The following is a 72,089-nucleotide window of genomic DNA, read 5'->3' as shown; positions in this document are numbered from 1 at the left end:
GTCCGGTTGTAGAGAACTTGACACTTAACTTAAATTAAAATGAATCAACCGCGTGTGTAGCCGTGATGGTCTCTTTTCGGCGGAGTCCGGGAAGAGAACACAGTCTCGTGTTATGTTTGAACGTAAGTAGTTTCAGGATCACTTCTTGATCACTATTAGCTTCTCGTCCGTGCTTTGCTTCTCTTCTCGCTATCTTTTGCGTAAGTTAGCCACCATATGCAGCTCCACCTCACTACCCTTTCCTACCCTTAAGCTTAAATAGTCTTGATCTCGCGGGTGTGAGATTGCTGAGTCCCCATGACTCACGGATACTTCCAAACAAATGCAGGTGCCAATGATTCCAGTGCAGGGGACGCTACCGAACTCAAGTGGGAGTTCGACGAGGATTCGGGCCGTTACTATGTTTCTTTTCCGGATGATCAGTAGAGGAGCCCAGTTGGGACGATCGGGGATCTAGCATTTGGGGTTGTCTTTCTTTATTTTGGTTCTGTAGTCGGGCCTTGATTGTATTCTGGATGATGTATGGCTATTTATGTATTGTGTGAAGTGGCGATTGTAAGCCGACTCTTTATCCCTTTCTTATTCAGTACATGGGATGTGTAAAGATTACCCCTCTTGCGACATGCCTACCATGCGGCTATGTCTCTAAGTCGTGCCCCGACACGTGGGAGATATAGCCGCATTGTGGGTGTTAGAAGTTGGTAATCAGAGCCTTCCCCGACTTAGGAGCCCCCTGGTTGATTGAATCGCTGACGTTGTTGAGTCTAGAACAAAATGTTTTGAGTCTTAGGATTATATATATCGGAGAGTAGGATTCTTTTACTCCTCAGTCCCTTCGTCTCTCTGGTGAGGCCTCTTGACGTAGAGTTTTGACTCTTCTCTCCTCAAATTTCACTAAAAAAATTAGGATCACGCGGGTATCTTGGAATCGTTCCGATGGTTTTGTGACGAGAACGTTGTTCTTGGTGCCTCCTGACATTTAGGGGTTGTGGCAGTGTCCCGGAGAGTTGAGCTCCGAGGTGTTGTCGTCACAATTTTATCATTGCAGTTCTGGATTACCTGAGTTCGCCGACATCGAAAATCTCTTTTATGAAGTTGTTGGTGAGATAACCTCGACGCCACCCAGTACTGGGGCGGGAGTTCGGGAGTATTGCCATAACTCGTATAACGAATGCTTTTCGAAGGTTGAGGTAAATGATTTCCGAAGGTTTCTTGGTTATGTGTTGAAGGATGGATACAGCTGGATGTAGGATTTGCTAGTTTTGGGTGAGATATTATGCTTCCCCTGTATCCCCAACACCTGATTGCATAACCAGAAAGTTTCAGGAGTTTTATAGGTGGGAATTCAAGTAGCTCTAGTATTTCTTCCCGCAGATATTTGGTTTGTGATTGGGTAATCCTTACCACTTATTTGTTCATATCCGTACCTTGTTGTTTTATTCATCTACCTTTATCTAAGTGGCTTCTCAACTTTATGGACGTGTGATGATTTACTCTGGAATTCATTCGTTCATTCTTGTTCGAATGTTAAGGCTTTATGTTGCAATTTCGATCCATTGATTCAGCTTGAATATATGTCTTTCAAGATGCTAACGGATGTCAACCTCTCCAGGATGGCTCCTCCAACGCGTCAGAATCCGGACCGCAATGATGGGGATCAGTCGAACCCTCCACCACCACCTCCACCTCCGGCGGCATGGCAAGCTGTCATGGCAGCCACCAATGCCAACACTTAGATGCTTTTGCAACTCTTGCAAGAGTGCAACCAAGAGCAAGGCAACCAAGGAAATCAAGGCCAAGGCAACAATCAACCTCAGTTTGCTACCCTCAATCAGTTCCTCGCAAACCAGCCGAAGTCCTTCAGCAACTGTGTCGAGGCCATAGACGCCGATGACTAGCTCGTGGATATCTGCAAACATTTTGAGTGTAGCAATGTCAGGCCTGAGGACTTTGTCAAGTTTGCTTCGTTTCAACTCAAGGATCAAGCTGCTGAGTGGTATCAACAATACAGAGATTCCATAGGAGGTCGTGTGATTACCTGGAATGATTTCCGCCGAGACTTCAAAGCTCATCACATTCCACAAAGTGTTGCTGAGAGAAAGCGTGAGGAGTTCCTCAATCTCAAGCAAGGCAGCATGTCCGTGTATCAATACAATATCCAGTTTCAGAAACTCGCTCGCTTCGCTAAACAAGACGTCCTTGATGAAAAGAGCATGATTTATCAATTCAGAGGTGGCCTCAGAGAAGATCTGCAATTAGCTCTCGTGCTTCTTGAGCCGACTAAGTATGATGAATTCTACAACATGGCACTAAAGTAAGAAGCTGCTCAGCTCAAGTGTGAGGCATCTAAGAAGAGAGTCAGGGATGCAGCTCAATCTTCTTCTTCAACTCAAGTGGCAGCTAAGCAACAGAAGTTCTGGTTGCCTCCTCCTCCTCCGTTTCATCAGCCTTATCAGCAGAAGAGTAAAGGTGGCAATGGATCTTCCCACCCACCCAACCCAGGCTATTAGAACAAAGCTCAGTCTCATACTCCAAGGTCAAGTGCTCCTTATCACCGTTCGCTCTTAGAGGTTACTTGCAACAAGTGTCAGCAGAAAGGGCACTATGCAAACAAGTGCTTTAACCAAAGGCGCCTTCCGCCTCCTCTTGTGAGATCGGCCAGCAATGCAGTGGTCAAGTATAATCCCAAGCATGCTAAGGTCAACATGATGAACGCAGCTCAGGCAGAGGATTCTTCAGAAGTGATCATGGGTAACCTTCCAGTTAACTCCATTCCTGCTAAAGTCTTATTTGATACTGGTGCATCGCATTCTTTCATGTCATTCCCATTTGCATCGGAGCATAATTTTGACACTAATGCATTACCTAGAGCCCTGCAAGTTGTTTCTCCCGCTAAGCGTTTGAGATCTACCATGATGGTTCCGAATGTCAGTATCGAGATGGGCGACTATAGATTTCTGCCTTCTCATATTGTTCTTGGTGACTCGGATATTGATCTAATTCTCGGCATGGACTGGCTTTCTAAGCACAAAGCTCTGCTTGATTGTGCTGCCAGAGAAATTCAATTGACACACTCTTCTGAGGAAGTGATCATCTATGCCGCTCGTGACGAAACCATTCGGCTGCTTTCTCTCAATGAGAAGGGCGAGTTGAATGCCATCTCTCAGATTCCAGTCGTTTGTGAATATCAGGACATCTTTCTAGAAGAGCTTCCGAGAATGCCTCCTCACCTACCAGTTGAATTCATCATCGATCTTGAGCCTGGCACGGAACCTGTTTACAAGCGTCCTTACAAGCTTGGACCAGAAGAGTTGAAGGAGTTGAAGAAACAACTCAATGAACAAGAGCGCATGGGTCTGATCAGACCGAGTTCATCTCCATGGGGTTGTGGTGTTCTTTTTGTCAAGAAGAAGGATGGAACGGAACGACTCTGCGTCGACTACCGTCCATTGAACAAGAAGAAAATAAAGAACAAGTATCCACTTCCCAACATCAATGAGCTTTTCGAGCAACTTAAAGGTGACCAAGTTTTCTCCAAGCTTGACCTCCGTATGGGTTATCATCAGATTCGCATTCGTAAACAAGATATTCCCAAGACAGCATTCAGAACAAGCTATGGTTCTTATGAATATACTGACATGTCTTTCGGCCTTGTCAATGCTCCTCCAACGTTCTCTCGCATGATGAACTTCATCTTCATATTGGGGAACGTAGTAATTTCAAAAAAATTCCTACGCACACGCAAGATCATGGTGATGCATAGCAACGAGAGGGGAGAGTGTTGTCTACATACCCTCGTAGACCGGCAACGGAAGTGTTGACACAACGTAGAGGAAGTAGTCGTACGTCTTCCCGATCTGACCGATCCAAGTACCGAACGTACGGCACCTCCGAGTTCTACACACGTTCAACTCGGTGATGTCCCTCGAGTTCCGATCCAGCAAAACGTTGAGGGAGAGTTTCGTCAGCACGACGGCGTGATGACGGTGATGATGTTCTACCGACGCAGGGCTTCGCCTAAGCACCGCTACGATATGACCGAGGTGGAATATGGTGGAAGGGGGCACCACACACGGCTAAGGAACGATCACGAGGATCAACTTGTGTTTCATGGGGTGCCCCTTGCCTCAGTATATAAAGGAGGGAGAGGGGGAGGTGCGGCCGGCCCTATGGGTGCGCCTGGAGGAGTCCTACTCCAACCGGGAGTAGGACTCCCCCCTCTTGCCTTGTTGGAAAAGGAAGGAGGAAGGGAGAAAGAGGAAAGGGGGCGCCGCCCCCCCCCCTTCCTTGTCCTATTCGGACTAGGGGGGAGTGAGCGTGCGGCCTGCCCTGGCCGGCCCTCCTCTTCTCCCTTATGGCCCATGTAGGCCTAATAACCCCCGGGGAGTTCCGGTAACCCCCCGGTACTCCGGTAAAATCCCGATTTCACCCGGAACGTTTCTGATATCCAAATATAGGCTTCCAATATATCAATCTTTATGTCTCGACCATTTCGAGACTCCTCGTCATGTCTGTGATCACATCCGGGACTCCGAACAACCTTCGGTACATCAAAACACAAAAACCCTAATTACGATCGTCACCGAACTTTAAGCGTGCGGACCTTACGGGTTCGAGAACTATGTAGACATGACCGAGACACGTCTCCGGTCAATAACCAATAGCAGAACCTGGATGCTCATATTGGCTCCTACATATTCTATGAAAATCTTTATCGGTCAGACCGCATAACAACATACATTGTTCCCTTTGTCATCGATATGTTACTTGCCCGAGATTTGATCGTCGGTATCTCAATACCTAGTTCAATCTCGTTACTGGCAAGTCTCTTTACTCGTTCCGTAATACATCATCCTGCAACTAACTTATTAGTTGCAATGCTTGCAAGGCTTGAGTGATGTGCATTACCGAGAGGGCCCAGAGATACCTCTCCGACAATCGGAGTGACAAATCCTAATCTCGAAATACGCCAACCCAACAAGTACCTTCGGAGACACCTATAGAGCACCTTTATAATCACCCAGTTATGTTGTGACGTTTGGTAGCACACAAAGTGTTCCTCCAGTAAACGAGAGTTGCATAATCTCATAGTCATAGGAACATGTATAAGTTATGAAGAAAGCAATAGCAACAAACTAAACAATCAAGTGCTAAGCTAACGGAATGGGTCAAGTCAATCACATCATTCTCCTAATGATGTGATCCCGTTAATCAAATGACAACTCATGTCTATGGTTAGGAAACATAACCATCTTTGATTAACGAGCTAGTCAAGTAGAGGCATACTAGTGACTCTCTGCTTTTGTCTATGTATTCACACATGTACTATGTTTCCGGTTAATACAATTCTAGCATGAATAATAAACATTTATCATGATATAAGGAATAAATAATAACTTTATTATTGCCTCTAGGGAATATTTCCTTCACTTCAACCCTTACAAAAATGATTTCGTCCTGGTGTATCTCGATGATATTTTGGTCTTTTCCAAGAATAAGGAGGATCATGCCAAGCATTTGAGATTGGTACTCGACAAACTCAGAGAGCATCAATTCTATGCGAAGTTTTCAAAGTTTAAGTTCTGGCTTGATGAGGTTCTCTACCTTGGTCATATCATCTCCGCCAAGGGCATCGCTGTTAATCATGAGAAGGTGTCTGCAATTGTGAATTGGGAACCTCCTCAAAATGTCAAGCACCTCCGCAGTTTTCTTGGGCTTGCAAGCTATTGTCAAAGATTCATTGAGAATTTCTCTAAGATTGCAAAGCCTCTTTCCAACCTCCTCTAGAAGCATGTCAAGTATGTCTGGACGCCTGAATGTGACGTTGCTTTCAACACCCTCAAAGAGAAGTTAGTCACAGCTCCTGTCTTGACTCCTCCTGATGAATCCAAACCATTCGAAGTTTTCTGTGATGCCTCCCTGCAAGGTCTCAGTGCTATGCTAATGCAAGAGAAGAAAGTTGTGGCTTATACCTCTCGCCAGTTGAAGCCCAACGAAAAGAACTACCCCACTCATGACCTCGAGTTGGCGGCAGTTGTCCATGCATTATTAACGTGGAGACATCTCTTGTTGGGAAGGTAAGTGGACATCTTCACTGATCATAAGAGCCTCAAATACATCTTTAGTCAACCCAACCTCAACCTCGGGCAGACTCGTTGGGTCGAAATGATTCAAGAATATAATCCGAGTATTGAATATACTCTAGGCAAGGCCAATGTCATTGCAGATGCTTTGAGCAGGAAGGCTTACTGCAACAGCTTAATTCTCAAGCCCTTCCAACCGGACCTTTGTGAAGCTTTCCGCAAACTTAATCTCCAAGTTGTTCCTCAAGGCTTTCTTGCCAATCTCCAAGTCTCTCCTACTTTGGAAGATCAAATTCATGAGGCACAAATTCTTGATGCCATGGTGAAGAAGGTGAAAAATGGGATTGCCAAGAGTCAACCCAAGTATAAGTGCTATCGCCTTGATGACAAAGACACTCTATTCTTCGAGGATCGAATTGTGGTTCCTAAAGGTGATCTAAGGAAAGTCATTATGAACGAGGCACACAACTCCCTTCTACCCATTCATCCTGGAAGTACGAAGATGTACCATGACCTCAAGCAGTCATATTGGTGGACTCGAATGAAGCGAGAAATTGCTCAATTCATGAATGAATGTGATGCCTGCAGAAGAGTGAAAGCAGAACACCAATGGCCAGATGGTCTCCTCCAACCTCTTGCTATTCCAGAATGGAAGTTTGATCATATTGAGATGGACTTCGTGACTGGATTTCCCAAGTCCAAGCGTGGAAATGATGCTATCTTTGTTGTCATCGACAAGCTTACTAAAGTGGCACATTTTCTTCCTATCAAAGAATCTATCACAGCAGCTCAGTTGGCAGAGCTATACACCTCCAGGATTGTCTCTTTGCACGGCATTCCACAATTGATATCTTCAGATCATGGAAGCATCTTCACTTCTAAGTTCTGGGACTCCTTCCAAAAGGCCATGGGCACCAACATTCGGTTTAGCACAGCCTTCCATCCTCAAACTAGTGGACAAGTCGAGCGAGTAAATAAAATCCTTGAAGATATGCTCAGAGCTTGTGTCTTTTCCTTCGGTATGAAGTGGGAAGATTGTCTTCCATATGTCGAGTTCTCCTACAACAACAGCTTCCAAGCGAGTTCGGGCAAGGCCCATTCGAGATTCTCTATGGCAGAAAGTGTCGTACTCCTCTCAACTGGTCAGAGACTGGTGAACGCCAACTTCTTGGCAATGGCTTAATCACAGAGGCGGAAGAAATGTGTAAAGTCATCCGTGAAAATCTCAAAGCCGCGCAATCGCGCCAGAAGAGTTACTATGATAGCAAGCACCGTGACTTGGCTTTCGAGATTGGAGACCATGTCTACCTCCGCGTCTCTCCAATGAAAGGCACTCATCGCTTCGGTATCAAAGGGAAGCTTGCCCCTAGATACATGGGTCCTTTCCAGATCATTGGCAAAAGAGGTGATCTCGCCTATCAACTTGAGCTTCCGTCCAACTTCGCAAATGTGCACGATGTGTTTCATGTGTCACAGCTTCGCAAGTGCTTCAAGACTCCTGAGCGCACCATCAACTTCAAAGAGATTGATCTCCAAGAAGACCTGTCTTATCATGAGCATCCCATTGCTATTCTTGAAGAAACCGAGCGCAAGACTCGCAACAAATCTATCAAATTCCTGAAAGTGAAGTGGTCACACCATTTCGACCGAGAAGCCACCTGGGAACGCGAGGACCACCTCCGTTCCTAATATCTGGAGTTATTTCAGTCCTAGATCTCGGGACAAGATCCTTTCGTAGTGGTGGAGTGTTGTAACACCCCGGATGTAACCTGCCATATTTGTAACTCCGACTCTGCCATTTTTGGCTTTAAGTTATGAGTTTTCCTTCGTGGTTGGGTTTTGTCTTTGTTTTGCATATTGTTCATGTCATGCATTTCATATCATGCCATCATGTGCATGTCATTTGCATACGTGTTCGTCTCATGCATCCGAGCATTTTCCCCGTTGTCTGTTTTGCAATCTGACACTCCCACGTGCACCGGCGTTCCCCTCTTGTCACTTTTCGTGAGCGGGTGTTAAACGTTCTCGGAATGGACCGAGATTTGCCAAGTGTCCTTGGTACATCGCCGGTAGACCACCTGTCAATTTTCGTGTCATTTGGAGTCCATTTGATGCCCCAACGGTTAACTGGGGAACCGCAAAGGCCTCGTGTGTGTGTTGCAGCCCAACACCCCTCCAAAACGGCCCAATAACCCTTCCAAACCACTCCCATGTCCTCCGTCGTCGGATCACAATCGTGTGGGCGAAAACTACACTCCATTTGGACACTCCTACCTCCTCCTACCTATATATATGTGCACTCCTCCGAAATTTCGGGTCCAAACCCTAGAAAACCTCCCCCCGCCGCCACCGGACATGTCCGCCCGCCGCCTGACGAACTTCACCGCCGCCCCGCTCCAGTGAGGGGGCGACACGTGGCACTGCGCCACCCGCCGCCACTGCGGCCCATGAAGCCCGGGCGCGGCCCGCCCGAGCCCATCCGGCCGCGCCGCCGACCCGCGCCTGCCCGCGTCCCCGCCGCCACGTTTCCTCGCCGCCGACCAAGCGCCGCCGCCCGCGTCAAGCTCCGCTGCCCACCGACATCGCCGGCATCCCGCACGCCGCCTCGCTCCTTCCCGCCGCAGGCCCTACCGCCACTCGTAGTGCTCCGCACCGGCGCCCGGCCTCGCTGCGAGGACTCCCCGCCGGTGTCGCTCCTCCCCTTCGCCGTGTCATCCCCGGAGTTCTTCACCGGCCGGATCTGGTCAGGTGGACCAGATCCACCAGCTCGGCGATCCAAACGCTGCAGCTCCTTCCCCGGATCTCTCCATCCCATACCACTACGTCCAGTTTCGGAGAGGTTGTTATTCTCTAAGTCATTTTCCCCTCATGATTTATGCCCCTGTTCATCATGCCATAACTCCATGACCGTAGCTCCGTTTCATGCGCAAGATATATCAACATGTTCATTATGAGATGCTCTTCATTTGATTCCATTGTGGCATGCTTGTTTGAGTTCATCTTGATGCCCATATAATTGATGCAAGAGTGTTATAAAATGTTTGCTCCTGTTACTTATCAGTTTAGGGTGCTTTGTCATTTTTGTCACATTTGTTGCGTGCATCGTATGGGCGTGAGCTCTACATGTGTTTTGATCTATGCCATGCCATCTTTACAGGGGTGCTTGCCATGTATTTTTGTGATCAATGTGGTGACTAGCACAAGCATGCAAAGTAGCCTTCGTGATATTGAAAATTTCAGGGACTTGGATTTTGCTAAGTCCTTTTCCTGATGTTATTTTTATGCCATGTAAACATGATGCTACAGTGAGATCCATGCTTGTTTTGAGTATCTTCGGTAAGGGTGTTGTGGACATATGGTTATGCTCTATCCATCCATGCCCCTTTTTGCAATTATGGAGTGCCCTAACATGTCTTAATCGTGCTCTACTTTTGCTATAAAATGTTCCTGGCAGATTGTTTACATGTTAATCAATTTTGCCATGGTTGTTACTAGTGATCCATGCATGCTATGAACTTTCTCTTGCCATGGTTAGCTTCATGAACATGCCATCTTGCTGTTTCTATGCTTGTTTTGTCATACAAGGCTTTGTGATGAGTGATTTGAGCTTGCAAAGATGCCTTCATAATTCTGTTTATGCCATGCTCTGTTTTCTGCTAAGTTTGGAACTGTTAATAAAACTTGCTATGTTTACATGGGTGTCATCATATCCTCTGTGCCTTTTTGGCTCATGATCAGTAAGAGACTTTTGTTCTATGCTTTTAGTAGATTCATTTCATGCCTCCGTTTGCTATGATATGTTCCTGTAGCATGTTGTTTGGTTGCTCTAAACATGGCTTCCTGATGTTATTTCTGGCATGTTAGTATTTTCACTAAGTCTGTGAAGCTGATATCTTTTGCACTTTTGCCATGCTTGTTTGAGCCTGCTCTTGGGTGATTTAGCCATAGCTCAGTGTTCATGTTTTGTCAAGCATCTTGACTAGATCACTGCCATGTGCGTTGTTGTTAGGTTGGAGTGCAGTAGCTTAGTTTCTTGTGGCATTCTAGATGGCATCGTGCTGTTAATTGCAGAATTGTGCCATTCTTGTTTTGCTTGCCATTTGCAAACCGTTCCACCGTTTCCGGTGATCTTTATATCGTTTTCGACCTAAATCATCTCATCTTTCCAGCGGCACACTTGGTTTGCCAAGTTGATGCCTTGTTCATTCTTTTCCTTCCGAAGCACGCATATGCATTGCATATCACATCTCGCATGCCATGCCATGTTTTGCGTCATGTTGTTTGTGCATTGCACCATGATTGATTGTTGGTCATTTGCTTGTGTTCTTGCCTTGGGTAGAGCCGGGAGACGAGTACATAATCAAGGAACATGTTGAGTACGCTAACGAGGATCAAGCTTTCGTCAACTCTGAGAACTTTGCAGGCAAGATGACCATACCCTCGAAATCACTTCTATCTTTGCTTGCTAGTTGCTCGCTCTTTTGCTATGTTGCGATACCTACCACTTGCTTTATCATGCCTCCCATATTGCCATGTCAAGCCTCTAACCCCCCTTTCCTAGCAAACCGTTGTTTGACTATGGTACCGCTTTTGCTCAGCCCCTCTTATAGCGTTGCTAGTTGCAGGTGAAGATGAATTTTGTTCCATGTTGGAACATGTATATTGTTGGGATATCATTATTATCTCTTATTTACTTTAATGCATCTATATACTTGGTAAAGGGTGGAAGGCTCGGCCTTATGCCTGGTGTTTTGTTCCACTCTTGTCGCCCTAGTTTCCGTCATACCGGTGTTATGTTCCTTGATTTTGCGTTCCTTACGCGGTTGGGTGTTATGGGAATCCCTTGACAGTTCGCCTTGAATAAAACTCCTCCAGTAAGGCCCAACCTTGGTTTTACCATTTTCCTACCTACCACCACATACCTTCCCTTGGGTTCTGCAGACTCAAGGGTCATCTTTATTTTAACCCCCCCCCCTCGGGGGGCACTGCTCCTCTGAGTGTTGGTCCAAACTAAGCCGCCTGCGGGGCCACCTCGGGGAAACTCGAGGGTTGGTTTTACTCGTAGCATGTCTCATCCGGTGTTGCCCTGAGAACGAGATACGTGCGACTCCTATCGGGATTTGTCGGCACATCGGGTGGCTTTGCTGGTCTTGTTTTACCATTGTCGAGATGTCTTGTAACCGGGATTCTGAGACTGATCAAGTCTTCCCGTGAGAAGGAATATCCTTCGTTGACCGTGAGAGCTTGTGATGGGCTAAGTTGGGACACCCCTGCAGGGTTTTTGAACTTTCGAAAGCCGTGCCCGTGGTTATGGGTAGATGGGAATTTGTTAATGTCTGGTTGTAGAGAACTTGACACTTAACTTAAATTAAAATGAATCAACCGTGTGTGTAGCCGTGATGGTCTCTTTTCAGCGGAGTCCGGGAAGAGAACACGGTCTCGTGTTATGTTTGAACGTAAGTAGTTTCAGGATCACTTCTTGATCACTATTAGCTTCTCGTCCGTGCTTTGCTTCTCTTCTCACTCTCTTTTGCGTAAGTTAGCCACCATATATGCTAGTGCTTGCTGCAGCTCCACCTCACTACCCTTTCCTACCCTTAAGCTTAAATAGTCTTGATCTCGCGGGTGTGAGATTGCTGAGACCCCGTGACTCACAGATACTTCCAAACAGATGCAGGTGCCGATGATGCCAGTGTAGGGGACGCTGCCAAACTCAAGTGGGAGTTCGACGAGGATTCGGGCCGTTACTATGTTTCTTTTCCGGATGATTAATAGAGGAGCCCAGTTGGGACGATCGGGGATCTAGCATTTGGGGTTTTCTTTCTTTATTTTGGTTCCGTAGTCGGACCTTGATTGTATTCTGGATGATGTATGACTATTTATGTATTGTGTGAAGTGGCGATTGTAAGCCGACTCTTTATCCCTTTCTTATTCAGTACATGGGTGTGTAAAGATTACCCCTCTTGCGACATGCCTACCATGCGGCTATGCCTCTAAGTCGTGCCCCGACACGTGGGAGATATAGCCGCATTGTGGGTGTTACACACCAGTATTGTCACAAAAGATTTTCATTAGACCCGATGCACTAGGTATGACACCTAGATCGGATATGAAGTCCTTCATCCAGGCTCCTTCATTTGCTGCTTCCGAAGCAGCTATGTATTCCGCTTCGCACATAGATCCCGCCACGACGCTTTGCTTGGAACTGCACCAACTGACAGCTCCACCATTCAATAAAAATACGTATCCGGTTTGTGGCTTAGAGTCATCCGGATCAGTATCAAAGCTTGCATCAACGTAACCATTTACGACGAGCTCTTTGTCACCTCCATAAACGAGAAACACATCCTTAGTCCTTTTCAGGTATTTCAGGATGTTCTTGACCGTTGTCCAGTGATCCACTCCTGTATTACTTTGGTACCTCCCTGCTAAACTTATAGCAAGGCACACATCAGGTCTGGTACACAGCATTGCATACATGATAGAACCTATGGCCGAAGCATAGGGAATGACTTTCATTTTCTCTCTATCTTCTGCAGTGGTCGAGCATTGAGTCTGACTCAACTTCACACCTTGTAACATAGGCAAGAACCCTTTCTTTGCTTGATCCATTTTGAACTTCTTCAAAACTTTATCAAGGTATGTGCTTTCTAAAAGTCCAATTAAGCATCTTGATCTATCTCTATAGATCTTGATGCCCAATATATAAGCAGCTTCACCAAGGTCTTTCATTGAAAAATTCTTATTCAAGTATCCTTTTATGCTATTCAGAAATTCAGTATCATTTCCGATCAACAATATGTCATCCACATATAATATCAGAAATGCTATAGAGCTCCCACTCACTTTCTTGTAAATACAGGCTTCTCCAAAAGTCTGTATAAAACCATATGCTTTGATCACACTATCAAAGTGTATATTCCAACTCCGAGATGCTTGCACCAGTCCATAAATGGATCGCTGGAGCTTACACACTTTGTTAGCACCTTTTGGATCGACAAAACCTTCTGGTTGCATCATATACAACTCTTCTTTAAGATATCCATTAAGGAATGCAGTTTTGACATCCATTTGCCAAATTTCATAAACATAAAAGGCGGAAATTGCTAACATGATTCGGACGGACTTAAGCATCGCTACGGGTGAGGTCTCATCGTAGTCAACTCGTTGAACTTGTCGAAAACCTTTCGCAACAAGTCGAGCTTTGTAGACAGTGACATTACCTTCAGCGTCATTCTTCTTCTTGAAGATCCATTTATTCTCTATGGCTTGCCGATCATCGGGCAAGTCAACCAAAGTCCACACTTTGTTCTCATACATGGATCCCATCTCATATTTCATGGCCTCAAGCCATTTTACAGAATCTGGGCTCATCATTTTTTTTTGAAATAAAACGAAATTTTATTCATTAGCAATAACCAATACATCGTTTGTGAGAAATGTTACAATTTCACTAATAGGCTCCTCAAACCAAACCGAAGTCGGAAAAAATCTAGCTAATCTAGCAAGTTCATGTGCTACTTTATTTGCCTCTCTATTACAATGTTCGAATTTAGTCATGATAAAATCACAAGCATAGTGATAGCAGTCATCGAAGATTGCCGCCGCCGCTCCCGCTGACTGTCCTCCGTCTTGCATTGTCTCAACCACCTCCAGATTGTTAGAGTTGATGATTAGGCGATTACATCCCGCCCTCTGCGCTAAATTTAGGCCAAATTTGAGAGCTAAGGCCTCCGCCATGAGAACATCCGCACAGTAGTCTATCTTTCCATTCCCTCCTGCAATAAACCTACCTTTGTTGTCTCTCAATACTGCCCCCATCGTACCCTCCAGCAAGTCATGGTCAAAAGAGGCGTCAACATTGAGTTTCACAAAGCCCCTAGGAGGACATTGCCAACCCCCCTTTTTTATGGACGCATTTGAAGATGATGCATTTACAAAATTATATGTAAGAGCTATGATCCCCATCGAGATCTGAGTCGCATTTTGAGTGAATTCCTTATGCACTAATTTCCTTCTTTCCCACCATAGATACCAAACAGAGATAGCTACCATTTCTCGAACATTTTCGTACCCCATAATGCGCAGATCTTGATCTGGAAGGAGTAATAAGTATTCCAGTATTGCCTCCCCGGCACGATCAATCTCACAAGCTCTCTCAATAATCATATCTAACCCTAGCCTTTTCCAAACCTCCTTCACTTTTCTACATAGGAAAAGCAAGTGCTTTGTATCTTCTACACCCTGGGAGCATGTAGGACACAAGGGTGAGACCTTCATGTGTCTATTAGTGAGTGTTGCCCGACATGGAAGAGTACCATGTAGTGTCCGCCATAAAAATATTTTGACTTTTGCCGGACAAGATAACTTCCATATCTGACACCATATAGGGTTACGTGTGCTCCGTCCCATCCCGTTGGAATATTTTAGTTTGCTCCCATACTGATAGTTCCACTCCACAGAGTAAGCAGACCGTACCGAAAACAGACCATTTTTTGTATAACTCCAGGCAATAAAATCTGTCATATTATGTTGCGAAATTGGGATTGAAAGAATCCGTTGTGCGTCAATGGTCCACATAGTTTGTCTAATCAGGTCCTCATCCCAATCATTGGAGACCGGGTCAATCAAATCTACAACTTTTGATAATAAATGCCCCCTCCTAGGAGTCACAATCTTTCTAGTGGCACAATTTGGGATCCGAATCTGGGCTCATCATCGCTTCCTCATAGTTCGTAGGTTTGTCATGGTCAAGTAACATGACCTCCAGAATAGGATTACCATACCACTCTAGTGCAGATCTTACTCTGGTTGACCTACGAGGTTCGGTAGTAACTTGATCAGAAGTTTCATGATCATCATCATTAGCTTCCTCACTAATTGGTGTAGGAATCACTGGAACTGGTTTATGTGATGAACTACTTTCCAATAAGGGAGCAGGTACAATTACCTCATCAAGTTCTGCTTTCCTCCCACTCACTTCTTTTGAGAGAAACTCCTTCTCTAGAAAGGATCCATTCCTAGCAACGAATATATTGCCTTCGGATCTGTGATAGAAGGTGTACCCAACAATCTCCTTTGGGTATCCTATGAAGACACATTTCTCCGATTTGGGTTCGAGCTAATCAGGTTGAAGCTTTTTCACATAAGCATCGCAGCCCCAAACTTTAAGAAACGACAACTTGGGTTTCTTGCCAAACCACAATTCATAAGGTGTCATCTCAACGGATTTTGATGGTGCCCTATTTAACGTGAATGCAGCCGTCTCAAAAGCGTAACCCCAAAATGATAGCGGTAAATCAGTAAGAGACATCATAGGTCACACCATATCTAATAAAGTGCGGTTGCGACATTCGGACACACCATTACACTGTGGTGTTCTAGGTGGCGTGAGTTGTGAAACTATTCCGCATTGTTTCAAATGAAGACCAAACTCATAACTCAAATATTCACCTCCATGATCAGATCGGAGAAACTTAATTTTCTTGTTATGATGATTTTCCACTTCACTCTAAAATTCTTTGAACTTTTCAAATGTTTCAGACTTATGTTTCATCAAGTAGATATACCCATATCTTCTCAAATCATCTGTGAAGGTTAGAAAATAACGATACCCGCCACGAGCATCAACACTCATCGGTCTGCATACATGAGTATGTATTATTTCCAATAAGTCTGTTGCTCGTTCCATTGTTCTGGAGAACGGAGTCTTGGTCATCTTGCCCATGAGGCATGGTTCACAAGCATAAGTGATTCATAATCAAGTGATTCCAAAAGCCCATCAGCATGGATTTTCTTCATGTGCTTTACACCAATATGACCTAAACGGCAGTGCCACAAATAAGTTGCACTATCATTATTAAACTTATATCCTTTGTCTTCAATACTATGAATATGTGTATCACTACTATCAAGATTTAGTAAAAATAGACCACTCGTCAAGGGTGCATGACCATAAAAGATATTACTCGTATAAATAGAACAACCATTATTCTCTGATTTAAATGAATAGCCGTCTCGCATCAAACAAGATCCAGATATAATGTTCATGCTTAACGCTGGCACCAAATAACAATTATTCAGGTCTAAAACTAGTCCTGAAGGTAGATGTAGAGGTAGTGTGCCAACGGCGATCACATCGACTTTGGAACCATTTCCCACACGCATCGTCACCTCGTCCTTAGCCAATCTTCACTTAATCTGTAGCCCCTGTTTCGAGTTGCAAATATTAGCAACAGAACCAGTATCAAATACCCAGGCGCTACTGCGAGCATTAGTAAGGTACACATCAATAACATGTATATCAAATATACCTTTCACTTTGCCATCCTTCTTATCCGCCAAATACATAGGGCAGTTCCGCTTCCAATGACCATTCCCTTTGCAGTAGAAGCACTCAGTCTCAGGCTTAGGTCGAGACTTGGGCTTCTTCACTTGAGCAGCAACTTGCTTGCCATTCTTCTTGAAGTTCCCCTTCTTCCCTTTGCCCTTCTTCTTGAAACTGGTGGTCTTGTTGACCATCAACACTTGATGCTCCTTCTTGATTTCTACCTCTGCAGCCTTTAGCATCGCGAAGAGCTCGGGAATTGTCTTGTCCATCCCTTGCATATTATAGTTCATCATGAAGCTTTTGTAGCTTGGTGGTAGTGATTGAAGAACTCTGTCAATGACACTATCAACTGGAAGATTAACTCCCAGCTGAGTCAAGTGATTATGGTACGTAGACATTCTGAGTATGTGCTCACTGACAGAACTATTCTCCTCCATTTTGCAGCTGTAGAACTTATTGGAGACTTCATAACTCTCAATCCGGGCATTTGCTTGAAATATTAACTTCAACTCTTGGAACATCTCATATGCTCCATGACGTTCAAAACGTTGTTGAAGTCCCGGTTCTAAGCCGTAAAGCATGGAACACTGAACTATCGAGTAGTCATCAGCTTTGCTCTGCCAAGTTTTCATAACATCTGGAGTTGCTCCTGCAGCGGGTTTGGCACCTAGCGGTGCTTCCAGGACATAATTCTTCTGTGCAGCAATGAGGATAATCTTGAAGTTACGGACCCAGTTCGTGTAGTGCTACCATCATCTTTCGACTTAGCTTTCTCTAGGAATGCATTAAAATTCAACGAAACAACAACATGGGCTATTAATCTACAACAACATAGACATGCAGAATACTATCAGGTACTAAGTTCATGATAAATTAAAGTTCAATTAATCATATTACTTAAGAACTCCCACTTAGATAGACATCTCTCTAATCATCTAAGTGATCACGTGATCCATATCAACTAAACCATGCCCGATCATCACGTGAGATGGAGTAGTTTTCAATGGTGAACATCACTATGTTGATCATATCTACTATATGATTCACGCTCGACCTTTCGGTCTCAGTGTTCCGAGGCCATATCTGCATATGCTAGGCTTGTCAAGTTTAACCTGAGTATTTTGCTTGTGTAAAAATGGCTTGCACCCATTGTATGTGAATGTAGAGCTTATCACACCCGATCATCACGTGGTGTCTTGGCACGACGAACTGTAGCAATGGTGCATACTCAGGGAGAACACTTATACCTTGAAATTTAGTGAGAGATCATCTTATAATGCTACCGTCGTACTAAGAAAAATAAGATGCATAAAGGATAAACATCACATGCAATCAATATAAGTGATATGATATGGCCATCACCATCTTGTGCTTTTGATCTCCATCTCCAAAGCAGCGTCATGATCACCATCGTCACTGGTTTGACACCCTGATCTCCATCGTAGCATCGTTGTCGTCTCGCCAACTATTGCTTCCACGACTATCGCTACAACTTAGTGATAAAGTAAAGCAATTACATGGTGATTGCATTTCATACAATAAAGCGACAACCATATGGCTCCTGCCAGTTGCCGATAACTGTGGTACAAAACATGATCATCTCATACAACAATTTATATAATCACGTCTTGACCATATCACATCACAACATGCCCTGCAAAAACAAGTTAGATGTCCTCTACTTTGTTGTTGCAAGTTTTACGTGGCTTCTATGGGCTTAGCAAGAACCGTTCTTACCTACGCATCAAAAACCACAACGCGGTATAGTGATTGCTTTTTGATATTCAGAAAGAACCCTGTTCATTGAATCCGATTCAACTAAAGTTGGAGAAACTAACACCTGCCAGCCACCCGTGTGCAAAGCACGTCGGTAGAACCAGTCTCATGAACGCGGTCATGTAATGTCAGTCCGGGCCGCTTCATCCAACAATACCGTCGAATCAAGTAACAACTAGTGACGGCAAGCAATATGTATATACCCACGCCCACAACTCCTTTGTGTTCTACTCATGCATATAACATCTACGCATAGAACTGGCTCGGATGCCACTATTGGGGAACGCAGTATTTCAAAAAAATTCCTACGATCACGCAAGATCTATCTAGGAGATGCATAGCAACGAGAGGGGAGAGTGTGTCTACGTACCCTCGTAGACCGAAAGCGGAAGTGTTTATCAACGCGGTTGATGTAGTCGTACACCTTCACGATCCGTCCCAATCAAGTATCGAACGTACGGCACCTCCGCGTTCAGCACACGTTCAGCTCGATGAAGTCCTCGCCTTCTTGATCCAACAAGAGGAGCGAAGTAGTAGATGAGTTCCGGCAGCACGACGGCGTGGTGACGGTGTTGGTGAAGAACAATCTCCGCAGGGCTTCGCCTAAGCACTATGAAAACTATGATGGAGGATAAACTAGAGGGGACGGGGTTTCCGGCACACGGCTTGGTGTTTCTTGATGTGTCTTCGGTGCTAGCCCTACCCATCTATTTATATGTTGAGCCTTGGGGTCGAAACTTGGAGTAAAAACCTACACAAAGTCGGTTTCACCCAAAAGGCAAGAGTCCTTCTCGGACTCCAGGACCAGACGCCAGGGTTCCCGGCGACTGGACCCAGACGCCAGGGACCCTGGCGTCTGGCCCCTGGACTCCGCAAAACTTCCTTTTGTGCTTTCCAAAAACTTTGTGGGCTTCCACCTTTGGCCCAAATAAAGTGTTCTCGTACCCAAACTTTTCGGGAAACATCTGGAACCCCTTCTGGTGAATTCCGGAACCCTTCCGGAGACCAAAAACTATTATCCCATATATAAATCTTTATATCTGAACCATTCCGGAGTTCCTTGTCATGTCCTTGATCTCATCCGAGACTCCAAACAATATTCGGTCACCAAAATACATAACTCATATAATATTATATCATCAACGAACGTTCAGCGTGCGGACCCTACGGGTTCGAGAACTATGTAGACATGACCGAGACATCTCTCTGGTCAATAACCAATAGCAAAACCTGGATGCCCATATTGGCTCCTACATATTCTACGAAGATCTTTATCGGGTAAACCGCATAACAACATACGTTGTTCCCTTTGTCATCGGTATGTTACTTGCCCGAGATTCGATCGTCGGTATCATCATACCTAGTTCAATCTCATTACCGGCAAGTCTCTCTACTCGTTCTGTAATGCAACATCCTGCAACTAACTTATTAGTCACATTGCTTGCAAGGCTTATAGTAATGTGCATTACCGAGAGGGCCCAAAGATACCTCTTCGACAATCGGAGTGACAAATCCTAATCTCGATCTATGCCAACTCAACAAACACCATTGGAGACACCTGTAGAGCATCTTTATAATCACCCAGTTACGTTGTGACGTTTGATAGCACACTAAGTGTTCCTCCGGTATTCAGGAGTTGCATAATCTCATAGTCATAGGAACATGTATAAGTTATGAAGAAAGCAATAGCAATAAACTAAACGATGAAAGTGCTAAGCTAACGGATGGGTCAAGTCAATCACATCATTCTCTAATGATGTGATCCCATTCATCAAATGACAACTCATGTCTATGGCTACGAAACTTAACCATCTTTGATTAACGAGCTAGTCAAGTAGAGGCATACTAGTGACATTCTGTTTGTCTATGTATTCACACATGTAGTAAGTTTCCGGTTAATACAATTCTAGCATGAATAATAAACATGTATCATGATATAAGGAAATATAAATAACAACTTTAGTATTGCTTCTAGGGCATATTTCCTTCAGATCCCACGTTGCATGCATTTAATTTGCATTTTCAACATTTCAATAAGCTATAACTTTTGAACCGATCATCGGAATTAAGATTTGTTTTCATGTCTAGGTTCCTCGCGATGAGCTCTTCAAAATTAGAACACATATGAGTATTTTTTGACTAACTTTTTATGAGCAACTTCGGTTCAAATGGAAGCAACTTTAGTGCTATAGGAAAGTAACTTACTATTAGTTCTGTAGTTGACTGTCTATCATCGAAAATCCCTTCAAAGTTAGCTACCATGACTACCAAGTGAACTAGATTCACCTTTAAGTTTGCTACCATAACTAGTTTAGTTCCGCCTCCAAGTTGATAGTATTGTAGACAACTTAGTTTTAGAGGTAGGCTAACATTTATCCCGAGTTGCCTGCCATGACTAGCGAGTAGTTTAACATCATCCTTAGTTGCATAAAATACTTTTTGGTATGGTAAGAAACTTAGTTTCATAGATATGTGTCGGTGTCAAAACCGGGGGATCTCGGGTAGGGGGTCCCGAACTGTGCGTCCAAGGCGGATGGTAACAAGAGGCAGGGGACACGATGTTTACCCAGGTTCGGGCCCTCTTGATGGAGGTAATACCCTACATCCTGCTTGATTGTTCTTGATGATATGAGTATTACAAGAGTTGATCTACCACGAGATCGAAGAGGCTAAACCCTAGAAGCTAGCCTATGGTATGATTGTCTGTTGTCCTATGGACTAAAACCCTCCGGTTTATATAGACACCGGAGGGAGCTAGGGTTACACAAGGTCGGTTACAAAGGAGGAGATATACATATCCGTATTGCCTAGCTTGCCTTCCACGCCAAGTAAAGTCCCATCCGGACACGGGACGAAGTATTCAAACTTGTATCTTCATAGTTCAACAGTCCGGCAAAAGGATATAGTCCAGCTATCCGGAGACCCCCTAATCCAGGACTCCCTCAGTAGCCCCTGAACCAGGCTTCAATGACGATGAGTCCGGCACGCAGTGTTGTCTTCGGCATTGCAAGGCGGGTTCCTCCTCCGAACATACCACGGAAGAGTTTGAATACAAGAACAGTGTCCGACCTTGCAAAATAAGTTCCACATACCACTGTAGAGAGAATAATATTTCCACAAATCTAATCTGCTGACATGTTTTGACAACATGACATCACGCCATGACCTGGTCATTATTCAAACCGTTTCCCTCAACCAGCTCTGCACATAACGCGAGGCGGTTTTCTTGACACGTCTTGTCAAAGCAGAGATCGTGTCCCCCTTATCACGGGATTCTCATCAATACAAACGTGGGTAACCCAACCGTGCCTGTTGGTATGACTCCTAGATCTTAGGTAAGTCCCAAACGGCCACGAGGAGGACGCCTGATATTCACCCTCTTTATAAAGTGGACAAGGCTTTTTCTTTTTTCCCTCCCATGCTCAATCGAATCCTTCCCCGCCTCGAGTTCTAACACCCAAAGCTCAGGTCAGGTGCTCCAGACCTTCAACTATGTCCGGATCCAACCTTCAAGGTCGGTGGATGCCTTCCTCCGTCACAGAGGAGGACATCAAGAAGTTGAGGGAGGCCAGATATCTAACCGCCGAAGTTCCGCATAGGCTGCCCACCCGAGGGCAGGTCGTCCCTACTCCCGAACCCAACGAGAGTGTTGTGTTCATCTCCCACTTCCTCCGAGGGCTAGGCCTCGCTCTGGATCCCTTCATTAGGGGTCTTATGTTCTATTACGGGCTGGATTTTCACGATCTGACCCCAGATTCCCTTCTTCACATCTCATCATTTATTGTCGTATGTGAGGCCTTCCTTCGCATTACCCCTCACTTCGGCCTGTGGCTCAAGACCTTCTATGTGAAGCCGAAGATGATCGAGGGGCGGCACGCAGCGTGCGGGGGTGCTTTAATAAGCAAGATCGCTAACGCTCCATGGCCAGAGGGTTCCTTCCCAGAGGTGTCCGGATTGTGGCAGCGGAAGTGGTTTTACATCACAGCTCCCCGAAGTGCCAAGTGGGTAGCTGCTCCCGCCTTCTGCTCGGGCCCTCCACCACAACTGATGTCATGGATCAGCAGGGGACTGAGCTGGGGTCCAGCCAAGGATGTGCCAATGCTGCAGAGCCGTATCCGAGATCTCTTTGAGGGAGACTTCAGTCTGGTTATGGTAATGCAAGTTATGCTGGTTCGTCGAGCCCAACCTTGAAAACGCCGGCCCCTCCGCATGTGGGAATTCAACCCGGAAGGACCGCGAGTTATTCAGCATTTCCTCGGCATGATGCACAAAGAGATGTACAAATCGTTCTTTGGACCCCCAAATAGAGTGTCCGGACACCACCGAGGACGTGGGCCTGAGCTGCAACCACCCTGCTGCCCAAGTAATTAATCCCATGCCGAACCTGCTGTCCTTACATTTATCATGGCATCATTCTAAAGAGTCGCTCTTTGACCAGGACTGGATAACAGAGGCGATGATGATCAGGTGTTCAGCCCCCCTTCCTGAGGGCTTGGACAATCTGATATTGGACAAGATGCTCGAGCCGGCGCCTTATCCAGTGTCCTCAAAGGAAGGTGATGGGGGGAATAAAGAGGGCGAAAGCGGGCCTCACTCGCTACTTATTCTAGCCGGGGGAATGAGCACATCTGCAAGGGAGGACAATCAAAGGGAAGAACCTGACATTCTCCCTCCCCGGGGAAGGAAGAGGACTACCTCTGAAGATCCGGAAACTAAGGTTTCAAAATGGGAGAGGAAATCTTCATCAGAGGGTCCTGCCTCGGAGGGTATTCTTGCCGCACAATATCTGCGCGGGGATCAGCCCTCTACCGAGCTGTAAGTAATCGAAAAGTACTTAACCGTGAAAACATCCTACCTTATTTCCGAAGACAATAACCAATGCTTATAAATTGTAGTCCGGATCGTAGCCCTTCTCGATAGAGTTCATCTTCGGGGGATCTTCTTCCGGAGATAATGGAGAGCGAAACGCCTCCCCCGGACACCCCGTCTTAAGAAGCGGGCGACCTTGAAGTGTTGCCGCAAAGGGTATCTCTGGATCCACTAGGGCCAGAGGATAACCCTTTGGCTGCTCGAAATCCCCAGTATCCGGCTCCTAAGGAGAGCGACAGCAAGGGTCCGTACAGTGTGCAGTCGAACGCGTTGAAGGATCTTTTGGGGCAAGCGGCCGTCTCGGAAGCGCATCATACGCTGATGGGTATGGTAATTGAAAGGATTTCATCCGCTGAAAGCGGTTTGCATGAAGCCTTCATGAGTCTGTTGAAAGGCTTCGAGGTACGTTAAATAATGTATGTTTTTAACAGTACCGCATACGTTAGATATGCCCTATGCAGATAGTAGCCCCTGAGACTCTGGTTGTCGTCGAAAACAGTGGCAAACAGAGGATCATAGTCCCAGGTAATAACCAGACCGCCTTTATGTGCAGGTGGCTGAAGCTCCAGTGGCTAGCCGGACTAATGGTTTTGCCGAGCTAAAGCGGCAACTTGATGCGGCAGACGCCGACATCGTGCTTGTCAACAAGCGGCTTGACAAGGCACAGGATGAGTGATTTTTCTGGTGATCGTCACATAATAAGAGTAGCATGATGTCAGTATCTTTAATGTGATGTGACTGCAGATGGAGCTGCCACCGTGGAGACCCTTTGGGCGTAGCTTGCCCGAGCCAAGGAGCAAGCAAGGAGTAGCAATGCGGCCGCTTTAAAGGCGGCCGAAGAATTAAGGGCCGAACAAGCTGCGCATTGCGAGAGCAAGGAAAAAATAGCCAAGATGGATGTAGAGTTAAAAGATGCCGTTGACCGTTACCAGCTTCTTGAAGAAGAGAACCGGGCGACGGCGACGGACCTGGAGAAGGCCCGGGTGGCTGCCAAGGAAGCCCGCTCCAAAATTAGAGCGGCGAAGGAGGAGATGAATCAAGCTGCAGATATCGTTTCTGGGAAGCCCCTCTTGTTGCGGACTAAGTTCGGAGATCCGAAGTATGCTCCTCTGGACCGGCTATGGAGTTTTGCGGATGCGTACATGGATTTGGCTGCAAGTGTTGCTGATGCGGCCGAGTACTTCAAGGATCAGAAAGGTCCCGAAGTGGAAAAGTTGTTCTGGTCACAGTTCCACGCTCCAGTCCATCCGATGCTGTTGAATGAGCGATTGGCCGAGTGGGCCGAGCTCCATAGGTTGTCCGGACTTGCCATGAGGTCCGTTGTGGATCACATGTGGCCGGGAGGGCCAAGGCCGAATAGCTACTTTAGCTTAGTGCAACAATTCCTTGGTGTTGTGCCACACATCAATGCTGTAAAGAGATCGGCATGCATAGAGGGTGCGCGGATGGCCTTTGCCCATGTCAAGACATACTGGGCGGAGATGGAGGCCACCACTGTTGCGACATAGGGTTCAGTCGTAGGCCGAGTGGCTGTCGAGCACTACTTTGAAGAAGTTCTTGAAGGCGCTCGTTCGATAGAGGCTCAGTGCTCAAAAAATGTTATGTTCAAGTGACATGTATTCCCATTGTAAAAACAATGTTTTATTGAATTATCAAGGCTGTATTTATACTTTTGCCCGAAAGTACTATGGTGCCTCCTGTGCGGCCGTTTATGTATATATGTGTATAACCTGAAAGTTTGCAGTCGTCGGCTTCCTCCCCCACGCATATAATGCAGGGGTGTTCGCAAAAGATGCATATCCACACTTGATCCAACATCTTGGTCTGTTAAGGAGGTGATAGCGTAGCGAACGAGGCAATCGAACTATATTGCTTTAACACTTTCGGTTAGCCATAGGAGTTTGACAATGGGGCTACTATATAGCCCCTGGTGCTTCTGCGCTCGTCCGAATACGGGGCGCGTACGTACATGACCGGGAAACGGTCCTTCGTTAATGCGGAGGAATCCTGAAGATTCCGATGAGTCATCGAGTGGTCGACCAGTCTCTCGCTATATCATGACAGTCAGTTTTCGGCTTTCTCTACTGAGGTGCTCATCCGGATGAACCAGGGCACAATCGCAGTAGTTCTCCCAGTGCTACCTTAGCCGATATAATGGAACGTAAGGTACCAAAACGTGGGAGCCGGGCAAACCCAACATTTGACCAAAGACATGATTCGGAGCTGATGCATATAGGGCCAAACTCGCGACGCCGAACACTCCCTAAGGTGTTCAGTCTTTATAACATATACCGGGCTAAACAATGCCCTTAATAAGAAACCCCATGTGTCCAGGTACGTGCAGAATCCTGGCGTGGCCACATGCCAATAACGCCGGCACCCTTCTCGGTTGTGTGGAGTATCTGGAGGATGTGAGCAACAAGAGACAGTAAAAAGGTTTACGCAAGGTCTTGATCTAAAGAGAAACCTTTGGGCGGGTCCCTGCTGCACGTCTGCGCCTATGTCTCCGTTGTGTCGTGTCCTGGACGGGTGTAGCACGATTGTCATCTACAAAAGGAAAGAGCTTAGGTGAAAGTTGTCGTGCCAAAAAAAAGGTTGGTTATTATCAATGAACTATCAAAATTCAAGAGAAACCAAGTTGAGCCGGGCTGGCCCTGATTACACGCGGGAAGCCCCTAGTATCATTTTATGAGGGTTCAAAAATCAATCTCATGCAAATATGATGGAACACCGGATTCGTCTAACCGTGTCCGTGGTCTTGACGATCTTCCATTTTTTCTGGTTGGTGAGGCCGTCTAGTTCGCGGCTGTTAGAGTCGCCGCGTCCTCTTCTGTACGTAAAAGACGTTCGGTATTTCTGCTAACTGTGATGATGCCACGTGGACCAGGCATCTTGAGCTTGATAAAAGCACAATGTGGTATTGCGTTAAAACGAGCGAAAGCCGCCCTTGCAAGTAGTGCTTGATAATCACTTCGGACTGGAGCGATGTGAAAAGTTAACGTTTCGCTTCGAAAGTTATCGGGAGAACCGAATACCACCTCTAGTAGTAGAGAGCCCGTACAGTGGGCCTCTTGGCCTGGTATTACTCCCTGGAAGGTAGTATTACTGTGGCTTATTTGTGTTGGGTCTATCCCCATTTTGCGGACTGTGTCCTGATATATCAGATTTAGATCACTGCCGCCGTCCATGAGGACCCTTGTGAAATGGTACCCATTTATTATTGGGTCTAACACCAAGGCCGTCAGTCCTTCGCGTCGGATATTTGTATCATGATCCCTACGATCAAAAGTGATCGGGCAGGCCAACCAGGCATTGAACCTAGGAGTGACGGGCTCTATGGCGTGTGTGCATCGGAATGCATGATTGCTTCTCCTCTTTGTCACATGGATCACGTTTACTGTTTTAACCTCTGGTGGGGACTTTTTCTGTCCTCCGGCATTTTGGTGGCGAGGTTCATCTCCGTCTTCGCTTGGTGTCTCTTCCCCTTTGTGTTCGGCGTTTAGCTTATCGGCCTGCTTGAAGACCCAACATTCTCTGTTGGTATGATTTGCAGGTTTGTCTGGGGTGCCGTGAATCTGACAGAGTTTGTCAAGAATTTTGTTTAGGCCAGATTGTCCTTCTCTACTGCCTTTGAAAGGCTTTTTCCGCTGACTGGTCGGGAGCCCCTGAATCCGGCGTTTATCGCCGTGTTATCTGGGCTACCTTCTTTATTTCGACGCTTATTTTTGTTGCGCCGTGGTTTACCATTGCCATCCCTGACTTCGGATGTGCTTGGGTCGCTAGTGCTGCTACGGGCCAACCAGTTGTCTTCGCCCGCACAAAAGCGGGTCATGAGGCTTGTTAGGGCTGCTATTGTTCTTGGTTTTTCTTGACCGAGGTGTCTGGCGAGCCATTCGTCTCAAACGCTGTGTTTAAAAGCTGCTAAGGCTTCGGCGTCCGGACAGTCGACAATTTGGTTCTTCTTGGTGAGGAACTTGTTCCAAAGTTTTCGGGCGGACTCTCCGGACTGTTGGATTATATGACTTAAATCGTCTGCATCCGGAGGTCGGACATAAGTCCCTTGAAAATTGGCCCGAAAAGCGTCCTCGAGCTCCTCCCAACTTCCAATTGAGTTTTCGGGGAGGCTTTTCAGCCAGTGCCGAGCTGGCCCTTTAAGCTTGAGGGGCAAGTATTTAATGGCATGGAGATCATCTCCACGAGCCATATGAATATGGAGGATGAAGTCCTCTATCCAGACTCCAGGGTATGTGGTTCCGTCATACGCCTCTATGTTCACCGGTTTGAATCCCTTTGGGAATTCGTGATCCAACACCTCATCAGTGAAATATAAGGGGTGTGCGGCGCCCCTGTAATGGGATGTGCCATGGTGTTCAGACAGTTGTAGTATTCGGTGTTGGTTGTGTACCGTAGCATGCTTCCTAGATCCATAGATAGATCTGGTCGCGCCGGATTTTTGACGCAAGTTCTCACGTAGATCGTGTGTTGACTTATGCGCGACTTTGTTAGCCGCTCTATCGTGTTCGCAGGGTGGTGGGTCAGGCCGGTTGGTCGTATCACTTTTCGGCTGTATGGGCTCTAAGGCCTCATCATCGAATTCCGGTAATAGCTTGCACTTTGGATAGCTAGTTTTATGGTAACTTCCACCATACTTTGTTACTTTGTTCCACTTGCTGTTGAGCATATCTTGTGCAACCTTGAGCCTTTGCTTCTGTTTCTTCAGGCTCCTCGCTGTGGCAATAAGCCTTCTGCGGAGGTTCTCTTGCTCCAAGTGTGTTTCCGGGATGATGCGTGCATCTTCGTTCGGACTGCTTTCTTCCCCAGACGGGGTTTGATGAGGCTTATCCTTGGCGTCATCGTGTTCGGGCGTCGGATCCGTACTATGTTTGCAGTTTACATCTTGATCGTTTTCTACCACCGGGGTGGTGCAGTTGTCGTTTCTTCCAGAGTTGAGTGGACTATTATTCCCTCTTGCGCTGTTATCGTTGTTTTTGCTATGGGGGGACTTAGGGTGGCGCCGCTTGGGTTGCTTGGAGGGTGCATCCCCCGCTGTCTCTTCGCCATTTCCCTCTCTGGGTGTATCCACCATGTATACGTCGTGTGATGAAGTGGTGGTCCGGCGCCCTGTGGGCGGTGGTTCCTGTTTGTCTCCGGCATCGTCGTCCATACCGTCGATGTCTTCAGAGTCGAAGTCGAGCATGTCGGTTAAGTCGTCAACAGTGGCTACTAAGTGAGTAGTGGGTGGGCAGCGAATGTCTTCGTCGTCCGCATCCCATTCTAGCCGAACATAGTTCGGCCAAGGTTCTCCAGATAGGGAGAGGTACCTTAATGAATTTAGCACATCTCCGAAAGGTGAGTGCTGAAAGATATCCGCGGAGGTGAACTCCATGATCGGCGCCCAGTCGGACTCGACGGGCACGGATGTGAGCGGCTCGGAGTCCGTGGCCAGAGATGAATCCAGTGGTTCGGCGACACGGCTCTCGTAAGGGGTGAAGTCAGTATCCGGCTCTATCACCACTGAGAGTGCGGCCTCCATGGAGGGGTCCATCCCTCCGCTCTCGGGTGGCGCGACTTGCTCCGGATTGAAAGCCGGAGTGGTTGCGGATGCGATCTCCCGGACATCGTTCGACGGCAGAGTTACGTCATGCTCGTCGCGACTGTGCGGCGCGTCCGACATGGGCTCGAATCCGTCGAAGATCAAGTCTCCGCGGATGTCGGCCGTGTAGTTCAAGTTTCCAAATCTGACCTGATGGCCAGGGGCGTAGCTTTCGATCTGCTCCAGATGGCTAAGCGAATTGGCCCGCAGAGTGAAGCCGCCGAATACGAAGATCTGTCCAGGGAGGAAAGCCTCACCCTGGAACGCATCGCTAGCGATGGTCGAAGGAGCCATCAAGCCTTGCGGTGATGACACAGTGGAACTCTCAATGAAAGCACCAATGTCGGTGTCAAAACCGGCGGATCTCGGGTAGGGGGTCCCAAACTGTGCGTCCAAGGCGGGTGGTAACAGGAGGCAGGGGACACGATGTTTACCTAGGTTCGGGCCCTCTTGATGGAGGTAATACCCTACGTCCTGCTTGATTGTTCTTGATGATATGAGTATTACAAGAGTTGATCTACCACGAGATCGAAGAGGCTAAACCCTAGAAGCTAGCCTATGGTATGATTTTCTGTTGTCCTATGGACTAAAACCCTCCGGTTTATATAGACACCGGAGGGGGCTAGGGTTACACAAGGTCGGTTACAAAGGAGGAGATATACATATCTGTATTGCCTAGCTTGCCTTCCACACCAAGTAAAGTCCCATCCGGACACAGGACGAAGTCTTCAAACTTGTATCTTCATAGTTCAACAGTCCGGCCAAAGGATATAGTCTGACTGTCCGGAGACCCCCTAATCCAGGACTCCCTCAATATGCAACTTAGCAACACTTGTGGACAACTTCTGAATGTATTGTAGGCAACTAAGCATCACCAGCAGACAACTTCGGTGTGTTTGTGGGCAACTTAGAAAAACAATGATAAGCAACATCACAATATTTGTAGGCAACTAATTTGCAAAATTAGAAAAGTGAGCAGCAATGGTAGGCAACTGTGCATCAATGGTAACTGAGTAGTGACGATAGGCAACTAATTACCAATAGCAGGCAACTGGACATCTATGGTAGGCTAACATTTTATAGTATTTGTAAGCAATTTCATTACTATGCTCATGAGATATATGCTTCTAGTGAACCTATGGCCCCACTGGAGGCATCTCTCTCGAAAGCATGTATATGTATGGTAAACAAATTGTTGTTGGGCAATTGACAAAATAGCGTAAATTATTACAATGAACATTCATGTCACAATCTCACAAAGGCATTACGTCTTTGATAAGTAGATTGTAATCCAACTTCACCTACTACTACTATTACTCCACCCCAAGACGAGTATCTATAATGCATCTCATTTCATAAGAAACACAGTAACATAATAAGCAAGATGACATAATGTAGATAGGAAGAGAACAATCAATATGACCAAACCTTGTCGTTTTGCCCTTAGTGGCAACAACACAATACATGCCTTTTTCATTTCTGTCACAGATCACCGCAAGATTGAGCCCACTACTATGTACCACTCCCTCTGAAGATAAATCAATCAAACTTGGCCAAAGTAGACGAATAAATCATAGAGCATACATAGCTATATAATTACACACGAGAAAGACCTAAAGAGAACCAATAAATCAATGAACAATCTGATCATAATCCACAATTCATCGGAGCCCAACAAACACAACACACAAATTACATCGAATAGATCTCTGAAGAGATCATTGTATTGGAGATCAGAGAGAAAGAAGGCTCATGATGGTATTGCTTCAGAACAAAGGCTTGTTGTGGCGATAAAATTGTTTTGGTGTCGCTTTGAGGGTTTCAGACTATATGGATATTTATAGGCCAAGAATTAGGGCAAACGGAGCTAGAAGTGCCCACAAGGCAGGGTGGCGCCCCTGCCTTGTGGGCCCTTGTGGGTCTTCTGGTCCTTCCGTGAAGCTTCTAGGGTCTCTTATTGTCTAGAAAAAATCATCAAAAAGTTTCATCGTGTTTGGACTTCCGTAGATATGGATTTTCTGGAAAGCTAGAAAAAATGCACAAAAAAACATGAACTGGCACTAGACACTAAATTAATAGGTCGGTCTAGAAAAATAATATAAAATAGCATAAAACATACAAGAGTGATAATATAATAGCATTTAACAATCAAAAAATATATATACGTTTGAGACGTATCATTAAGTAAAGATTTTTGGCGGCATTAATAGGACCTTGCCATCAACCAAATTTATGACATTGTTAGGATGAGTTTTTTCCAAGAAGGCATAAGTCCTTCATTCAATTGTTTTACTTCCTTATTATTTATTTTTTTCTTTAATTGTATTTCATGTACTTCAAAAAACTCAAAAATAACAAAAAAGATTTGAATTACAGCAAGTAGCAAATTTTTTTATTTTAACTTAGTTATCATGGTACTTCTCTTGAAAATGCCAAACTTTATGGCTTTAAAAGTACCAATAATTATGATTTCATTAATACACCTATTTCTCAGCCAATTACTAAGTTTGAATCTTAAGAAATGAACCTTGCTTTATTGAGCTTGGTAATGAAATATCAATTTTATAGTTCTCATAACGAAGATGTTACCTCTCATTTAAATGATTTCATTGAGCTATGTGATATGACAAAAATATGTAAAGGTGGAGGTTGATATTGTCGAACTAAAACCTTTTTATTTTCACTAAGAGCTAGAGAAAAAGAATGGTTGCTATCTTTACCTAAGAATAGTATTGATTCATGAAATAAATATAAAGATTATTTCATTGGAAAATACTATCCTCCTGTAAAAATCATACAATTAATAAATCTTATCATGAATTTCAAACAACTTGAGCATGATCATGTAGCCCCAGCTTGGGAAATAATCAAAATTATAACTAAGATTGTCCTGCATGGGTTTTGATTGATCGGATGGTATTACAAACTTTACATGATGTATTGGACTATATGTCTAGGAATCTACTAGACTCTGTTGTAGGTGAGACCTTCATGGAAATTATACTTTGGGAAGAGCCACCAATCTACTTGATGAGATGATGGCAATTTATGGCCAATGTCACACTAAAATAGCTCCAACAGGTAAGAAGCTAAGTTATGTAGAAGAAATTGCTTGCTTAAATTATAAAGTTGATATGAGTATGTCTAGGATTACTTCCAAACAAGTTCTTATAGATCCTAAATATGTTCCTATAACATAACTTACTGAACAAAATAATGATCAAGTTGATGTGAACTTTATTGCAAGAAACAATTTTAACAACAATGCTTATAAGAACATTTTGGTAACAACTATGCTAGAGCATCTTCTCAAAATACCCAAGATTCTTATGAAAGTTCTTACGACCATAATAATATACCTACTTATCACTCCTGAAGGGGTCACTTGTTATCTTGGGTGGTGGATTTTATTGATCTGGATTCTAGTAACTGCGATGAAGATCTGGTTAGATAAACTTTATCGTCTAGTGATACACACGGGTTCTTTCCATCCCTCTACCTCAACATGGCATGCAAGATTTTGTCTCTTGGAGCTTCATGGAAAACGGTTCATTTTTGGTCTGGTCAACCTACTTCGTGGAATGGGACCATCAACATGGAACGAAAATGAGAAGTACTAATGGCATAGGACAAACCAATATTAACCCTATTTGGTGTAAGGTTTGGTACAAAGGTTAAGATTTTTATTTGACGTATGTTGCATAGTACACTCCCGTGTCGTGTTACACTTGCAAATGGACATATGAAAGTATTGCCACGATGTTTGTCCTGCTTTTATGGTCCGAAAGTAGGGTCGGCCCTGAGGGGGCGGAAGGGGCGGCCGCCCCAAGCCCCCGATGGCTTGGTTCTTTGTTCCCTATACATGTTTGATGTTTAGCCCATATAGTAGATCGATCGATTGATTTTAGAGAAAAGAAAAAGGAACCATAAAAAATCGATTACTTCTCGGCTTGCCGCACGCCGCATACTTCTTGCCTACTACTCCTCTCCCTCGATTTGCCAATGAATCAACCATGCCAATGTCTATGGCACCCCACCAGCGTATTTCAGATGTGTTTTTTGGCTGCTGGGCACAATTAGTGGAAGTATGTAATGTGATTTTCCAGATTCCAATCAATCTTATCTTCAATGCAAATCCCCTCTTTCAATAGTCTTGTCAGATCATTCATTTGTTTGAAGAAGTTCATCCTCATATATATATGTCCTCCTCACACTGATTTCTTGTGTTGATTGGGATTAGAAAAGAGGAACTCCAAGTTTTCTCGTGACTCGGAAGCGGCGGAAAAATCTTGCAATTTCTAATTTCAAGCCATCTAGGTACTTTGTTCCATGCCTTTCTTAACATTTTATTTTAACTAGCAGCATTCTTAATTACTTGTATCATATATTTAGGTGGTACTTAACAAGATTTGTTGTTCATTTAAAATTGTTAGCTAGAATCCATATGATAATAGAGTAAAAGAGGAAAACATGAATATGAATTGAGTGAGTTCCAAAAAGAGGATTGGCATTTTCTTAAACATATAGAAGTACTTCTACCGCTAGGAATTCTGAGGAATTAGCTTTAGTTTATCGTTGAAGAACAACCTAGTAAAAAATATGATGATATTTTAGTTGGCACAAAAGTGCCATGATTCACGTAACATAAAAAAAATAAGTGTTGATTGATAAGAGCGACAAACTATCATTATAAATGTTTATGCTCTCGGTTTTTTTTTTGGATAATCCAGGTGACAGGGCAACACAAAATATAGTGTACTAAGTAGTACTGTATTTATTTGCACTTAAAATAGGAAAAAATGTGGCCTTAGGGCCCCTCTACATTGGCCCCTGAAATCTCAGGACCAGCCATGTCCGAAAGATACAAAACAAATGTTATTTCTCTGCAAAAAAGCAAGACAAGTTGAAGGAGGCTAGGGATCAACGAAATTATTAATACAACCGGCGAAGTTGATGTAATGGGAAGGCGGTTCTGGGATTCCTACTTCTTTTACCAAATTAGAATTTGTCTGTTGTGGATGTTCAGAATGTTCTGGGGGTGATTGCAATTACTATGTGGTATTTGTGGTGGGAAAATACGTAAGTTGGTCCATGAGGAGACAATTCAAAGTGCCTTACAAATTTCAATGGGGACTCGTGCACTCACGACTAGCTTTTTGTCATTGCTTCTTCTCCAAGGCTACCATGTAAAATGGGGATGGATCATGCCCCCTCGTGGTTTCGTCAAACTAAATGTGATGCATCTTTTGATCAAGACCTGCTTAGGGACACAGTTGGGGCGGTCCCGAGGGATAACAAGGGCAAACTCATTGAATGTGTGTGGGGGGGGGATGCGCAAATGTCTTAACGGTTGAAGCTTTGGCTCTCAAATTCAGTCAATCACTTGCACAAAGGGCGGGGCTACAATCGTCTCGTTATTAATTCCGATAGTTTGGAGGTCATTGAAACCATGAAGAATGGAGGACAATCAACAGGTGCGGCGGTGGTGTTTTTTGACGACTCTTATCATTTTGCTTGTGATCTTCGTATTTCTAGGTTTGAGCATTGTAACAAAGTAGCAAATAAGGTCGCTCATGAGCTTGCTAGGTTGGCTTGATTTCATCCGACTAATTGATTGGTTTGAGGAGCCTTTAGATGAAATTATGGCCCTTCTCACAAACGATGTTTCAAATGAATAAAGTTGGTGGTTTGATTTTAAAAAAATGTCATAAAAGAATTAAGTGCTACACACACAAATCAATACTATGGCCAGTAGCAAGCTTGAAAACCTAGACAACATATCACACAAAATTGATAATCTGGCACATGATGTTGAAATGCTTAAAATAAAAAAATATCCCTTCTAAAGATGATATGTCTAAGTCTTTAAAAGCTATACAGGCTAAAATATATTATACACACTTGTCATGATTAGGGCTGGAAGGGAGAAAGAGAGATTGCAAAGAGAAACTGGCTGAATTATTTGCTGAAAGTGGTATTGAAGAGGTCGACTTTAGGTACCATTGAAACCACTATTACCGAGGAACTTAAAGGATTATATGTTCGCAATATTCCTAAAAAATGGCTTGGAGAGGCCATGAATTTAGTCAATGATGATCCCACTAGTTTAATATCATTGCAATTATGCAAAAAGTGGCTTTGGAGAGGTCAAATCTTAGGTAGTGTTTATCTCACTATTTTGGATAAAGAAACTTACAAATGTGATGATTGTACTCTTGCTGAAATGATAAAGGTTCTACAAGAATTTGTTAAAATGCCTAATGCTAAAGAATGCAATAGTCTTTACATAACACATTACAGAAGGCGTCATAAAAAGCTAGAGAAGAAAAACTGAAACTAGAAGTTCTATTCCAGAAAAAATTAGAAGATGGATGGGAACTAAGATCACAATTAGTAACTTTGAGTTTAATGATTTATGTGCAAGCATTTTGTATGATGTTTTGAGTTTAAAGACTATGTCTGATTGTTTCTTGAATTTACATTTAGCAAGCAAATTCAACTATCAAGAAGCCATTGGGAAGAGTAGATGATGTCCCTATTATAGCAAATCAAAATTATGTTCCCCTGACTTTACAGTAACGGATATCGAATGCAATCTTTCATGTCCCGTTATGCTAAGAAGACCATTTCTGAGAACAATTGGGGTTGTTATTGATATGAACAATTGGGGGGGTTGTTGATATGAAAGAAGGTTTGATTCCCTGTAAGAACAGGGATGGAACACTTCTCAATGAAGAAAATCAAACTACCAAAAAGTCACTTTGGTGCAAGGGTGCATTTGAGCCCTATATTTTGAATAGTGTCAAAATGGTATTTTTGAAGTTTAAAAAAATCCAAAAATAATTCCACATGTTCATATGGATGTATGTTAAACATGTGCAAACTCTGATGATGAAATAAGTAACCATGTGAATTACACACAAATGACAAAATCGTGATTCTAAAAAGATGAACATAGCATGGATTATTCAGCATTTAGAAATCATCATTTTGTCTTTTTATAGCTCACATGTTTACTTATTTCATCACCAAAATTTACACGTGTAATATCCATCCATATGAACATGTAGAATTCTTTTCAGCATTTTTTGAAATTTTAATGTGATTTTTAAACTATTTAAAATAAAGTCCTCTAATGCACCCATGTTCCAAAAATCCACTCTCATCAAACTACCCTATGAATCTATTATGAGAGCAACATATTCTTTGGGAAAACGATAATGGAAAATCTACACCTATTCAGTTAAAGAAGTCAGGTTTATCAATATAGACAGATCCATAGCTTAGGATTTAAGCCCTACCGGAGCAAGGTCAGTGGGGCACAGAAAAGAGGGTTGCCAAAAAATACTAAGAAATCATAGAGGCACATGAAAGAAAGTCATATGATGCCACATACTAGTCAAAAAAGAACCTCCAAAGTTCAGAACACAGCAGTCACGCTATAAATGTTTTGAGTAAGCTTCCCATTGGCTGATCTCAGTTTATATACTGGATTCGCTTCAGTATTAGTACATACATACATATAGCCATATCAGAAAAGTACTGTCACTGTCTTGCTATTCATGTATATACCATTCCTCTCTTGAAAAAAAAAAGATAGAATAATTACCGACGGTTTTACATAAACAGGAAAAAGGAAACCATCTCCAACAAATTGTTTGACAAATGGTGCATCTATTGTACTAATTCATCGCCATAAAAAAATCAATATTTTTTGTAAATAAAATTCATTGTCATCCACAGATTCGGCTATACTGGCTGATATCTGCAAACATTTTCTGGAATACAATATTTAGAAGCTTGGTTTTGAAGGAGGTCGCCCAACCCTTCCTTTTTCCGCATATTTACACATGCAAGCCTGTTTTCACTTCTCATTAAGTGCTGGACAATGCAGAACAAAATTTGGCGTCTTGTGAGTGAAAAATCAAGCTGTTCTATGAAAAGATCAGAAATGCTCGCGGACAATGTACCTGGTGATCTTTCCTGGAATCTGTTAGTATCTGTGATACTACAATACAACAGATCTCCACATATATTGATCTGCAGCGAAGATTTAATCAAGCTGGGGAGGCAGGATTACGTCACCACAGGTGGCTGCTATGATTTCCACATGGAAATTGCACTGAGAAAGAACAGAAACTTAACATGTAGTATTTTCAGAACTGAGACCCTGCAAGACAGAAAATAGGAACATTATTTTCAGAACAGAGATCCTGCAAGACAGAAAAGATAACAATCTATTTTTTTCGCTTGGCACATCGTATGTGGTACTAGTGAAGTAACTTACCTGTGATGCTTCTCTTCCTTGCGAGGGAAAATCTTCATCTCTTTTAGCTGGATCATGATGATCTCAGGTAAAAAGCTCAGTTCGTCATTCACAAACACCAATTGAAGCTTCTTTGCTTCTTCCTCATCTCTTGCTTAGTGCCAGGTGGCATCAAATGAGGTCGTAACCGTTTAAAGATCGGGACGCCATTAATCCATTATGTGTAGAAAAAGGCCTTATAGCAATGCCTTCGTTCGCTACTTCCTGAACATATGCAAAGTTGCATCTTCTGTCCAAACAGCGTGATCTGCAACGTTGACGAGCCTTCTCATCAAAACAAATAAATAACACCCTACTCGTTCTGAATTTTACAAGTGCAATAACTTTAAAAAGTTAAACAATAATTTAAGAGTGCATAAAAACACAAACATGAAGATGTGGATATAATCATTAGGAAGGATGTTGTGTTAATCATATAATCACAGGGAATGCTTCATCCCTTGTGGATAAAATTGAAGTCTACAATATTCATCAGACATTGTAGCATTACATGCAGGAACAAATGTTTGTGCATAGTAACTCCACAGTCCATGGAACGGGCATAAGTAATTCAATGCAGCATGTGAAGGCAATAAGAGGTAAAAAGAGGGAACATTAGGTTCAGCTTGACTGCAGAAAACAAAGGGATAACATCTATTTGCACGTATCCATGTGCTATACAAATTTAGATTTTTCTTATTACTTGCCTATTTCACAGATATGTGAAGGACATGTGCAAACTCAGCAGAATTTTCCAACCGAGACACCTTTTACTGCCAACTAGCTTCTTGCAGTTTCTTCTTCATAATCCTAAAACTCTGCTGCCCAGTTTCTGACCAATTAAATGAAGCACCCCTATTCAGCATGTCTGAAAATATAGGCACTTTAGATGGTGCATCCTTCACAGGAACATCGTCATAATCTGCATCAACGGAGAACTTGCGGTCATTACATAATTCTTCAGATATGTAATGAAATGATTGTACTTCAGATATGTATAACATTTGAGGTGAAGTCTACTTCATTTTACTTCACAGGAACTGAAATGATTGTAATTCTTCAGATATGTATAACAGTTGAGGTGAAGTCCGCATGCTACTCGAAACACGCATCGGCAGTGAGGAGCATGGGGCACTACGGAGTGGTGATTACAGAACTGACATGACATCATTTGGTTGTTTATGACGAAACCCCACAGACAATTAGGGGGGGGGGGGGGGGGGGGGTGTTAGTGGAGGATATCCATAAGTTTGATCCCGTAGGTTTAGCATTTTGGGGCTGTGAGTATGTAAGGTAGATCAGAGTTATGTGCATGTGTTTTGATAATGATGAACTGAAGCAGAGGATCAGGGACCAAATTACATAAAATAATAGCGCGTATTACTGTTGCTGAGAGACTTCAATCATAATGCATCACTAATTTTGTCTCACCTGAGGACCTTGGAAGATGATACTGGATTTTCAAAAATGTGGAGGCACCATTATCCTTTTTATGGCACAAAACTCGAAGGAGGGTATGGATATCATGTACATTTCTTCTCCGAGCAGCTGCGGGTTCAAGATGGTGTGACATATGTTCACTTGCTTTCATCAGCAAATCAATGATAATATCAGCCTGAAAAACAGCAGTCGGTAGCTTTCCTTAAGTTAGTTACTGCATAGCATTTTTCTTGGATAAAAGATTGAAGGAAAAAGAAGCACTAGACCTTTAGCACATAGAGGTCTAAAATCTGCTGAGCTAATTTAGCCTCCTTTTCAATAACATCTGATGGTAAACCTTGGCCTTCTGCTATAAAAAGATCCTGCAAGAAAATATTCAACAGTTATGAAAAATAAATCTTACAATCATATATCCAGTTTCATAAAGGTGTCAACTTGTTAAAATGATATGCTCAATGTCTTGCAAGCCTCTTGCTTCTTTTCTAACTCACAATATGTACAACATACATGTGCTTAAGTCTTATTTTTTCACCTTGAGAATAGCCAGATCATCTTTCATCAAATTCACATCTGTCTCCAAAAATGCGCGGGATGGACCTCCATCAAGTAGGACCCAAATGAATCCTTCCTAATTAAAGTTAACATTTGAAATTTAACCATCTTGTACATCAAATAAATAAGATATTTTTGAAAAAACTGCACCTATGAGAGCATTAGACATATACCATGCATGCTTGAAAAACTCTCAGCACAACTCGGTCTCTCAACACGTCAACGATTAGATCACATACCTGATCAAGAACCTGCAGCATATGTCATTCATCAGTTAATAAGGATAAAAGCAAGACATGCTTACTGACTGAACATGTAGGTAACTAGGTATCCCAAGTTTGGATTCACTGCCTGTTCAATTGTAGGGATAAAAATCTCCATGCGTGCACTTTCAACGCTAGTACGGTACAAGGAGAAAAGAAGCGAGTCCCTCATATCCCAGAAAACAGCCCTTGTTCCTGCAAAACATTTCTCTGGCAACTCAAGTGAACTGTATCGGGATAATGATTCTTCCAAGAAATATCAGGCTAACGCAACAACAGAAGAGTGCAAAACTATTATTCCTTATACATTTAAAATGAAATTTCATTTGTGTATTGCTCGGGAACGAACACAGGAAGTTCCACAATTGCAGCAATAGTACATCGCCATGATCTATGGTGTACCTTACCCAAAGCACATATTGGTCTAACTGAAGTGCTATACAATGAGCTAGTTGTATTATAATGGCTCAGTGGGGGTATATGCACATTACGAGGAAACATAAAGTGAATGCCCTACCGGGGAGAGAGAGAGAGAGAGAGAGAGAGAAAGAGAGAACCTACTCCAATATAAAGCAGCTCAAGAAAGAACAGCTCAGCCAATTGCTAGAAGTTATGACAGTATACACTAGATACGCCATATGGATTTTATATTCTTGTTCATATATTTCCCAACTGCATATTTATGCAGCCAAAGGAGCACTAGATTAGCAATTTGATGGCAACTCTAGCAATATACTATCATGGGCACATGGCATCAGATGTCCAGTCTGTTCAGCCCGTCAAGTGTTGAGTCCCATGGAGTTGGTGCACCTAGGGTAGCCATAGCACAATACAAGGGTCGGCTGAATAGGCTTAAGAATAATTCAGTCATCTTGGGGGCAAGTTGATATTTAAGTTAGATGGAAAGTTATCTTATCTTTAGAAGGAAATTTTGGTTTAGACATACATTCTTTCTCTAGAGGATGAGTTCAGTTGGTATTTTAGGGCTGAAACGGTTCTGGTACACGCGGCTCTGATTCTATCAGTTAGGACTTCTTCAAGTTCAGCGCTCTCACACATTAGTTCCACGAGTCCACGGTCTAATCTCATCTTTCTTTTAAAATCCCTCCCATTCAGCCATGCTGATCAGCTCAATACGGTAATTACCCAGATGTACTAGTCGAACATTACAACACTTCCCTAGATTTTAAGAGTTAAAGATAAACAAATAGCAAAATGTTTCTAACAGGTTGCCTGTTCCATGATGTCATGACTACGAACTATCGACTAGAATGTATTCTTAAATATGCTTGCATAAAGTTTATTTCAACTAATAGAAGTGAATTGTGGAGAGCACAGACTAAGTAGCTCACCAATGAAGTTCAAGATCGTGTCAGTTATATTCACCGCAGTCCTTCGCACATCATCAAATATTGTAAATAACTCATCAATCGATTCATCAGAAGGCGAACTTTTTGAAGTAGCTCCTTCACTGGCCATATAAGACAAATAGTCTAACAATCCCACAGCTGCAAGAAAAGAGGAACAAACATTAGTCATGTATAATTTTCCTTCCATATACTGTAACTCATCAATCGAATCATCACACGATGACGATTTTTCAGAGAACTCCTTCACTAGGCATATAAGACGAGAAGAGTCTACCAACTCCACGACTTTAATATAAGTACAGGAACAAATACTACTTATGCATAAGGTATCGTCTATAACACTAAGCTTGGCAAACTTCACATAGGGACAACTTATAACTCTTGCTTCATTTGTTTTGCTCTGTTCTGTTGGTTTTTATATAAAAAAATCTGTTTGTTTTGCTGTTATGCCTAGGAGTCTATGTTTCTGTTTTTGTCTTGCTGTACTTTTGTTATATTGCTGTTATGCCTAGGAGTCTATGTTTCTGCTTTTTTCTTGCTATACTTTTGTTATATTGACGCCTTCAATCTAATGAAAAAGACAAGCAGTCAGTTGTATGTCAGGAAAAAAATCATAACCCTTGCTTACGGTATCAACAGTCTAAGAAGCCCATGGCATAAAGGCTCGAATTTCTCACCACCAATGCTCCTAGACATGCATATGAAATTCCTCTAGAGCAGCTCGTTAAACAGTATTTGAGCTTGTAACCCTTTTTAAGGTCAATCTAACAGCCCCCCAACCCTGCATTGTTCATAAGTCTCCATTGACCCATATGATTGCACAAACAAATGCCGCCCCAGTTAGGGAAGAAAAAGGCATAAAAATAATTGGTTACCATGACTTCAAGGATACCTTGATAACAACCATGTGATATGAAAATTACAGAAGGACAAACTTGTTTGGTATTGCTGTGGAAGTGTGGATTTTGAAACACACTTACTTCCAATAGATTTGATCATACTAGTTAGTTAATAGCATTGTTTTTTGGAGTTAAAACAACAAAATCTTGCTAGAACTAATAAGACTAGTAAGTGGAAAGCATGTTTTTGGATCTACAACAACAAAATCTCTCACTAACTAGACACAATGCAGCACTGTAACAACAAAAATGGGCCACAGAGGGTGGATTACCTGACTGGACATCGACCCAGGATTGTTTGATGCCCTCTTCTATGGTATCAAGTTGATCTCTAATGTACTGCAGCATTCAGCAAATAACTGGATCATAAGAAAATTGATACTAAAAATAGTGCATGTGGTGACAAGAATAATGGAAGCGATTCTGTTTATCTAGACCATATAGAAGATTAAAAATGCCGGCAAAGTTATAGAACTTTTATGAAATCATTCCATGACAAGATTAGGGATGGCAGAAGGGATGGTTTGAGCGGGTAACGCTATCCAAAACCCGCCAATGCAAGCCTGGTACTCGTCTGGCCCTCCTTTCATAGACAACAGGTATGGTACCAAGATGATAACTGGAGGTGCGACGTGCTGAAAAGGGTACAGCTGGATGTTCGTGGGCAATGGGCTGCTAAGAGCTATTTGCAAGTGCGGAGCTCATATGAAGCAACTGGGTCGATATGCTTTTACCTAACACAAAGCAGGCTTACACAATTGTGTGAGAGGTGTGGAGTAGTGAAGTCATTTATTACGTATTTTGATATTCGAGTAACCATGCCCTCTCAGTCCCAGTGACATTCATGGGTATCTTCCATGTAGGAGACAAGCCCCCTGTGCCCACGCTCCATGGGTGCACCCGGATCCGTGGGCAAGACTGCCATTTTCTCATATGTGTTTTGGAAACTCAAAATTATTAAAATAAAACTTTGATTATGGAGGGGTTATGCTTGGTGCAGTGCCGACCTGCGTGTCGAAACTGACTGAGGATTTTTGTAAATATGATGTTTTTCCATAACTGAATAACCCATTTTCAAAACAAAACAAAAACCTTTGATTCTACGACCATGGCAGCATTTGATCAAAATGAACACAATTGGGCATCTACAAAACACAGGTCACAGATGCATTGCTGAAAGGGTTTAATGAAAAATCCAGTCATGCGGTTTGGGAAGAGGTGGGGTAACCAAAATGTCTTGCCTGAAGGGTGTTGAGTTTCACACATAATTGTGGGACTGTCAAATTTTTCAATTTATTAGCCACCTTCTCTTCACGAACTGCAGGCTCAATAGGTTTCCTTCTGGCAAATGGATTAACTGATTCCGCATAACGTGTCAAGACTGGCGCAACAGGTAGCAGGGTAGCTCTAGAAACTGCAATCGAGAAATAACAGATGAAGAAAAAACAGTTATTGATACAACAAAGCAAAAGTAATTAATACCGTTTTTAGAAGATACAAAAAAAGCACTCCCTCCGTAAAGAAATATAAGAGCGTTTAGATCGCTACTTTAGTGTTCTAAACGCTCTTATATTTCTTTACGGAGGGAGTAGATGCTATATACTTGTGAAACTGCTACATGCTATTGTGCTTCATAAGTATTAAGGCATTGCTTAAAAGCAAAGAAGATGATGGCTGTAGCGGTATCCCACAGCCTCTAGGATGTAGTAGGCAAATGTATCAGTCTTTTGATCAGTTGATTCGGTTCATGTATATTTTCAGTTTTTGTTATATGCGCAAAGTTAGGGACTACGATGACACAGGCATTTAAACAACTCACGCAATTAAAAAAAAGCTTCTATAGCAATGCATCAGCATTTAACTTCTGTAGCAACGCACAAGCATTTAGCTGGTATGTCTAATAATCCAAGTACTAATTCAAATATGTACTGAAAACAGTACCACATGTGGCAAACTCATAATCTTTTCAAAGATACATGGTGTTTCACATTAAATTATAATAGTCCTTAAATTGCAAGAATACCAACACAGAGATCTCATGATACCCATTGACAGATCTGTTAATAGTAAACCTAGTCACAAGGCTGTGCAAGTAACACCAGCATCAGTGTGGTGCCTAAGAGTATGATGCCGACTCAGTGTAGTCTTCGTTCCAAGATCATTTGAGGTCAACAGTTCACTTATAAAGTGGGCAGTTCCGTTGACACACCTGACGTGATGAGATTAGGACTCATGTTGGTTACTTACTGTCATACCTACTACTCCCTCTGTTCGGAATTACTTGTCTCGGATATGAATGTATCTAGAACTAAAATACGTCTAGATACATCCATTTCTGCGACAAGTAATTCCGAACGGAGGGAGTACAAATGTACTGTACAAATGAGACCTCGTGGGTTCAAGATAGGGCATTGCCATTTACGCAGGATTAAGGCATACCTTGTTGATTTTCCATGTGAAGCAAATAGACTTGAAGGCTGCTAGTGATCCCTATAAGCAGACTCCGCAGGTGGACAATATCCAGAGGTAGACTTGAGTTAAAAAACTGATCAATAGTCTGCACATAGAATGATCAGATAAGCCCCAAGCAAATATAAGAGTATTAACTGAATAAAAAATGAGAAAAATGTGAGTTTGTAATAGAACAGCCGTCAGAATTTTTTTGAAGAACTTCAACATTCAGGCAGTGACTGCAAATATTGAAGATTCTGCCTCCATACTGAACTTCCAAATATTCAGCTTGCATCAAGATCAGATAGCATTTTTTTTAAGGGAAGCCCCGGCAATATAAATAGGAGGCTAAATTTGTGTCCATGATGATGAACCCAAGTGGTGGGATTGTACACCTACTCGTCCAATCAAATGGGCTAGGCTCATTTCCTAGTAATCACCATGTTTACTAATAAGTTTGCACCAAGTCATCCAAAAGCAAGAGATTTTTTTTTGTTCTCTTCATTTTCTTCAGGAACATAAAATATGGTGGTAACTGAGCTCATTAGAAGAAAAGCTGACCTCCTCCACAATCCGGAAGACTTCAACCATAGATGTTGCTAGTTTCCTGTGAACTGACAGAGGCTCCCAATCCTATGGACCAGAGATGAAACAACAGCCCGCATGAACAATTTGTCTTGGACACTTAAAAGAAGACAAAAAAATACATACGAAAGACAAACAAAAGAAATTTATGATGCATAACAAAAGTCTGAAGTAAGAGTTGGCTATTAAAGAGGAATCTTAAATAGAAAAAATTGAAGTACCCAACTAAAGAATGTCATATGGGCTACCGTTATCTTGTTGCGACGGCAGTACTAGTTACAGAGTTGTGTCAATAACAACAACCATATGCGTCTGATTATATTACATATGTAGCACCAGTACAGTTCTGTTGAAACTTACCATGCCAGTTTAAGTAAAATCAACACTGAGCTATCCCACTGCACTAAGGTTGTTCAAATCTGACATTGTAGTTAATATATTATTATCTTGTCACAATAAATGAAGCTCAAATTTTCTTCTTTCTTGGCAAGATTCAACCTGACTGCAAGACTGTAACTACCAATTTAACATCATAAAATGCATTGAGCTAGCAGTCAAGTTACTGTATGAACCATGTGGCACTAAAAATGAATGTGATCAAATTTGCACCAAATAATACCCGCATGCACAATTTTACAATCACGCCACTTTATACCAAAATCTACAGAGGGATTTTCCTATTTTCCATGTGAGCATCAATGCAAAGTAAATACAGAATCATTTTCAGGATGTTCTAGCAAAATTAACTATGCACTAAAAAATCTTAGCAGTGAATTTTGCATAGGGTAACAAACCTCAATCTCAATGGTACGCTTTGTCCACTCCAAAACATTCTCATGTTGAGCATGAAGCCACTGAAGAATGATGGATGAAGAAAAACGATCTATCTGTTTAAAATTTAAAAGGTGTCATTTAGTCCAACATAATGTAACTGTGGAAATGCCACTTGGCATACCAATACAGTTTGATCTAAACTAAAAATGAGAAGTTGCTTGCAAGGTATTTTGAAAGTTAAGTGCATGAAATTTGTTAAGTCCAACATAATGTACTTTAATGTTTGCCTTATAAGTAAATGGAAACTGATTGCTGTTGTGAGAAGTTGCTTGCAAGGTATTTCGAAAGTTAAGTGCATGAAATTTGTTCCATGTGACTCCCAACTCGGTTGTTTATAATTTTATTTTATTTTGCAAAGTGTATAAATAGTTGTCCTGGCATTGTAATAAGATTAGGTTTTGACGTTATGAATAAACTACTAGGGAAGACATTGCGTCAAGATGATTGTGTCAAGAAACAGCAAGGTATCTACGAAATCAGGATAGCTTAGCAGTTTGACAGGCACAATAAAAAAGGTTCTTAGTAGCATATCAAACCACTGACTTCCATAGTTCTACATTACTTTGGTACCATCAGCTATGCAATTAGCAGAACGGATTATACAAGATATTTCATGTTTATAAAAATCGCATCATAGGGGTAGAGGGAGAAGATTATTTTACACTCATTATGTTAACAAAAGCCCAAATGTATAAAGCGTTCCCAAGTATTTTCAGGATAAAGCATACTTTCAAATATTCATGTATAACAAGCACAAAGCACATCCTCATGCCTTACCATGTATGGTTTTAGGAAGTTAGACAATGAAGACCCAGCAGCTTCCCCGTACATTGAGTAAAGCTTCTGAGCTATACAGAGCTCAAAGCTATTCGATGCTCCCAGTATCTCTTTCAAGTTTTCTGAATGATCCGTCCCTTCCAGGAACAGCTCCTTCATACCAATGGTAGTAGCAAACATCATTACAAGTTGACACAACAAAAATATTGCAGCTGAGCCGGACAAGGGAGTTTACTAACCAGTTGTTGGCCATAAAGTAGGTGAAAGACAGTTAGTGCTACTCTTCCAGCTTCAGGATAATATTTGTGAAGTACTGGGCTGAATGCAGAGCACTCTTTCTCCACTAATAGCTTTAGCTCACTTGCAAGCAATATCAATGGATGCTTAAATTCTGCTTTTGATTGGCCATCTGCTACAATTAGGGCCTAATGAAGCATAATGGAAATATGAAACATTAAAAATCATGCTCTATTTTTTGCCAAATGTATTTGATAGTGGGACACAGGATGATTTAACTCACATGCTTATATGCAGCTTGAATGGATCTGACAACGAGTATGTGGATCAATGTAGATTCTGCTGAACTGCCAGGCGGGGTCCCAATGAGCTGAAATAAATCCAAAATATATCAAAGCATTGCACTGTGGACCCTGAAAGCAACTTATGAGGCAAATTTGAGTGTCTTAATGGAACCAAAATTTATTAATAAGGCCTTGATTGGATGGAAAGGATCCCAGGTCATTCAAACAAGGCCTAATAAGGGGAACAAGAGAAGGTTAGCATCCAACACAAAAGACAAACTAACTGATGAGCCAAAACACTCCAAGTGACTTTACATGACAAGAGGGATCAAACTGACCAAAAGGGAGCACTCATGTCCGTGTTTTATTAAGACTGCCAAAAGAATTTGATGGAAGTATTATGAAAAATATCAATTCAGGCCTTCAGGATGATGATCTGTAGCTTATCTTAACTCCTTACAACATTGATTACATTAGCAACCACGGTACAAACATGACTAGTGAACAATCTGATCCAAGTGAAACTTTTTTTGTTTCTTATATCTTCTCACATTCTGTAGGTCATGACTAAAGTCTAGAAGTAGGACATACAAAGCAAAATGTGTGATTTACCACATAACATTTTTAAGGAAAAAAATTTATGAGGAACGTTCATGTACGGCCAGCCAGCAAATATCTCCTAGTTTGAGCAAGTTGTAAACGCTTCTTTTCTGAGAATTTCCCTGCTGAATGGAGTTTAGTGTCAATTATCATGACTATGTCAGGCCTTGCAGGGTATATATAACTTTGATAGTTTGGAATTAAATATGTCACATCAATATTCAGAGATTATCTCTACTTATGTCAAACTAACACAAGAATATTTTTATTTAACCAGAATGGGTAAGGCACTGTAAGGGCAGGATGCATCGGATATACACTCGAGGAACTAGGTATCGATTTAATTAAGAAAAAAGAGGCACGCCAATTCAGTTGGAGAGGACTCAGTCCTGGCCCACTCCCCTGCCCAATTGAGCTAGGCTCCATTCCAGGTAAACGAGGGTGCATATATAGAAGTACTATAGTAGAAATTAAAAAAATCTAACCATGGATTCCTCGTCATCATCATTAAGATTTGCCGCTGAAAGTAACACCAAGTTCAGCATGCTCTCGAAGATTGAACAGTTAGCCTGTACCAGAAAGGCAAGATTAAGAAGCTCTTATGGCAAACTTTGTCGCAGCATTATGCCAGTTTTGCGGATTGGTTTCTGGTAATATAAATCGGAAGGACCAACCCCTTTTTCCCCTATATAAAAGAACTTTTAGACAAAACAAATGTAAATCGGACTAAATCATTGTTGAAACTGATTAAGTTGAAGGCCATGACTCATGAGACAAATAATAATGGATGACTAACCTGCATCTGCAACTGTCTAAGTGTTTTGAATTTATGTTTTTTTTCTCGAATATGCATTTGTCTAGGAGAGAAAATGTCAAGGTGACACAAAGTACAGGCAAAGGCCGAAAAGAGTAGAAATCTAGAAAAACTAACCAAAAGCCTAACTAAACAAAAACCTGCAGAGACACAGAAAACAGCCTACAGAAGAATTAAAGCGGAGAAATAGAAAACTTATGCTTATTCAGTAATAAAAGAATTGGCGGGCCATGGTTATAATTCAACAAACTATACTTCCATCATCTGCTTGGCCTATGATAAATTTCTAACATGGACATGGATATAAACATTTGTCAAATCATAGGTCACAAGACAGTCAGGTTAACTTCAGTACCAGCCTGAACCTAAGAGTTCATCTAAGAAGTAATATAGATGACCTAGGCTATAAGCATCTATGCATCCTTCATGCATTACAGAACAATAACTAAATGATATAACTTGTGTTAATAGGTTTGGTAGAACATGAAGGCACATCTACCTATAAGTTGATGGCCTGATGGATTAAAAAAATCCTCAGCTGAAATATTTAAAGATCCAAACAAGGGAGGTAACAAACCTGACTGAAGTATAAGTGATAATTCTTCAGTTGTCTGCGACACCACATGTTTATTTTAAGAAGGGCACTGTCCACCAAATTTAGAGCGCCGTTGCTTCCAAATCCTTCCACAGAACAAACAAAGCTATCCATATACAGCTCTGCTTCTCTAACATTATTATGTAACTGAAGTTTCTGTATCTGAAGATCTGTCTGTTTCAGTAGAAGAATTTCCCTAGTTTGAGCAAACTGAAAAAAAGGAAATTAACCATACAAATCAGTATGGCATCACTGGCATGGTACTAGCACTAACAAAATGCTCTTGCCAAGAAAAACATTTTTGAAGAATGGAAGAAGGAAGCTTTCCATGTAAGAAGTGAGCTAAGCAGAATAAAATCGAATTAGTTTATCATTCACAAGACAATCGGTCTGTACCAGTTGTTCAAAAACAAGTCTGAAAATGTTTCTCAATTCTAAGTTCGTATTGGAATATGTCTATATACATCCGTATGTAGTTCGTATTGGAATATCTAAAAGGGCTTATATTGAGAAACGGAGGGAGTACTATAAACATAACAGTTGGTGGCGCTGGCCCGTCTGCCGCTCCCTTTGCTCTGACAAGTGGGACCCTTGCAATTTTCTAAACTACCCCGGAAGTTGAGTTGTTTTTGCCCACAAGAACCACCCAATCATGTGGCTTAACCCAGGATTTAGGTCCACAACTGTTTTGTAGTACTATATTATCAGCCAAATTTGGACCAGCATGTGTAGTCTATGCAATATATTGTCCATGGCAAAAGTGAGTTCACTGTTTCAAATATGCCTGTCATTTTTCTGGTAGTGATTTCAATACGCAAATAAAAATATACTGTTAATATTCCTTCTATCTGTTTGTGACAAATGGATCTTCTGCAACTCCAAATCTAACAGTATGCATGATTATAATGCCACAGTAACGTGACGCAGTAACGGACGAACAACTTGCTACTACTCCCTCCATTCCATAATGTAGTGCTTCCTCTATCCACGTGCTCCAACTTTGACCGTAAATTTAACTACCAAGACCGATTGCGGCGGGAGCAAAAATTATATCAGTGAATTCGTATTCGAAAGAAGTTTTCAATTATATAATTTTTTCTCCCGCCGCAGTTGGTCTCGTAGGTTAAATTTATGGTCAAAGTTGGACCTCGGGAAGCGCGGGCGCACTATATTTTGGAATGGAGGGAGTATAAAAGAAATGCCTATTATTCAACACAGAACTCTGGCTAAAGTTCAGTTTTCAGCATTGGACTCTAAAACTGTTTTGAGTTGCAAACATAATCTGCTGGAACATACTTTTCACCCTCAGATGGTTCTGCGGGTGGTTTTAACTGACATGGATGCCATGTGTCCACACCTCACTGCCATGAACAAACAAATACTACAATGAGGCACAATCTAAAACAAGCCCCACCATTTTGATTAAAAAAATCACAATAAATGCTAGAGATGGAAGAAAAATTGGTAGGAACAGATGAATACATGGAACTTGGTGTAGCAATGATGTGTGGACACATGTCATCCACGTCACCCAAAACCACTTGTGAAACTACCAGAGGGTGAAAAAGCATGGTTTCTGTTAAGAGTTATATTATATTGCATGTATAGCCTGCATATTCTCCCCGTTGTATGAGGGGTTTTCTGCATATTTCCCACCTGTACATGCATATATATATTGGCCATTGGCCCTCAGGAAATACAAGTTGCATATTTCCTAACATGGTATTAGAGCCCTAGGGTTTTTTTTTAGGCACGCGCAACTCGTGCTTGATCCTCTCTCGTGCCGCCGGTTTCTGTTCTTGCCGGCTACGCTGCTGCCTACCGCTGCTGTACCTCCCATCCACCCACAGGTCAACGCCCCAATCCCACAGGCCAAGTCCCCTAGGTCGAAGGCATGCGTCGCCCGCCTGCTGAAGCACTCGCCTGCAGGTCTTGGCCCTGGAGCTCGCTGCCGTCCTGGTCAACTCTGCCCTGCCGGATCCATCCAGCTTCAGGCCTATTTGCTACGTGGGGTAGTAATCCCTCGGATCGCCGTTCACTTTCTACTTACTGTGTTTTTCTTGGTGGTTCTCTCATTGCCTGGAAGACAAAGAAACAGACTGCAGTTTCCTGTTCGAGCGCAGAGGCTGAGTTGCAGTCTATGGCTTTGTTGACGGCAGAGGTGTCTTGGTCATGATGGTTACTTCAGGAGTTTGGTGTTTCTGTCCTACTCCCCTCTTGTCAGACAGTATAAGTATTATCAGTATAGCACGTCGCCCTGTGAAGCATGAGCTCACCAAGTGCTTCTATTGTGCGCGCTGGTGTGCAGGATCGGGTTATTGCTCTTCAGTATGTGCCTTCCGAGTTACAGTTGGCGGATTTCTTTACGAAGGTCTGGATTAGAGTGCAGCATCCAAACTCAGTGTTGTGGATCCACCCTGAGTTAAGGGGGGAGTGGCGGGGTGAGGTGGGGGAGGGTAGAGTTATATTATATTCCAGTATAGCCTGTATGTTTGCCCCATTGTATGAGGGGTATTCTGCATATTTACCACCTATATAATACTGTATATATTAGCCATTGGCCCTCAGGATATACAAGTTGCATATCCCCGCAGAAAAAAAATATGAGTTGCATATTTCCTAACGGTTTCAATGGTTGAAGGTTGTGAACCAACCGGTCTGAAGAGTTCAGGGTTGAAAAGTAGAATTCTTCTGATAAAAAAAGGGGAGCAAACAGTGTAGCAAATAGACCTTCTGGAAAAGCACCCAAGCATACAGGGCATCATGCAACTTTTGGGTAATGCCCAATATAGGCCAGGTCAGCTTCATTGTTTCAAGTATTTCATCAGCCTCCTGGTAGCAAACAGAATAACACTGTCAGGAACTCAAGATGCAACCTTTGACTTAATGCCACATTGTCGTTCAAGAACAATTCTGGTACATATGCAATAAAGTGAGTTTTCTAAGCATACCAAAAAGAAAAACAAACCTCTACAAGTTGCCCATCTTCAAGAATATCGAAGACACTGGAGAGTAGCTTCTCATATAGCCTAGAATTAAAATGATAGCTCTGAGTCCAATGGTAGGTTTCGCCTTTAAGGCCGAACTTCTTTGAAGCTGTAGATAGTCTTGTGTTGTATCTTTCAATGATAGTCAAGACCTCAATACGCCCATCAGGAACACTCACGACCCAGTCCTGGAATAGTTTATGATGCAAATATAGACGCAACTCAGTATTGAGACCGAGGGCAACTTGAAGAGAAAGATTAAATAATTGATGCGGCTTATGAGACACTAGTAACATTAATGATTAATCAATACAAAATGATGTAAGATATGGATAATGGTACTTGCCTCTGTATTTTTTAGCTTGGAGAGAACTATCCGCAATGTTTCACTCATGTTGCACTCATGAGATGCTGAGAACAGAAGTAATTCTTCTAGAACATTTACCTGGAGAGAAGAATTGTGAATAATAGTTTGAACAAGCATCCATGCTGTAGAGAGAAACAACTAAAGATTCTTGCCTGTCTTCTTTGCCATTGTACACGCAATCTTTCTGTTGGGAAATCAAATTTGCCAACAGAGCTTAATAGTTGTAGTGCTATGCAAGGCACGTCAAGTTGTCCCTGCACCATCTTCGAACCAATACGTCTTAAAGCTCTCTTAGCCAATGTATCCATAGATTCTGATATCTGAAATAATGTGTTCTTATAGTGAGTTCTATCCACACTAACCCCTTGTATTATAATCAGGGAAACAGAATAAAAAGAAGTTCAAAACCACCAAGAACCAAAAAGAATGAACTTCTCCTAGCTAGAACCTTCTGTCCTTGGGTCAGCATAGGAAAATTTAGAGTCCCAAAAGAAGAAGAAAATGGTATTTTAATGGGCAGATAAAAGGGAAAACAAATACAAATAGAGTCCTTTGATAGTCTAATCTTCCAGAGATCATTATGCAGTATGCATACTTCCAGTATGCACACATGGAATGAAGGGAGACCACATGAGTTTGGCAACATGTGAACCTTGCTATCATTGCCAAGTATTTTAAAAGCAAATCACAAAAGTTATTTTAGTTAAACTAACAAAACGATGGGACAATACAGAAATTGGTGAAGGACCTTGCCTCCATTTGTACTCGGATCAAATCAAGATGGTGGGTATAATAATTTTCCATCTGAGGTACTGAATTAGATCCTTCAGTCTTCGACCTCAAACCCTTCAAGAATTTAGGCTTCTTTTCTCTCTTCTCTTCAGCGAAGTACATTTTTCCACTGTTGGTTACATATCATTAAGGAAGAGATCACAACAATGAGTTAATGGTGTAAATATGAATATGGACATCGAGTCGGGTTTATGTGTGAATTACCTGACAAATAGAGAAGCGAGAAGGACCTCATAAGCTGTTTCTCTTAGATCATCATCAGACAATTCTTAAAGGTCGAATACAGAGTACATAATTAGTTCAAGAATACAAATTAGGAAACCCTACTTGCCCTTTGTAAAAAGAGGGGGGAGCCAAGCACAGCACAAATGAAGCATGGACATTTGTCTACCTGCATTTAATCTAGGTAAACCTAGAGAAAGAAGATCCATTTCTTTGGCTTGCCGAGGAGACGTATTTGCCAGACTAAGATCCTTCAGAACATAGGATGCTCCCTGAATGTTAACTGCTACTTTAAAAGAATCACTATGTTTCCTTGCTCTACTTGAGTTCTCTTCTGCAGGTGGTTCGGGTCCAATGTCCGGTGCTACTTTCTTTGGAGGAGAACCAGAGCCTTCTGGCCTTGAAAGAAGAAAATATGAGTTCCCTGATGGCGAGCTCGTCTGTTGAATGGAAAATTCTTAACAATTGCAGAAAAATTGCAAGCAGTTGTTCATGGATCATTAAACTGTTATTTAACTTCTAGCATTTAATTGGTGAATTGCGCACCAAGGTGTAATGGGTTTATGTTTAACACTTCATACAAAACATCAAACATGGTAGGGCAAGACGAGTAATTAGTATCTTCATACAAAGTATTGTGCAGAAGTGCAACACACATATAAACCTCGAAAATCATGGAGGGCTGCTTAAATCTGGTAAAACTCTATTCTTAGCATCAAAGGCTAGTCATCTCAAATTATGCGACTACAGTAAGATACTGCTTAGCGTTGAGGGGGGATTTCATGTCTAGCTGCATAAAAATATTTGCACCATACAGCCATGTCATTAAAAAAATTACTACAAGGTGAATATGCTTCCATTAGACTTCAGCATAGGCTTAGAAGAGTCAAACCATGGCTCTGTAACGCTGCTATTGCTGTTGTTGCACGCGATTTGAATGCATTCTTACTAGTATTAACTAGAGGGGGGCAAACATTAGGATCACTCTTAGCTTCCATCCCCCCGCCAGCTCCTAGGAATTTCTGTTGATATAACACTACTCATTGATTGACCAGGAGCAATTATCCAACGAAACAAGGTGCCAGATCAAACTTCGGAGCTGAAATGGATGGGAAATTTCGAGCGGGCAGCTCAAGCATACCATGATCGGGTACCTCCTGTCGTCAAAGTACCTCCTGGTGGCCTCCGAAGCGTCAAACTGCGCGCCTGATATATCAACAAAAACACACACACCAACCGACAGTTAGCTCAATTCAATTTTCAGAATAAACGCTCCACCCGCGCCGCACACACACGGCCGGGTACGGAGGGGGGAGGGGCATGGGAGAGGCCGCCTTACCGGAGGCGACGCAGTCGAGAGCGTAGTCGGCGCTGACGGCGTCGAGATCGACGCGGGAGAGGTCGACGGCGCGGCCGCCGGCGGAGGAGAGGAGGAAGCCCAGGAGGCGGCGCCGGTCGCGGCGGTACGCCTCCAGGAGCGACGCCGCCGAGTCCATGGCTGCCGCTGCCGCCGCGCGCAGAACCTCTCGAGGGTTTCGGGGGGCGGAGGAGGAGGGAGCGGGGCGGAAAGCTGCGCGGTGCGAGTGCGGAGTGCGCAGAGAAAGCAGCTGTGGGAGAAAAATAACGGAAGAATGGGGGGAGGGGTTTGGTCCGCGACCGGCGTGGGGAACAAACGAGGCCGCACGCAATCGCGTGAGCAGAAACCGTCAAACGGTAACGACGATGGGCAGCCGCCTTGTTCGGCCCTCGGCGGTGAAGGGAGCACTGAAGACGGAAGGCTAGTAGCGAGAGCGACCGGCGTACCGGGTACGGCCGTCTCTCTCCTTTTGAATATTTTCCCTGCGGCAGTTCCTCTCAAATTTTGACGTTCTCTCCTAAAGTATAATATCTGGTCATCGATGGTAGGTCTCCTGCTCATCTGGTGAAGTTTCGGGCTCCTAAATCGCGCCCGATGTGCAGGTGTCGTCTGTCCACAAAGGAGGTGATTTCTCCAAAATCCAAAAGAAGAGAAATTTGCGGGGAGGTGATTTGAAATTCCTGAATCATCTGGCGGTCTGGGTGGGTATATTCAATACTGCTGGATCACAGACCAGCAGACAACCGTGGGTCCTCCATTATGTGAGATTCCAGAACGGCTACATTTCGAATATTTCACCTTTTTACTGAACACTCGGTCAATCGAGCCACTGCTTTTTCCCGATGTGACGGTTTACTGAAGCGAAATTGCACCAGTACTACGAACAGTCCTCCCTTCCATGGCAACCAGCTCAGTAAAATGCTTTGAAAAATTATACTGTAAGATATAAGAGTACCAGTCAAGAAAAGCAATGCTGGAGGAGAACCGCATATAAGTTACCACACGAGATGCATCATTGAGCAAACCAATTTACAGCCCGGAATTATATCCCTGGCCTCTTTCATCAGCTGTAAAAAATCAACCAAGAATTTTGCAAGCCCGATTTGACACAAACAGGTAGGGGGATATAGTATGAATCGCTCAAACATAATTATACAGCCCACTGGGTACCTAAGCATATAGTCCGAACTGCAGAGATACACCCCAGAACTAATTCTGTAATATGGACAGCACTTTAGTCACCTTTAAGACATGACATGGTTGACACTATCAGCACATTTGGGATACAAAAATTTACACCACATTAGCGCGGACTCAGGCGTGAGGTTGGAACCGATGGCATTCTCAAGTTGGATACATTTATACTTCCTCGCTTCCGCTGCTGCTGCCGCCCTTCCGGATACTGAACTTGCACAGGGGGCATGTTGCGTTGATGTGCAGCCACTTGTCGATGCAGGCACAGTGGAAATGGTGGCCACAAGGGAGTTCACGCAGCTCTGCACCATCGTCGTATGCTGAAATGCAAATGCAGCACTCCTGCATTGACAAGGTGAACAATGCATGGATGAATTATCAGAGTAATATCATAAAGCGCCACCTATGCTAACGATACAGCATGGTGCATAGACTTCATAAAATTCTTATGCAACAACTGGCTTATATAGGTTGGCAGCATTGGCTGCAATAAATGTTCCTGCCGGGAGTTGGAAGATAAACCAGGTAGCGCAATAACAGAAAAGTAGTGCGGAAAACAATGTTATATCCTGGAGTGCACAGGTTTTACAGAAGCATGAATGCAGAGTTCCCTATCATGAGCCATACAACAAGCAAATGGTTTAATGCTCGTAATTCTTACCGATGAAGACTAAACTTAAGTCATGCATGGGCTAACATATTTTCCCAAACCAATAACTAAGTGCACCAAAGCCAAGTATTTCATTAGTATGAGCTGACCAAAACAGAATAATGGTTTTATTCCATCCCATTGACTGGACATGATTCAGTCATGATGAATGATGAACAAACAATACTACATGAGATGGTCCAAAGTATAATCGAACAGGTTCAGAGGTGCAGCAACTCATGCATTGTTAGGGCCAAGACATGCATGACCAAAAGATGAGGACATGAAAACTTACTGCATCTTCAGCTGCAAGTGCTTTCTCTATAGGTTGGTTGGTGCCACACTCTATCATTATTCCACCAGAAGACTCAGTGGCATCAGCAGAATCCTTTTCAGGTTCATCCACCCTACGGAATTTGTATTTCGGAATTTGCCGAATGTCATCTTCAGATGCTCCTTCCTGATTTTGATAGTATGGCAAAGAAAGGTTAACTAATTGCAAGAATGGCATACGAGTGTTAACTGCTCACAGTTAAATCTGTAGGAGAATCAACAGTATGACACAGAACTGGATCCGTTGTTCTAGATTATATACGTAGCAAGCATCTATAATTGTATCACCGTATTTTACATACTTGAAAGCCATACCTGATCAGAGACAGCATACAGAATTGCTATAATGCAAGGGAGGCAGCAACAAACGGCAATACCAATAATGCAAGCCAGAGCGACACAGAAAACAACAAAGAACACATCAAACGCCAGAAAGACTATGCAAAGCCTGCAATGCAAGACATAACAAAAACATGTTTATGATACCGAACAGAAGAAATAAGGAAAGTTGAAAAGTGGGATATCACTTCAAACATATATGTACCAGTATAGTTGAGGTGCATCACGGATAACCTCTTCACCCCCGGCAGATATCCAGTAAAATCCAATTATCCACCATATGAAGGAGAACATTGTATTCGCAGACTCCAGATGCTTTGCCAAACTGCCAGAGTAAACCACAATGATATAATCAGGTACAACTGAACAAGACATAATGGAAATATTGCATGCTGACACATGAACACTCGTATATGGAATCACATGATGACTATTTAAATAGACACATCATGAATACACCAACCAATGTGACACTAATGATCACTGCATGTTTTAACGAGCAGAAGAAAGAGGGAGACACACAAAACGTGTCATAAAAACAAGGAAGAGAAACTTATGCCAGCATGATCGCAGATAGTAAAATATAATGCTATTATCAAGAGCACAACACTAGAATCTTTGAACCCCCTTCGGTAGCAGAAGTACACCTAAACAAGATGAACGGGACATAACAGACCAAACTAAACTTCACAACTGTATTTAGAACTCTGTACCATGAATCCACTCCACCTTCCTTGCTTCAGCCACATTTTTTATTCAGCACTGAACATTGCAGATTAAGAAACCATCCATGGAACCTACAAACATACTGTTGCAGGACTATAACTTTTGGGGGTGGAGAACTGTATAATACTGACACGGCTTTTATGCAATGGTCTGTCTTTCCTTGTAGAATGGCGCACAGGCACTATATCAATTAAAGTTTCTTTTTTGCGGGTGTATATCAATCAAAGTTATCACTACCGCGGCTATGGGCTACTTGACGAAAAATCAATTTTAGGAATTAAACTTTCATAAACCGGTTTCGCTGAACTTTCGAGGTAACTTGAAACAACCAGGGTTGTGCCTAAACAGCTTAGAAATGTCCACTACTCCTACTTGTCAAATCCCTCCAATTACCTGACGTAATCGGTGTCGCGACCACGAAGATGGTGCTCGCTGGCATCCTCGTCGCTAGACGAGGACGAGCCGTCGCTGCCCCTCTCCTCGTCGGCGGGTGCTGGGGCCCCGCCGCGCTGGCTTCGGCGCATCCGGTACTCGACGGCGACGCAGACCATGTGGACGACGCACTGCAGGGCGTAGCCGGCGACCCAGGTCCGGAGCGGCATGGGGGATTTCTCGTTGCGGCTGAGCACGAGCACGACGGCGGCGACGGTGATGAAGGAGATGTTCCAGAGGAGATCGAGCGCCACGACGGGGCGGGAGTAGGCCCAGTCCGCCTGCCGCTCCTCGAGGTGCTCGGCCGCCGCCTCCCGCACGAGCATCGACGGCTCCCGCATCGCCCGCCGCCCGCTGCGGCGCAGCAGGCGCGCGGCGCCGCGCAGCGACGGCCGGCGGAGCGCGTTGCCCCGGCGCTGGCCCCCGCCGCCGGCGCCGGCGCCGCCGCCGAGCAGCGGCGCCGAGTCAAGGAGAGCGTCGCCGCGGCTGCTGGACATCGGGGGAGGGAGGCCTGCGAGATCGAGAGAGGGGAAGAAGTCTATTTCCACGGGGGGAGGGAATTGGGATGGGTTGGAGACTGGAAGAGTCCTTTCTCGTTTTTCCCCCTTTTCCTCCCCCGGTTCTATGATGGGGAATGCGGGTTGGACCAGCTGTGGTTGATGATGTCACATTGCAGGCAGTTCGCTGCCGACGAAAAAAAAAGGATAATGTACTCGTCCAGTATTGCAATTTGTGATTTATTTTCACCTGGTTATTACTACCTCCGCAAGGAAATATAAGAGCGATTAGATCTATGCGCTCCTCTCCATAAATAAATATAAGAGCGTATACTAGTAGATCATTAAGTTTATGGTGTTCACATTGACTCCCCCTGCGCCACCTCTCCTCTAGGGACACGCCGGAATCCCCTTGTCGCGTTGTCGTGTCCCCCCATCCCACCTTCCCTCCTGTCTCGCCGCCGCTCGAGGGGCCGCCGGCAAAGGTCGTGTGCGCTCCGGGGAAAGTGGCGCGTGGGGCGCATCTGGATCCTCGTGTTCGTTTCCTCGCCAGAGGAGGGCAACGCGCTGTGCTGGATCTGGAAACTCGGAGGCGGGCGGGCGGGGGCGGCGGCTTCCCTTTAGCGTGGAGGTGGCAGCTCGGGTGTCAGTCGTGGCGCAAGGTGGAGCTAGGACTACGTGGTTGGCCTGAGGCTGGGTGGCGACGATGCGGGCCCCGATCTGGGCCAGCACGTGTGGGGTGGAAGCTCGATTCTTTGTCGGCGGCCATGCCTAGGCGCGACACCTTTCGTCGCATCCCCCTCACAAGGTGGGCGTGGGTGGCTCCTGCACTACGTTGGTGGTTGCTCCGGTGCCCAGATCTGGGTCGTGCGGGTCTCCACCCCACGAGGATGGTGGTGGTGTGACCGTGGTCGTTCCAGCTAGTGGTGGCAGTGGTGTGGTGTTTGGCGTTGTGGCGGTGCAGGTCTCCAAGTGTGTTATAATTCTTAGTTATCGGACGCTTCCCATGGGAGGGCGCTGTGGCAAATCGGGTGTAAACCCTGCTCCAACCGGAGCCGGCGATGATGACTCCTATGGGGTCCGTAATCCTCTTTGGAGGCTGATACGTCCATTTTGCTTCATGTTTCTTACCGTTATTTATAATATTTTTATCCATAATAATGCTTTTTGGAGTAATTCTAATGTTTTTTCTCTCATAATTTACAAGGAACACACCAAGAGGGAGAATTCCGGCAGCTAGAAATCTGGACCTGGAAAAGCTACGTCAGGCCACCTATTCTGCACAGCTCCAAATGATTTGAAACTTTACGGAGATTTTTTATGGATTATTTGATAAATACTGGAGCCAATAAACACCAGAGAAGGGCCACCAGGTGAGAACAACCCACCTGGGCGCGTCAGGCCCTAATGTCGCTTGAACCTACGTCGGTTTTTTTAAAGAGGAGGGGATGATGCAGCACAGCGGCGGTAGATATTTCCCTCATATATGAAACCAAGGTTATCGAACCAGTAGGAGAACCAAGCAACGCAACGTAAACAACCCCTGCACACAAATAACAACCACTCGCAACCCGACGTGTTAAAGGGGTTGTCAGTCCCTTTCGGGTAACGGCGCCAGAAACGGTGCGTTGACGGGAGAGAGTTGTAAATATTGATAGATTGAATGCCAAATAAAATAAATTGCAGCAAGGTATTTTTTGGTTTTTTAATAGATCTGAAAATAAAAGCAAATAAAAATAAATCGCGAAGGCAAATAATATGAGAAAGAGACCGGGGGCCGTAGGTTTCACAAGTGGCTTCTCTCGAGAAAAATAGCAAATGGTGGGTAAACAAATTACTGTTGGGCAATTGATAGACACTCAAATAATTATGACGATATCTAGACAATGATCATTACATAGGCATCACGTCCAAGATTAGTAGACCGACTCCTGCCTGTATCTACTACTATTACTCCACACATCGACCGTTATCCAGCATGCATCTAGTGTATTAAGTTCATGGGAAAACGGAGTAATGCAATAAGAACGATGACATGATGTAGACGGGATCTGTTTATCTATGGCGGTAGATATAGATCCCATATTTTTATCCTTAGTAGCAATGATACATACGTGCCAGTTCCCTTTCTGTCACTAGGATCAAGCACCATAAGATCGAACCCACTACCGGACACCTCTTCACATTGCAAGATACATAGATCAAGTTGGCCATACAAAACCCAAATATCGGAGAAGAAATACGAGGCTATAAGAGATCATGCATAAAAGAGTTCAAAGAAACTCAAATACTTTCATGAATATAAAAGATAGATCTGGAGGCACTGAACTGCTAAAACAAAAGCGACTCCTTATTGGTAGAGGATAGGTGGGTCCTGGTCCAACCTAAGTCAGTTCGAACCGATCATAAACTCAAGGTTCATCGATCCCAACAAACAGACCGCAAAAAGAGTTACATCATATGGATCTCCAAGAGACCATTATATTGAGAATCAAAGAGAAAGAGATGAAGCCATCTAGCTACTAACTACGGACCCGAAGGTCTACAAAGAACTACTCACGCATCATCGGAGAGGCACCAATGGAAGTGGTGCACCCCTCCGTGATGGTGTCTAGATTGAATCTGGTGGTTCTGGACTCTGCGGCGGCTGGATGAATATTTCATCGACTCCCCTAGGGTTTCTGAAATATTGGGGTATTTCTAGAGCAAAGAGGCGGTCTGGGGGGCACCCGAGGTGGGCACAACCCACCAGGGCGCGCCTAGGCGCGCCCTACTGGGTTGTCCCCTCCTCGGGACTCCCCCAGGTGCAACCAGGGACCAATATCTTCCATCTGGTCCATAAAAAAACTTCGTAAAGTTTAGTGGCAATTGGACTCCGTTTGATATTGATTTTCTACGATGTAAAAAATATGAAAAACAGTAACTGTCACTTGGCACTATGTCAATAGGTTAGTACCAAATAATGATATAAAATGATTATAAAACATCCAAGATTGATAATAAAATAGCATGGAACAATCAAAAATTATAGATACATTGGAGACGTATCAGCAACCCCAAGCTTAACTCCTACTCGTCCTCGAGTAGGTAAGTGATAAAAACAGATTTTTTGATGTGGAGTGATGTTCATCATGTCATATCATATTCTTTTCTTTATAGCATGTATATTTGGACTTTTATGTGATTCAAAACAATAGTCTAGTTTTGACATGATAATTTAGATACTCAAGCATATCAACAAGCAACCATGTCTTTCAAAATATCAACGCTAAAATAAGTTATCCCTAGCCCATCATACTCAAACATTGATCCATTCATGAAACACACTCGAATATTAACTACACTCAATACTTAAGCATGGTCATATTGCCTCCTAGTTCGTGCTTTTATAAGAGAAGATGGAGACTCAAAAATTTTGCATAAAGTAAAGGAAAGGCCCTTCGCAGAGGGAAGTAAGGATTTGTAGAGGTGCCAGAGCTCAAAGCAAAAAATTTAGAGATAAAAACATTTTGGGAGGTGTGTCCATCCCACCAACGAAAACGACTTAGAATTCCCAATACTTTCCATGCATAGATATATCATAGGCGGTTCCCAAACAAAAAATAAAGTTTATTCCTTTTTTCACCATAACTTTCACTTTCCATGGATAATCGTATCCACGGGTGCCCTCCATACCAACACTTTCCAAGGAATTTATTATTTGACAACATAAAGTAAATTCATTTGTTTTTGCATTTCGGGACTGGGCATCCCTAATACCTTTGCCTTCTCTCATGAAATGACAAGTGAATAAACACTCATCTTGAGAATAACACATCTAGCATGGAAAATATTAGCCACCCCTCACTGCTCCACGAGCGAAACAAACACACAAAAGAGAAGTTTTTGAAAATTAGATATGGCACATACAAAATTGCTTAGAACGGCAAAAGAATATTGCATATGGGTAGATATAGTGGACTCATGTGGCAAAACTGGTTTAAAGGATTTTGGATGCACAAGTAGAGGTCATACTTAGTGCAAAATGAAGGCTAGTAAAAGATTGGAAAGCGACCAACCAAGAAACGAATAATCTCATAAGCAAGCATTAAGCATAATTAACACCGAATAATGCACCACAAGTAGGATATAATGTCATTGCATGATTATTGAATTTCGTGCATGCATAGGGAATCACAAACCTTAACACCAATATTCTTACTAAAGCATAATTACTCATCAAGATGACTCACATGTCACATCATCATATCTCAAAACTATTACTAAGAATCAAGTTTATTTTGTCCAATGATCTTCATGACATTTTTTCTTTTTCTTTCTTTATCCTTCTTGGATATCTATAACTTTGGGACTAATTTTCATGTGTTGCTTTTCATAAGATCAAACAAATATAGGTGAGGATCATGAGCATAACAAATTTTCTTTCTCTCAAAATAATTTAAGTGAAGCAAGAGATAATTTCTTCAAAATTTTACTAACACTCAAATAAATCTAAGTGAAGCAAGAGTGCATTTCTTCAAAAATAACAAATCACACCATGCTCAAAAAGATATAAGTGAAGCACTAGAGCAAGTCCATTGCTCATAAAAAAATTAAGTGAAGCTTAGAGAGCAATTCTAACAAGTCAAGATATAATTTTGGCTCTCCCAAATAGGTGTGTCCAGCAAGGATTGATGACTTAAAACACAAAATAAAACAAGCAAAGACACATATCATACAAGACGCTTTGAGCAAAACACATATCATGTGACGAATAAAAATATAGTCTCGAGTAAAATACCGATAGTTGTTGGAAGAAAGCGGGGATGCCAGTCGCGGGCATCCCCAAGCTTAGTTGGTTGCTCATTCTTGGGTAATAGCTTGGGATGCCGGGGCATCCCCAAGCTTAGTCTCTTACATCCTTCCTTCATCCATCGTAAGATAACCCAAAACTTGAAAACTTCAATCACACAAAACTCAACAAAGCCTTCGTGAGATCCATTAGTATAAGAATAATAAATCACTACTATAAGTATTGTATCAAACCAATTCATATTTTGCTTTTGTATTATATCTACTATATTCCAACTTTTCTATGGCAAAAACTCATCAAAGAAAACCATAGAGCCATCAAAATAAGCACACAACACAAAGAAAACAGAATCTGTCAAAACAGAACAGTCTATAGCAATCTGACTATTTCGAATACTTATGTAACTCAAAAAACTCTGAAAACTTAGGAAGACCTGAGAAATTTGTATATTGATCTACTAAAAGTGGAATGGGTATTTTATCGCTCTCTGGTAAAAAATGAAAATTAATTTCGTGAGCGCAAAGCTTTTTGTTTTTTCAACAAGATCAAACAACTATCACCCAAGAAGATCCTAAAGGCTTTACTTGGCACAAACACTAATTAAAACATAAAAACACAATAATAACGGTAGCATAATTGTGCTAACTCATAGGAAGCAAAAAGCAAAAATAAAATTTATTCATTGGGTTGCCTCCCGTTTTACGCCCTTAGCTAGGCATAAAGCAAGGATCTAAGTTTTGTCATCTTTGGTTCGAGATCCATAAGATGCCCTCATGATTGATTCATAAGGGGGCTTAATTCTAGTTCTAGGAAAGTGTTCCATACCCTCCCTCAAAGGAAATTTAAACTTAATATTGCCTTCTTTCATATCAATCACAGTACTGATAGTGCGTAAAAACGGTCTATCAAGAATAATTGGACAAGACGGGTTGCAATCAATATCAAGAACAATAAAATCTATGTGCACATAATTCTTATTTGCAAGAATAAGAACATCATTAATTCTTCCCATAGGCTTTTTAATAGTAGAATCCGCCAAGTGCAAATTCAAAGAATATGATTCAATATCGGTAAGACCAAGCACATCACATAAAGATTTCAGAATCTATAATCTATAATAACTAAATAGATGATCCCCACTAACCTATTTCTCTACACATGCAAGCTATACACATCAGCAAGCTTTTGATTGGTCCACATCATGCAGCCAAGCTTCGTCATCATGCCTTTTCCAATTTATTTTTCGTTTTTGTTCTACCGAGCAACGCAGAGAAAATCTATTTACCTTCCCCGACGGCGTTGTCTCGCCTTCCTATCCCAAGCACCACCGTCTATTCATCTCCTTCCTCTTGGTCTCCTCCACTGTCTGTGGGCAAATTCCTTTCCTCTTCATCTCCTTCAAACTAGCACCCAAGTCACACAAAGCAAAACACTCATAATTTTTAATCTTGACCTTGATAGTAGGTTCCCATTCATCATGCAATTTTCTAGGAATTGATACTTCCAATTCCAGTTTTTCTTCAAGAGCTTTCATCATAGCATCAACAATATGTTTAGTAAAAGCTTTGTTTTGTTCATAAGCATGGGGTGAATTTATCATGGATTGCAACAAAGAACACAATCAATCAAAGAGCAACTATCATAATTAAAGTCTTTGTAATCCAAAAGAGTGGGTGCATCACTAGCTAAAGTTTTGACCTCTCCAAACCCACCTTCATCAATTTTTTCAGCAAGATTTTCACCCTCCAAAATATTGGGACGCCTTCTACCTAAAGTCGACTCTTCTCCAGTCCCTTTTTCATCAATATTAAATTTACTAAACAAGGAATCAGTAGAAGAAACACCAATCATTTTAAGATCTTCATCACTTTTGCGAAAGAAATCACTAGTAAGCGCTTTTTCTAAAAATTCTCTTTTAGCTCTAAGCATAGTGGTTCTTTTATTACTTTCATACATAGAAGAGCATTTCTAGTGGCTTGTGTATCCCATAGTCTATGTCAAATATAGACCATCAGAGGGCAAAAAATGTCTCCAGCGGCTTGTGTATGTGCTAGTCTAAATTTTAGACATCCATCCGAATCGCTACGCATAGTCCATATTTAGATGACGGAGCGAGGACGTCCAAACAGAGCTGCCCCTTCGCGAGCTCGCTCCCGCGCCGATCTGGAGAAGTTGGAGACGAGGAGACGCTCATGCCACTGCCCCGAGGAGCTCGCCGTCGCTGAGGTACGCTCTGGTTTTTCCGATTCGGAGAGAGGGGGAGTGATTGAAGAGACGGGGCAGGGAGACGGGGCCGATGGATCTAAGGCCAAATTCGGCCACCGCCGCCGGCCACTGTCGCCCTTGCGGAAGTGGATGCGAGAGAAGGGGCAGGGAGATGGGGCTCCGGCTGCGAGCGCGACGCCGGTGGCGAGCATGTGCGCGAGTGGCGGGTGTGAGGGGGATGCGCGAGCGGCGAGTGTGAGCCTGTGCGCGAGCGGCTGGGGCGCCGGCGGCGAGCGTGTGCGTGAGCGGCGGCCGTGAGGCACGAGCGCGAGGCGGCTGGGGCGCCGGCGGCGAGCGTGTGCACGAGCGGCGGCCGTGAGGCACGAGCGCGAGGCGGCTGCGAGGCAGGAGCGTGTGCGCGAGCGCCGGCTCCCTGAATTTTGGTGTTGTTCTCTGAATATCTGAATATTGGTGATGTTCTCTGAATATCTAAATATTGCTGCTGCTGCTCTTTGTGTTGAAAACTGTTGAAAATATAGCCATTGGAGACATAGGCTACCAAATTTAGACAATCCACTTGAAAACTGAGGTTGTCTAAAATAAAAAAATTTACACCATTGTGTATATGAAGATATAGACTACCAAATTTACACAAGCCACTAGAGATGCTCTAAAGAGCTTTAATTGATTCATCAACCTTAGGCACAAAAAAATTCATCTTGATATTTTCCACATCATGAGCAATTCTATCAATACTTCTAGACAAATCATCAATCTTATTCAACTTTTCTTCTATGGAAGTGTTGAAAACTTTGTGCGTTTTGATAAATTCTTTAATATTATTCCCAAGATCAGAGGTATTCCTATTTTTATTATAAGATTGATTTCCATAGGAATTACCATATTTATTAGAGGAATTACTAGGAAAAGGCCTAAGATTAAATTACCTCTATAAGCATTGTTGTTGAAATTATTTCGAGCGATAAAAATCACATCAATGGCATCACTATTTTTGATTGTTTGAACGCCAAATAAAATAAATTGCATCAAGGTATTTTTGGTTTTTTTAATAGATCTGGAAATAAAAGCAAATAAAAATAGATCGCGAAGGCAAATAATATGAGAAAGAGACCCAAGGGCCGTAGGTTTCACTAGTGGATTCTCTCGAGAAAAATAGCAAACGGTGGGTAAACAAATTACTGTTGGGAAATTGATAGAACCTCAAATAATTATGACGATATCCAGGCAATGATCATTACATAGGCATCACGTCCAAGATTAGTAGATCGACTCCTGCCTGCATCTACTACCATTACTCCACACATTGACCGCTATCCAGCATGCATCTAGTGTATTAAGTTCATGGAAAAATGGAGTAATGCAATAAGAACGATGACGTGATGTAGACGGGATCCGTTTATCTATGGCGGTAGATATAGATCCCATCTTTCTATCCTTAGTAGCAACGATACATACGTGTCGGTTCCCTTTCTGTCACTCGGATCAAGCACCATAAGATCGAACCCACTACCGGGCACCTCTTCCCATTGCAAGATAAATATATCAAGTTGGCCAAACAAAACCCAAATATCGGAGAAGATATACGAGGCTATAAGAGATCATGCATAAAAGAGATCAAAAAAACTCAAATACTTTCATGGATATAAAAAGATAGATCTGATCATAAACTCAAGGTTCATCGATCCCAACAAACGCACCGCAAAAAGAGTTACATCATATGGATCTCCAAGAGACCATTGTATTGAGAATCAAGAGAGAGAGATGAAGCCATCTAGCTACTAACTACGAACCCCTAAGGTCTACAAAGAACTACTCACGCATCATCGAAGAGGCACCAATGGAAGTGGTGCACCCCTCCGTCATGGTGTCTAGATTGGATCTGGTGGTTCTGGACTCTGCGGCGGCTGGATGAATATTTCGTCAACTCCCCTAGGGTTTTTGGAATATTGGGGTATTTATAGAGCAAAGAGGCGGTCCGGGGGGGCACCCGAGGTGGGCACAACCCACCAGAGCGCGCCTGGGCCTCCTGGCGTGCCCTGGTGGGCTGTCCCCTCCTCGGGACTCCCCCTAGGTGCAGCCAGGGCCCAATATCTTCCATCGGGTCAATAAAAAATCTTTGTAAAGTTTCGTGGCATTTGGACTCCGTTTGATATTGATTTTCTTTGATGTAGAAAACATGGGAAAAAACAGCAACTGGCACTTGGCACTACGTCAATAGGTTAGTACCAAAAAATGATTTAAAATGACTATAAAATGATTATAAAACATCCAAGATTGATAATAAAACAGCATGGAACAATAAAAAAATATAGATATGTTGGAGACGTATCATGCCCCCCAGGCGCGCCCTGGTGGGTTGTGGCCTCCTCGGCCCACCTCCGGTGCCCATCTTCTAGTATATAAGTGGTTTTGACCTAGAAAAAACAAGGAGGGGACTTTCAAGACGAAGCACCGCCGCCTCAAGGCGGAACTTGGGCAGGAGCACTTTTGCCCTTCGGCGGAGCGATTCTGCCGGGGAAACTTCCCTCCCGGAGGGGGAAATCATCGCCATCACCATCACCAACAACTCTCCCATCTTGGGGAGGACAATCTCCATCAACATATTCAACAGCACCATCTCCTCTCAAACCCTAGTTCATCTCTTGTGTTCAATCTTGTCACCGGAACTATAGATTGGTACTTGTAGGTGACTAGTAGTGTTAGTTACATCTTGTAGTTGATTACTATATGGTTTATTTGGTGGAAGATTATATGTTCAGATCCATTATGCTATTTAATACCCCTCTGATCTTGAGCATGATAATTATTTGTGAGTAGTTACTTTTGTTCTTGAGGTCACGGGAGAAATCATGTTGCAAGTAATCAGTGAACTTGATATGTGTTCGATATTTTGATAGCATGTATGTTGTTATTCCCTTAGTGGTGTCATGTGAACGTCAACTACATGACACTTCACCATATTTGGGCCTAAGGGAATGCATTGTGGAGTAGCAAATAGATGGTGGGTTGCGAGAGTGACATAAACTTAAACCCCAGTTTATGCGCTATTCCGTAAGGGACCGATTGGATCCTAGAGTCTAATGCTATGGTTAGAATTTATTATTAATACTGTTCTCGTAGTTGCGGATGCTTGCAGGAGGGTTAATCATAAGTAGGAGGTTTGTTCAAGTAAGAACAACACCTAAGCACCGGTCCACCCACATATCAAAGTATCAAAGTAGCAAACACAAATCGAACCAACATGATGAAAGTGACTAGATGAAATTCTCGTGTACCCTCAAGAACGCTTTGCTTATTATAAGAGACCGTTTTGGCCTGTCCTTTGCCTCAAAAGGTTGGGCTACCTTGCTGCATACTTGTTACTATTATCGTTACTTGCTCGTTACACATTATCTTGCTATCAAACTACTCGCTACCTACAGTTTCAGAACTTGCAGACATCACCTTACTGAAAACTATTTGTCATTTCCTTCTGCTCCTCGTTGGGTGCTACCTCTTGAGCATGCGTCTGTTTTCCCTTGAAGAGGAAAGGGTGATGCAGCAAAGTAGCGTAAATATTTCCTCAGTTTTTGAGAACCAAGGTATCAATCCAGTAGGAGACAACACACAAGTCACCTAGTACCTGCACAAACAATCAAGAACCTTGCAACCAACGCGCTAAAGGGGTTGTCAATCCCTTCACGGTCACTCGCAAAAGTGAGATCTAATAAAGATGGCAAAGTAAATATTTTTGGTATTTCTGTTGTATAGATTGGAAAGTAAAAAATTGCAAAATAGTAAACGAGATGCGATGTAAATAAAAGAGATGCAATATAATAAGAACGAGACCCGGGGGCCATAGGTTTCACTAGTGGCTTCTCTCAAGATAGCATGTATTACGATGGGTGAACAAATTACTGTCGAGCAATTGATAGAAAAGTGCATAGTTATCAGAATATCTAGGCAATGATTATGAATATAGGCATCACGTCCATGTCAAGTAGATCGAAACGATTCTGCATCTACTACTATTACTCCACACATCGACTGCTATCCAGCATGCATCTAGAATATTAAGTTCAAAAGAACAGAGTAACACATTAAGCAAGATGACATGGTGTAGAGGGATAAACTCAACCAATATGATATAAACCCCATCTTTTTATCCTCGATGGCAACAATACAATACATGCCTTGCTGCCCCTACTGTCACTCGGAAAGGACACCGCAAGATTGAACCCAAAGCTAAGCATTTCTCCCATTGCAAGAAAGATCAATCTAGTAGGCCAAACTAAACCGATAATTCGAAGAGACTTGCAAAGATATCAAATCATGCATATAAGAATTCAGAGAAGAACCAAATAATATTCATAGATAATCTTGTTAATAAACCCACAATTCATCGGATCTCTTAAAACACACCGTAAAAGAATATTGCATCGAATAGATCTCCAAGAACATCGAGGAGAACTTTGTATTGAGGATCAAAGAGAGAGAGAGAGAGAAGAAGCCATCTAGCTAATAACTATGGACCCGAAGGTCTATGGTAAACTACTCATGCTTCATCAGAGAGGCTATGGTGTTGATGTAGAAGCACTCCGTGATCGATTCCCCCTCCGACAAATCACCGGAAAAGGCCCGAAGATGGGATCTGACGGGTACACAAGGTTGCAGCGGTGGAAAAGTGGTTTCGTGGCTCTCTGCGATCGATCTAGGGTATAAGAGTATAAATAGGCGAAAAAACTACGTCAGTGGATCTATGTGGGCCCCACGATGGTGGGAGGCACGCCTACCCCCTGGGGGCGCCCTCCTGCCTCGTGGCCGCATCACAAAGTTTCAGACTTCCACTCCAAGTCTCCTGGTTTGCTTTCGGTGCAAGAAACATCATCGCGAAGGTTTCATTCCGTTTGGATTCCGTTTGGTATTCCTTTTCTGCGGAACTCTAAAATAGGCAAAAAAATAGAAACTGGCACTGGGCCTCCGGTTAATAGGTTAGTCCCAAAAATAATATAAAAGAGCATATTGAAGCCCATTAAACATCCAAAACAGATAATATAATAGCATGGAACAATCGAAAATTATAGATACGTTGGAGACGTATCAAGCACCCCCAAGCTTAATTCTTGCTCGTCCTCGAGTAGGTAAATGATAAAAACAGAATTTTTGATGTGGAATGCTACCTAACATAATTATCAATGCAATTTTCTTTATTGTGGCGTGAATGTTCAGATCCGAAAGATTCAAAATAAAAGTTTAATATTGATATAAAAATAATAATACTTCAAGCATACTAATAAAGTAATCATGTCTTCTCAAAATAACATGGCCAAAGAAAGTTATCCCTACAAAATCATATAGTCTTGCTATGCTCTATCTTCATCACACAAAATATTTAAATCATGCACAACCCTGATGACAAGCCAAGCAATTGTTTCATACTTTTGATGTTCTCAAACTTTTTCAATCTTCACGCAATACATGAGCGTGAGACATGGACATAGCACTATAGGTGGAATAGAATGATGGTTGTGGAGAAGACAAAAAGGAGAAGATAGTCTCACATCAACTAGGCATATCAACGGGCTATGAAGATGCCCATCAATAGATATCAATTTGAGTGATTAGGGATTGCCATGCAACGGATGCACTAGAGCTATAAGTGTATGAAAGCTCAAAAATAAACTAAGTGGGTATGCATCTAACTCGCTTGCTCACGAAGACCTAGGGCATTTTGAGGAATCCCATCATTGGAATATACAAGCCAAGTTCTATAATGAAAAATTCCCACTAGTATATGAAAGTGACAAAATAGGAGACTGATACGTCTCCAACGTATCTATAATTTTTGATTACTCCATGCTATATTATCTACTGTTTTGGACATTATTGGGCTTTATTATCCACTTTTATATTATTTTTGGGACTAACCTATTAACCGGAGGCCCACCCCAGAATTGCTGTTTTTTTGCCTATTTTAGGGTTTCGAAGAAAAGGAATATCAAACGGAGTCCAAACGGAATGAAACCTTCGGGAACGTGATTTTCTCACCGAACATGATCCAGGAGAGGAGGCCACGAGGTAGGGGGCGCGCCCCCCCCCCCCCCCCAGGCGCGCCCTCCACCCTCGTGGCCCCCCTGTTGCTCCACCGACGTACTATTTCCTCCTATATATACCTACGTACCCCCAAACGATCAAAAACGGAGCCAAAATCCTAATTCCACCGCCGTAACTTTCTGTATCCACAAGATCCCATCTTGGGGCCTGTTCCGGAGCTCCGCCGGAGGGGGCATCCATCACGAAGGGCTTCTACATCAACACCATAGCCCCTCCGATGAAGTGTGAGTAGTTTACCTCAGACCTTCGGGTCCATAGTTATTAGCTAGATGGCTTCTTCTCTCTTTTTGGATCTCAATACAATGTTCTCCTCCTCTCTTGTGGAGATCTATTCGATGTAATCTTCTTTTTGCGGTGTGTTTGTTGAGACCGATGAATTGTGGGTTTATGATCAAGATTATCTATGAACAATATTTGAATCTTCTC

At 42.9% G+C, this 72,089-nt stretch overlaps 2 protein-coding genes across 6 annotated transcripts; both read right to left on the bottom strand.

The window, feature by feature from the left end:
• Positions 1-36,381: 36,381 nt before the first annotated feature.
• LOC125539322 (protein unc-13 homolog) lies at positions 36,382-54,958 on the bottom strand. 5 transcript variants are annotated; one of them, XM_048702750.1, is made up of 29 exons: positions 54,365-54,958; positions 54,167-54,231; positions 53,195-53,424; positions 53,008-53,071; positions 52,765-52,912; positions 52,164-52,331; positions 51,991-52,089; positions 51,626-51,832; positions 51,388-51,489; positions 48,640-48,867; positions 47,734-47,817; positions 46,648-46,734; positions 46,367-46,552; positions 46,128-46,280; positions 45,311-45,403; positions 44,493-44,564; positions 43,920-44,037; positions 42,722-42,894; positions 41,753-41,819; positions 40,564-40,719; positions 39,300-39,406; positions 39,122-39,199; positions 38,929-39,024; positions 38,663-38,758; positions 38,388-38,571; positions 37,664-37,878; positions 36,939-37,224; positions 36,622-36,821; positions 36,382-36,532 (listed from the first exon to the last, which is right to left on the bottom strand). In XM_048702750.1, exons 1-26 carry the CDS (start codon positions 54,941-54,943, stop codon positions 37,727-37,729), a joined length of 3,792 nt encoding a protein of 1,263 aa, XP_048558707.1. In that variant the 5' UTR covers positions 54,944-54,958; the 3' UTR covers positions 36,382-36,532; positions 36,622-36,821; positions 36,939-37,224; positions 37,664-37,726. The 5 variants fall into 5 exon arrangements, with proteins under 5 accessions (XP_048558707.1, XP_048558708.1, XP_048558710.1 ...); XM_048702751.1 differs by having other exon boundaries at positions 53,195-53,465; positions 54,365-54,661; XM_048702753.1 differs by having other exon boundaries at positions 53,195-53,419; positions 54,365-54,438.
• A 541-nt stretch (positions 54,959-55,499) lies between these two features.
• Positions 55,500-58,667, bottom strand: LOC125539324 (E3 ubiquitin-protein ligase At1g12760-like). Its single transcript, XM_048702755.1, has 5 exons — positions 58,017-58,667; positions 57,103-57,222; positions 56,874-57,006; positions 56,521-56,685; positions 55,500-55,918 (listed from the first exon to the last, which is right to left on the bottom strand). The coding sequence occupies exons 1-5, from the start codon at positions 58,550-58,552 to the stop codon at positions 55,742-55,744; spliced, it is 1,131 nt and encodes a 376-aa protein (XP_048558712.1). The 5' UTR covers positions 58,553-58,667; the 3' UTR covers positions 55,500-55,741.
• Between the last annotated feature and the right edge of the window lie 13,422 nt (positions 58,668-72,089).

Source organism: Triticum urartu, chromosome 2 (genome assembly GCF_003073215.2).
Source record: "Triticum urartu cultivar G1812 chromosome 2, Tu2.1, whole genome shotgun sequence".
NCBI lineage: Eukaryota > Viridiplantae > Streptophyta > Magnoliopsida > Poales > Poaceae > Triticum > Triticum urartu.
Note: the sequence above shows the minus strand (reverse complement) of the source record. Positions and strands in the feature narration are given on the sequence as shown.

What these genes read in the sequence shown, in the direction of transcription:
- LOC125539324 (XM_048702755.1), bottom strand. Translation starts at nt 58,552, where the DNA reads ATGTCCAGCAGCCGCGGCGACGCTCTCCTTGACTCGGCGCCGCTGCTC. An exon ending in GATGCACCTCAACTATACTG is followed by an intron (nt 57,007 to 57,102) that starts GTACATATATGT and finishes CTTGCATTGCAG; the next exon opens with GCTTTGCATAGTCTTTCTGG. An exon ending in TGTATGCTGTCTCTGATCAG is followed by an intron (nt 56,686 to 56,873) that starts GTATGGCTTTCA and finishes TATCAAAATCAG; the next exon opens with GAAGGAGCATCTGAAGATGA.
- LOC125539322 (XM_048702750.1), bottom strand. Translation starts at nt 54,943, where the DNA reads ATGAGCAGGAGACCTACCATCGATGACCAGATATTATACTTTAGGAGA. An exon ending in TCTCGACTGCGTCGCCTCCG is followed by an intron (nt 54,232 to 54,364) that starts GTAAGGCGGCCT and finishes TTGATATATCAG; the next exon opens with GCGCGCAGTTTGACGCTTCG. An exon ending in ACAGGAGGTACCCGATCATG is followed by an intron (nt 53,425 to 54,166) that starts GTATGCTTGAGC and finishes TCTTCTTTCAAG; the next exon opens with GCCAGAAGGCTCTGGTTCTC.